Below are 65705 nucleotides of genomic sequence, written 5' to 3'. Positions count from 1 at the left end.
CCTCCCCACAATAGGACCCGGTGTGTGATGATCCCCTTCCTGTGTCCAAGTAATCTCATTGTTCAATTCCCACCTATGAGTGAGAACATGCAGTATTTGGTTTTCTGTTCTTGTGATAGTTTGCTGAGAATGATGGTTTCCAGCTGCATCCATGTCCCTACAAAGGACATGAACTCATCTTTTTTTATGGCTGCATAGTATTCCATGGTGTATATGTGCCACATTTTCTTCATCCAGTCTGTCACTGATGGACATTTGGGTTGATTCCAAGTCTTTGCTATTGTGAATAGTGCCACAATAAACATATGTGTGCATGTGTCTTTATAGCAGCATGACTTATAATCCTTTGGGTATATCCCCAGTAATGGGATGGCTGGGTCAAATGGTATTTCTAGTTCTAGATCCTTGAGGAATCGCCACACTGTTTTCCACAATGGTTGAACTAGTTTACAGTCCCACCAACAGTGTAAAAGTGTTCCTATTTCTCCACATCCTCTCCAGCACCTGTTGTTTCCTGACTTTTTAACGATTGCCATTCTAACTGGTATGAGATGGTATCTCATTGTGGTTTTGATTTGCATTTCTGTGATGGCCAGTGATGATGAGCATTTTTTCATGTGTCTGTAGGCTATCTGAATGTCTTCTTTTGAGAAGTGTCTGTTCATATCTTTTGCCCACTTTTTGATGGGGTTGTTTGTTTTTTTTTCTTGTAAATTTGATTGAGTTCTTTATGGTTTCTGGATATTAGCCCTTTGTCAGATGAGTAGATTGCAAAAATTTTCTCCCATTCTGTAGGTTGCCTGTTCACTCTGATGGTAGTTTCTTTTGCTGTGCAGAAGCTCTTTAGTTTAATTAGATCCCATTTGTCAATTTTGACTTTTGTTGCTGTTGCTTTTGGTGCTTTAGACATGAAGTCCTTGCCCATGCCTATGTCCTGAATGGTATTACCTAGGTTTTCTTCTAGGGTTTTTATGGTTTTTTAGGTCTAACATTTAAGTCTCTAATCCATCTTGAATTAATTTTCATATAAGGAGTAAGGAAAGGATCCAGTTTCAGCTTTCTACTTATGGCTAGCCAATTTTCCCAGCACCATTTGTTAAATAGGGAATCCTTTCCCCATTTCTTGTTTTTGTCAGGTTTGTCAAAGATCAGATGGTTGTAGATGTGTGGTATTATTTCTGAAGGCTCTGTTCTGTTCCATTGGTCTGTATCTCTGTTTTGGTACCAGTACCATGCTGTTTTGGTTACTGTAGCCTTATAGTATAGTTTGAAGTCAGGTAGCATGATGCCTCCAGCTTTGTTCTTTTGGCTTAGGATTGTCTTGGCAATGCAGGGTCTTTTTTGGTTCCATATGAACTTTAAAGCATTTTTTTCCAATTCTGTGAAGAAAGTCATTGGTAGCTTAATGGGGATGGCATTGAATCTATAAATTACCTTGGGCAGTATGGCCATTTTCACAATATTGATTCTTCCTATCCATGAGCATGGTACGTTCTTCCATTTGTTTGTGTCCTCTTTTATTTCATTGAGCAGTGGTTTGTAGTTCTCCTTGAAGAGGTCCTTTACATCCCTTGTAAGTTGAATTCCTAGGTATTTTATTCTCTTTGAAGCAATTGTGAATGGGAGTTCATTCATGATTTGGCTCTCTATTTGTCTGTTCCTGGTGTATAAGAATGCTTGTGATTTTTGCACATTGATTTTGTATCCTGAGACTTTGCTGAAGTTGCTTATCAGCTTAAGGAGATTTTGGGCTGAGACAATGGGGTTTTCTAAATATACAATCATGTCATCTGCAAAGAGGGACAATTTGACTTCTTCTTTTCCTAACTGAATACCCTTGATTTGTTTCTCTTGCCTGATTGCCCTAGCCAGAACTTCCAACACTATGTTGAATAGGAGTGGTGAGAGAGGGCATCCCTGTCTTGTGCCAGTTTTCAACGGGAATGCTTCCAGTTTTTGCCCATTCAGTATGATGTTGGCTGTGGGTTTGTCATAAATAGCTCTTATTATTTTGAGATATGTTCTATCAATACCGAATTTATTGAGAGTTTTTAGCATGAAGGGATGTTGAATATTGTCAAAGGCCTTTTCTGCATCTATTGAGATAATCATGTGGTTTTTGTCTTTGGTTCTGTTTATACGCTGGATTACGTTTATTGATTGGCATATGTTGAACCAGCCTTGCATCCCAGGGATGAAGCCCACTTGATTATGGTGGATAAGCTTTTTGATGTGCTACTGGATTCGGTTTGCCAGTATTTTATTGAGGATTTTTGCATTGATATTCATCAGGGATATTGGTCTAAAATTCTCTTTTTTTGTTGTGTCTCTGTCAGGCTTTGGTATCAGAATGATGTTGGCTTCGTACAATGAGATAGGGAGGATTCCCTCTTTTTCTGTTGATTGGAATAGTTTCAGAAGGAATGGTACCAGCTCCTCCTTGTAACTCTGGTAGAATTTGGCTGTGAATCTGTCTGGTCCTGGACTTTTTTTGGTTGGTAGGCTATTAATTATTGCCTCAATTTCAGAGCCTGCTATTGGTCTGTTCAGGGATTCAACTTCTTCCTGGTTTAGTCTTGGGAGAGTGTAAATGTCCAGGAAATTATCCATTTCTTCTAGGTTTTCTATTTTATTTGCATAGGGGTGTTTATAGTATTCTCTGATGGTAGTTTGTATTTCTGTGGGGTCGGTGGTGATATCCCCTTTATCATTTTTTATTGCATCTATTTGATTCTTCTCTCTTTTCTTCTTTATTAGTCTTGCTAGTGGTCTATCAATTTTGTTGATCTTTTCAAAAAACCAGCTCCTGGATTCACTGATATTTTTGGAGGGTTTTTTGTGTCTCTATCTCCTTCAGTTCTGCTCTGATCTTAGTTATTTCTTGCCTTCTGCTAGCTTTTGAATGTGTTTGCTCTTGCTTCTCTAATTCTTTTAATTGTGATGCTAAGGTGTCAATTTTAGTTCTTTCCTGCTTTCTCTTGTGGGCATTTAGTGCTATAAATTTCACTCTACACACTGCTTTAAATGTGTCCCAGAGATTCTGGTATGTTGTATCTTTGTTCTCATTGGTTTCAAAGAACATCTTTACTTCTGCCTTCATTTCGTTATGTACCCAGTAGTCATTCAGGAGCAGGTTGTTCAGTTTCCATGTAGTTGAGTGGTTTTTATTGAGTTTCTTAGTCCTGAGTTCTAGTTTGATTGCACTGTGGTCTGATCAACAGTTTGTTATAATTTCTGTTGTTTTACATTTGCTGAGGAGTGCTTTACTTCCAACTATGTGGTCAATTTTGGAATAAGTGTGATGTGGTACTGAGAAGAATGTATGTTATGTTGATTTGGGGTGGAGAGTTCTGTAGATGTCTATTAGGTCTGCTTGGTGCAGAGTTGAGTTCAATTCCTGGATATCCTTGTTAACTTTCTGTCTTGTTGATCTGTCTAATGTTGACGGTGGGGTGTTAAAGTCTCCCATTATTATTGTATGGGAGTCTAAATCTCTTTGTAAGTCTCTAAGGACTTGGTTTATGAATCTGGGTGCTCCTGTATTGGGTGCATATATATTTAGGATAGTTAGCTCTTCCTGATGAATTGATCCCTTTACCATTATGTAATGGCCTTCTTTGTCTCCTTTGATCTTTGGTGGTTTAAAGTCTGTTTTATCAGAGACTAGGATTACCACCCCTGCTTTTTTTGTTTTCCATTTGCTTGGTAGATCTTCCTCCATCCCTTTATTTTGAGCGTGTGTGTGTCTCTGCATGTGAGATCGGTCTCCTGAATACAGCATACTGATAGGTCTTGACTCTTTATCCAGTTTGCCCATCTGTGTCTTTTATTTGGACCATTTAGTCCATTTACATTTAGGGTTAATATTGTTATGTATGAACTTGATCCTGTCATTATGATATTAGCTGGTTATTTTGGTCGCTAGTTGATGCAGTTTCTTCCTAGCATCGATGGACTTTACATTTTGACATGTTTTTGCAATGGCTGGTACCTGTTGTTCCTTTCCATGTTTAGTGCTTCCTTCAAGGATCTCTTGTTGTGCAGGCCTAGTGGTGACAGAATCTCTAAGCATTTGCTTGTCTGTAAAGGATTTTATTTCTCCTTCACTTATGAAACTTAGTTTGACTGGATATGAAATTCTGGGTTGAAAATTCTTTTCTTTAAGAATGTTGAATATTGGCCCCCACTCTCTTCTGGCTTGGAGAGTTTCTGCTGAGAGTCTGCTGTTAGTCTGATGGGCTTCCCTTTGTGTGTAACCTGACCTTTCTCTCTGGCTGCCCTTAACATTTTTTCCTCCATTTCAACTTTGGTGAATCTGACAATTATGTGTCTTGGAGTTGCTCTTCTCGAGGAGTATCTTTGTGGCATTCTCTATATTTCCTGAATTTGAATGTTGGTCTGCTTTACTAGGTTGGGGAAGTTCTCCTGGATGATATCCTGCAGAGTGTTTTCCAACTCGGTTCCATTTTCTCCGTCACTTTCAGGCACACCAATCAGAGGTAGATTTGGTCTTTTCACATAATCCCATATTTCTTGGAGGCTTTGTTCATTTATTTTTACTCTTTTTTTCTCTACACTTCTCTTCTCGCTTCATTTCATTCATTTGATCTTCAATTGCTGATACTCTTTCTTCCAGTTGATCAAGTCGGTTACTGAAGCTTGTGCATTTGTCACGTAGTTCTCATGTTATGGTTTTCATCTCTATCAGTTCTTTTAAGGTCTTCTCTGCATTGATTATTCTAGTTATCCATTCATCCATTCTTTTTTCAACGTTTTTAGTTTCTTTGCGCTGGTTATGTAGTTCCTCCTTTAGCTCTGAGAAGTTTGATCAATTGAAGCCTTCTTCTCTCAACTTGTCAAAGTCATTCTCTGTCCAGCTTTGTTCCCTTGCTGGCGATGAGCTGCGTTCCTTTGGAGGGGGAGATGTGCTCTGATTTTTTGAATTTCCAGCTTTTCTGCACTGCTTTTCCCCCATCTTTGTGGTTTTATCTGCCTTTGGTCTTTGATGATAGTGATGTACTGATGGGGTCTTGGTGGGGTGTCCTTTCTGTTTGTTAGTTTTCCTTCTAACAGGACCCTCAGCGGTGGGTCTGTTGGAGTTTGCTTGAGGTTCACTCCAGACCCTGTTTGCCTGGGTATCAGCAGCGGAGGCTGCAGAAGATAGAATATTGCTGAACAGCAAGTGTTGCTGTTTGATTCTTGTTCTGGAAGCTTCCTCTCAGGGGTGTACCCCACCGTGTGAGGTGTGAGTTGTCGGTCTGCACCTAGTGGGGGATGTCTCCCAGTTAGGCTACTCGGGGGTCAAGGACCCACTTGAGCAGGCAGTCTGTCCGTTTCCAGATCTCAGCCTCCGTGCTGGGAGATCCACTGCTGTCTTCAAAGCTGTCAGACAGGGGCATTTACCTCTGCGGAGGTTTCTGCTGCTTTTTGTTTAGCTATGCCCTGTCCCCAGAGGAGGAATCTACAGAGGCAGGCCAGCCTCCTTGAGCTGTGGTCGGCTCCACCCAATTCAAGCTTCCTGGTGACTTTGTTTACCTACTTAAGCCTCAGCAATGGCAGGCGCCCCTCCCCTAGCCTCGCTGCCACCTTGCAGTTAGATCTCAGACTGCTGTGCTAGCAATGAGGGAGGCTCTGTGGGCATGGGACCCTCTGGGCCAGATGTGGGATATAATCTCCTGGTGTGCCATTTGCTAAGACCCTTGGTAAAGCGCAGTATTAGGGTGGGAGTTACCTGATTTTCCAGGTGTTGTGTGTCTCAGTTTCCTTTGGCTAGGAAAAGGAGTTCCCTTCCCGCTTGCACTTCCCACGTGAGGTGATGCCTCGCCCTGCTTCAGCTCTCTCTGGTTGGGCTGCACCCACAGACCAGCACCGACTGTCTTACACACCCTAGTGAGATGAACCCGGTAGCTCAGTTGAAAATGCAGAAATCGCCCGTCTTCTGTGTTACTCATGCTGGGAGCTGGAGGCTGGAGCGGTTCCTGTTCGGCCATCTTGGGCACCGATTATCAGTACTTAAGATTTTAAAATTGGAAGGTTAGCTTAGAAGATATTCAAGCAAAGACAAGTGTTGACTGAGAGATGCTCATATTGCCTGAATGACCTCAAATGCTCAGAACTGGTAGTTGCATTAGCATATAGGCTCCCAGAGACTATGAATAGAACATGTGGCTTTATTTCCTAAGTTATTTACTATTTAAATATGAGGCAGATAGTAATAATTATGTTTATGCAGAAATATATTTGGAAATTAAGAGGAAGTGGTATATAAATTCTAGTGTTGTATGTAGTATTTACTTTAAAAATGAATGTTATTTAAATTGATCTAAGTCTGAGATGATATTAATATACTTTGTTTCATGCTTATTTTATAAATGTCTAGTTTGGAAGCTACTAAGTTCCAACCTGTTACTCTTTTTGCTATTCCTTAATCTCCTATCAATCATTTAACTACCCTTCACTGTCTCTTCCCCCACCATGAGAATATAAATGGTAGATAATTTCAGGGTATTGATGGGATATTTCGTCTCTCTAATTATCATTAAATAAGATAAGTATTAAAATTTAAATTTGCAGGTATGTCTTGAAAAAATGGAAGATATTCAGCTAGCCATGGTTATTGCCCGTTTATATGAATCTGAATTTGAGACTTCATCCACTTATATATCCATCCTAAATCAGAAGATTTTGGGTTGCCAAAAGGATGGCTCAGGATTCAGTTGCAAAAGATTACATCCTGATCCTTTCCTGCGTAGTCTTGCCTATTGGGTAATGAAAGATTACACCCGAGCCTTGGACACATTACTGGAACAAACACCAAAGGAGGATGATGAACATCAAGGTAGGACATTTTGTGGTTTTCTTTTTTTTGTTTTTTAAAGGAAGAGACACTTTCTGAACTAATGTTCACTTAGATTAAGAAAAATCATTACCAGATTTGCTTTTCAACTTTGAGAATTTATTATTAAAATTTCTTGTGTGGCTAAAGGATTAGATAGGATTACCATCCTATTCTAATTACATTTATATTTAACAAGCATACAAAAACTTTATGCCTCTGTGGTAAATTTTCTTTTTTCCTTGTTGTCCTAAATAATTTAGATATTACAAGCACTTAAGGATATTTATCAGCATTGTTTGCAATAATTTGAAAGGAATGGAACATTTTAAGTTTTTGTCAGTAGAATAGTTAAATACATTTTAATATATCCACATATAGAATCAGTGTGTCATTAAAAATTGAGGTAGATAGATGTGTTAATATGTGCTGTATTTTTAAGTGAAAAAAGTAAGATGCACAGCAGTGTGGTTCTTGTTGCATTTGACATATATATGTTGTACACACATGCACCTGAATGTGCACACATGTTGTGTCTGCCTCCTCCATTTCCTTTGGTTGTTTCCTGAAACAAATCATAAGAAATGAAATACTGGTCATTGGTCACTGACTGCCTTTTGGGAATAAAAATGAGGAGATCCTTGTCTTTGACATTTGACAACTTGACCATGTGCCTTGGAGAGGATCTTTTTAGGTTGAATCTATCTGGGATTATTGGAGCACCCTGGACCTAGATGCCTATCTCTTTCCCAAGACTTGGGAATTTTGGGCTGTTACTTTATTTAGTATGTTTTCCTCACCTTTTCCTTTTTCTTCTTCTGGAATGCCCATAATATGAATATTTGTTTACTTAATGGTGTCCCATAAATCCTTTAGGCGTTCTTCATTATTTTTTTTTCTGTTCCTCCTCATCCTCCTCCTTCCTTCTTCTTCTTTTTTTTTTTTTTTTTTTTTTTTTGGTCTGCCTGAGTTATTTCAAAAGACCTATCTTCAAGTTCAGAAATTCTTTCTTTTGCTTGGTCTAGTCTGTTGTTTAAGCTCTTGATTTTATTTTTTTATTTCATTCATTGAATTTTTTACCTGTAGTATTTCTGTTTGGTTCTTTTGTATGATACCTTTCTTTTTGGTGAATTTCAAATTCACATCATGAATTCTTTTCCTGATTTCTTTTAGTTGTATATCTGTATTCTTTTGTATCTGAATGAGTTGCCTTAGGACTATGATTTCCTTAATTATTTTTCTGGCATTTCATATGTTTCCTTATGACTGGAGTCTATTACTGGAGAATTAGTATTTTCCTTTCCATTTTTTTCTTTGGTGTCATAGTTCCTTGCTTTCTCATGGTTGGTGTGTTTCTACATTGATCCTATGCATCTGGTGGAAAAAGTTGCCTCTTCTAATTTTATGGAGTAGGGTTTATAGGGAAAGACTTGTTATTATGAATAGGTCCTCAGGTGTTGGTGTGGTGGAGTGCATTGGTTAGATGGATACAGTAGTGTAGTCTCCATGTAGCTTCTTCAGCTGTAATCCACATTAGTGGCATTTGCAATCCTCTCAGTTGCCTAGGCTGAGTTTGCGGTGATGGTCATGTAGCTTTGCCAGGATGGCCTTGTTGGACAGTTTGTCAGGTCGGGGTGCATATGTGCACACAATGGGTCAGTCAGCTTAGGGTCTGGTTGGCTGGGATTGGGGCCACAGGTCTGTTACTCTGGCCAGGAGTGTGGGTACATGGTCACTTGGCCAGCCTGGAGGTGTGCCTGCCAGAAGCAGCCTGCAGGTCTGTTTCTCAGGCCTCATATGTGGGCTCATAGCTACTCAGCTGGCCTGGTGTTTTGTCTCCTGGGGGTGGGGACAAGGCTGTTTCTCAGGCCCATGACATGATTGCATGGCTGCTCAGCTGTCCTGGGGGTGTTTCTGCAGGGTGTTGCCCATGGGTTATTTGTATACCTGTGATGCAGGTGCAGGGCTGCTCAGCTGTTCTGGGACTATGTTGGCTGGGGTGGCAGTCAGGCTGCTCCTCAGGCCTGAGGTGTGGGCATAAGGCTGCTCATCTGGCATGGGGGAATTTCTGCTACGGGCCTATGGTGCTGTTTCTCCGGTCTGAGGCTGGTGCAAGGCTGTTCAACTGGCTAAGGGGTATGCACACTGCGGGCAGCCTGCAGTACTGTTTGACCAGGCTGGGATGTGTCCACCAGGGATAGCCCACAGGGCCGTGGAAATGGGCTCTTGGCTGCTTGGCTGGCCTGGTGGTGTGCTGCCAGGGGCGGCCTGAAGGACTATTTCTTGGGCTTTGATTGCAGGCACAGGGCCTTTGGCAGGCCAGAACTCTGAGTTCAGGGAGCAGGGGTGCTGCAGGCTGTTTCTGAGGTCCTGAGTGTGGGCATGTAGCTTCTTTGCTGGCCCAGGTGCATATCAGCTGCTCATAGGCTTGGGGACGTCTCTCATTTGGGGGAGGGTATGTATGTAGTGGTTTAGCTGGCTGAAGGGCAGGTTCACCCTGGGCAAGACTGCCAGATTGTTTCTCTGACTAAAAGCGTGATGGTAGGGGTTGATTTCCCTGCCATGCAGGACCAAAGTCATAGCCAATCGTGGACCTAGGCTCTGCATAGCTGGGATTGTAGCATTCAGCTACCCATGTGGGCTTGGAATGAAGATGGGGCCCCAGTGTTGGAGAGGTACAGTGACTCCTGGCCCCCAGAGCAGTGCGCATGCCAGAGGTGACTGGTCTCAAGATAGTACTTTGCTGCAGCAGCTTGGCTCACTGGCGGTAGGTGGAGGGCACACACCTTATGCTCCTAATCTGGGGCAATGCAGTTGCATGAATTTCTGACATCTCTCCAAACTGGACACAGGGTTTGCAAGTACTGTGGGATTCTTCTATTGTAAGGACTGTAGATGTTTGTAGTGGCCATGAGGGCTAGTGGGGATCTTCTGTTTACCTTTTCCCCTCTGCAATGAGAAGTTCTTCCTGACTGTGGGCAGATCCAGTCTGGGTAGGGGAGATAGGGCTGCAGAGGCTGGGTACCTCCACACTGCTGTCCTAGACTTGCAGTCACCACAGGTGCATCTCCACTCCCCTGCTGCACTCTAGTGCTCTCCCTTTGACACTCCAGTCAAATCTTAGCTGTTTATTCATTGCCTTGGTCCTTTCTTTTTGGAGGATGAATGCCAGGTGTGTCTAGTCAGCCATCTTGCTGACATCATTCTCTTGGTTTGTTTTTATGGATGCTCAGATTGTTCTGTCTTTCACAAATGGAGCTTCTTCAGGTTTCTGAATTATTCTGGCATTATTTCTTGATAGTTTTCTTGCTTTCTGGTATTACAGAATGTTTCAGGCTCATCTTGTACGTTTCCTGCCCCAGACCTGGAAATGACCATTCCTCCAAAGCATTCTGCTTCCTTTTAGTGGGGAATAATATTTGGAAACTATAGTCTGGGCACTGGGATCCTCATTGGTACTAATCTTGTCATAATTTCTAGACTGTTGCAATGAATGGAATTAGGGAATTTTTTTTCCTTAAGAATTCAGGAGTTTACACTGATATTTCTCATGCACATATAGATTATAGGGTTCTTTCTTCTTAGATGTCAAGTTTGTGTCTTATAATGAAATGCTTGAATTCTCATGGCATGAATGTACTTATTTGCTATCTGTGTGCATATAAGTTTCAGAATAATAATACAGATATTTTTATAATAACATGATTCTGAGCATAATTTAAGCTTTTTTGCAGATTTTTTTGGTTTTATGGTGCATTCTGCTAAGGATGTACAGTCAAATTACTTGTTTTTAACTCACTTTTTAGATTTCATCTCTGTGTGATTATGCTACCAACTCGATAGATTGATTTGTTTAATTTTACCTTTTGTGAATTGTGGTTTAGATTTGATTTTATTTTAAAATTATGTAAAATGTTGACATGGTGTTGAAATAAAATATATAAAACCAGTGTATTTTCAGAGGAATCTAGCTTTTTTCCTCTGTTTTGCTCTCCCTTTTTAAGGAATCAGTTAAAATTTTTTTGTGTTTGTCTTCCATTTAAAAAAGATAAGCCAATATGCATGGGTGTGTATTTGTATTTCCTCTTCACTGTCTTACATAGATAAAAGGTGGTTACTACATGTACTTTCTGCATCTTCTTTTTCTTAGTGTATCCTGGACATCATTCTATAGTGATGGGAATCACTCCATAGCATATTGGGAAATTCTTTTTATTTCAGCTGTACAGTTTTAATGATTGTATGTGCCATAGTTTAACCTATCGTAGGTTAATATTTACATGTTTTTTTTTTAAGAAATGCTGACGTATTTTATTGTTTTGTAATGTAAATACATATTAACATAATGCTTTGTGATTTTATCTCCTTGATTTCCATAGTTATCATCAAGTCTTGTAACCCAGTGGCATTTAGTTTTTATAACTACCTTCGAACTCATCCTTTGCTCATTCGAAGAAATCTTGCCTCCCCTGAAGGAACTTTGGCAACCTTAGGTCTCAAAACTGAGAAGAACTTTGTTGATAAAATTAACCTCATAGAAAGAAAATTATTCTTTACCACTGCAAATGCTCATTTTAAAGTTGGATGCCCTGTTTTAGCCTTGGAGGTACTCTCCAAAATTCCAAAAGTAACCAAAACATCTGCCTTATCTGCAAAAAAAGGTCAGCCTGACTTCATTTCTCACAAGATGGATGATGTACCTTCACAGTCAAAAGCTCTGAGTGATGGCAGTGGAAGTTCTGGTATTGATTGGTCAAATGTAACTTCATCACAGTATGACTGGAGTCAGCCAGTAGTAAAAGTTGATGAGGAACCTCTTAATCTTGATTGGGGTGAAGATCACGACAGTGCCTTAGATGAAGAGGAAGAAGATGCTGTTGGTTTAGTGATGAAAAGTACAGATGCCAGGGAAAAAGATAAACAATCAGATCAGAAGGCCTCAGACCCTAACATGTTATTAACACCTCAGGAAGAGGATGGTCCTGAAGGTGATACTGAAGTTGATGTGATTGCTGAGCAACTAAAATTCAGAGCTTGTTTAAAGATCCTTATGACTGAATTAAGAACATTGGCTACAGGTTATGAAGTAGATGGAGGGAAACTCAGATTTCAACTCTACAACTGGCTTGAAAAGGAAATTGCTGCCTTGCATGAGATATGTAATCATGAATCAGTTATTAAAGAATATTCTAGTAAGACATATTCCAAAGTAGAGAGTGATCTACTTAATCAGGAAGAAATGGTAGACAAACCAGATATTGGTTCCTATGAGCGCCATCAAATAGAAAGAAGAAGATTGCAGGCCAAACGAGAGCATGCAGAAAGACGAAAGTCGTGGTTGCAGAAAAACCAAGATCTCCTGAGAGTGTTTCTCAGCTACTGTAGCCTTCATGGGGCCCAAGGTGGTGGTCTGGCTTCAGTAAGGATGGAACTCAAATTTTTGCTACAAGAATCACAACAGGTGTGAATATCACTTTTTTTCCAATCTTGGTTATTTCAATAATTTCAGTAGCTCTTGCAGTCATAGCTATAAAGCTCTTTTACTACTTTTTACTAGTTAATCTAAATATATTCAGCTCCTTTCTTTATAGGAGGCAGATATTTATACTCTATGTGGTCTTAGACTGAAGTTTTGATAACAAGGAGTAGGCTTAAAAGCTTGAGAGTATTCTTGTGTGTCATATTTCTCTTTATATACCATCTACATCTAGCATAGTACCTGGTACATACTGGGTACTCAATAAATTTGTGTAAAATTAGTGATCGAACATACTCCCTTTACACAATGTTTATCACCAGTATTTCTATCAGATAATTGATGAAATTTTTTTTAACTACTTTGAAAAAAATAATTCACTATCACCCACAGGAAACTACAGTAAAGCAGCTCCAGTCTCCACTACCACTGCCTACCACCCTACCTCTGCTTTCAGCAAGTATTGCATCAACAAAAACAGTCATAGCTAATCCTGTATTGTACTTAAATAATCACATCCATGATATACTTTATACTATTGTTCAGATGAAAACACCACCTCATCCCAGTATTGAAGATGTGAAGGTAATGTAAAGTTTATGATCATTTGATATTATACACACTGAGAAGGTAAATATGTTATACCTGTCTTTTAATTTGAACTTAGAGGAAATGTTTTAATGTGCTCTTATGTGCTACCTTTCTCACTCCTGATCAGTTCAAGACTATTTGTCCAATGAATGTAATTTAAAAGCAAGTGTTCTTACTTCTGGAAAAATTATTGTCTTCCTTTAAGACAGACAGATACTTTTGGCAATAAAACTAATTTTCTTGACAGTATTCTTGCCACTTAATATCCCTCTAGATCCTCCATTCCCCTTAAATGAACCATTAAGTTGGAAATATTTACGATTATTTGTTTACACGCCAAGATATTATGAAAATATAAGTTGGGGAGTATCTGGGAGGGAACCGTGATTGGTCACAAATGGTCCCAGAGAGAGTGTCCTTATTACTGTTTCCTTGGTGGTTGTGTTTATTGGAGGCAATAGTTAGAGGCAATCAGAGTTTCGGCAGTTACTATCGCAAACTATATTGATACCCCGTGCCAAGATCTTAAAAACTGATACAGTCCAAGAAACACTAGGGAGCTTGGCAGGATCTGGGGAGCTGATCAGACTTCCACTGTCCCAGCCTAAGTGTATTTGTGCTATGCTTTTTCCAGTTCTAGTGGCTGACGCACAATTCAGATCCCCCGTTTTCTTATTTTTTATTTGTTTTGTTTGACAAGCACATTTAATCTCTGGCGGTACATTCTTCTAAAGGCCTGGTTATAACCAGTTAGGGACTTCTCATCCATAGTATGAATTAACCTATATTAGTATTTTAGCAGAGATTATTTAAAGCATTTGTTATGTGAATAGGGACATGCAGAAAAGGCATAAAAAGCATATGAATTCGAAGTAAACATTTCTGATTCCTAGAAATTTGGGTAAGGCTTTCAAAGAGTAATCTGTATAACATATGAAACTGTTTCTAAGGTCTCTTCAAATTTAAAGATTTTGTGAGTCTGAAAATATTGATTCAGTATAGCATTTCAGGGTTTTGTTTTTTTTTTTAAATTATACGGAGAAATTTAAAACTTTCTAAATGTAAAATTCTAAGACTATCCTCAATTCATGAGTACCAAGTAAATTACTTACTTTCTGGAAAATTAGCTGTTTCACACAGTGATTGATACATTTACTAAAAAGATTTAATTCATTTTTATTGATAAGATCAAGTGTTTATTTTCAACAAGGTGAATTTCATGAGGCAAGCTTAAATAAAAGTTCTGAAAATTCTATTCTTATTTTGCTTCTGCTTTTTTTTGAATATTACTATTTAAGCTAGTAAGCTAGTTGTTAGGCTAGGACAAATCCCTGTAATACAAACATTAGCACTTTGCTCAGGGCCTGGTAAACGGCAGGCTCACAGTAAGTAAATGTTTGATTAAAATGTGTCTGAAACAATCAGCTTTGTTGTGGCATGTGTATAAAGGTGGGTGAGAGTTACTTTAGGAGATTTAAAGCAGAGTTAGTAGTCTCATCTAGGATTCAGTCTTATTTATGATGTTGCTAGGTTTCCTGGATGTTTTCTAATTTTTGAAATATTACTGTTGTGTAGAAATGTTAGTACAAAATGTAATTGTGGCTGTTTTGGTTTTAGGTGCACACACTTCATTCACTAGCAGCATCACTTTCTGCATCAATTTACCAAGCATTATGTGACAGTCATAGCTACAGGTAAAAAAAAAATCACCCAAAATAGTATTAATACAGCAAAAACAATTAAACTGTTCCAGAGTTATATTAAGTTTCTATTTCCTAGGGACTGAAAAATCCCTAAATATGACTGCCATGATATTTTAATAGATGAGAGAGAATCAGAAATAAAATAATTATTTGTTTAGTTATCACCTAGTAGTCACAGAGAAATAAAGTGACAAACAGTAAATGTAAATTACCATCATTACCATCTTTTTTGTTTTGAAGAAAGAAGAGTTTACTGTCCATAATAACTTATAATATGAAATTTTCTAGTTGTTTTTCCTTAGAAACAATTTCTTTTTGTATTGGATTAGCAGCTATTTATTTAGCTAATTATCCATTGAAATAAAAATACTTTTGAAAACTGAAAAAGTACATTCCTAAAATGGAATTATTTAAATTACTTTTACCTACCCATTTACATATGATGTAAAAGTCTTTGGAAGTGATATCAATTAGAAGAAAGGGACTGAATTTTTCCTAATGTAAAATTGCCTTCATTAGTATGTACTTTGCATTTTAATGACTAGAGCAATATAAGTAGCAAGAAATTGAATCACTTGGAAAGATAACCTAGATTTAAATGAATTATGTTAATAAATGAAAAGTTTATAATAGTAGATTCACATTAAATTGATATTAAATGTATGTCTAGCTTTCTTTCTTGTAATGGTAGCAGCCTTTTGTGGGAGCATTTGGTATCAAGTAAAGAATTATCTATCAAAATGGCCTGTACTCTGATTGTAACCTAATTAAGGCTGTGTCTAAATAACTCGAAAGTTTAGAAATGTAAATAAGGAAAGAAGTTGATTTAGTTGACTGTTGTCATCTAAATGATCAAAGATAACTTGTTTGATGTCAGTCACCATTAAAATGGCACCAAATGAAAATGCAAATACATTGTTTTTAAATATGTATTTTCCAGTTGGTCAGCTATGATTTACTAGACTTAGCTTGACTTTCTGCTTTTATATTTTCCCCAGCTTCACAAAGATAGCAATTATAGAGAGGGAAGTAAATATTATTAAACAATATTTAGGGACATTTAGTTTCAGGTTTAGGTATTTCTAAAATATGATTCTCCAGGTTTTAGTTCATATTTTAATTTAGAGTTAAGCTTGCACAACTTTTGAGAAAAGAAATGCAACCCACTAGTACCCTGAAACTTTCTGCCTACTATATCCTAGTACCAACAGTAGTCTCCTTGCCTCAGACTTTGTAAAAACACAAAATAAAAATTACTGCAAATAGAAAAGATTTTAAAGTATTAAAGTGGCATCTGGAGAAAATTCTAAAGGAATAAATGTCATCTGCCCAACATAGTAAAATTTGTTATTTTGTTTAAAAAAAAAAATAAGCATTTGTAACTAATTTCAATAATTTTCTAAAATAAATTTTTTTTAGAACAGTGAATGCATTTTAAGAATTTTTGTTTCTTAAAGTAGCCGTCTAAAATAGATGATGTACATAAAGTGCAGTTTTTTATTACCTCTCTTACAATGATAAATAACTAAACATATTTGTTTTAGCAGTCAAACAGAAGGAAATCAGTATACAGGAATGGCTTATCAAGGACTTCTTTTAAGTGATCGTAGAAGACTAAGGACAGAAAGCATTGAAGAACACGCAACACCAAATTCATCTCCTGCTCAGTGGCCTGGTGAGAATTTAAGTGATTTAAAAAAAAAAAATCTTCTATTTGGCAATTTCTTCTTAAAAGTCTGCTGACCAGTTTCCTGCTTGTTGCTGGATTTAGTGAGTGGTTTCTTGCTTTCTTTGTTTTTTGATGATATTTTTCTGCTATGGATTAGGAACTATGAAGTACTGCAGTATTGTCTGAAGACTCAGGAAGTTAAGGCTTCATAAAACCAGCTCTGTTAAGCAACGTAAAAAAGCAATGTCTTAACATCCTTCTTAAGGATGGAGCACATTATCTTTCTTAGGAATTTTGAATTAGAGTCTTAGAAAATCACAGACATACCAGAGAAAATATAGTTGTTCTTGGGCGTGTAAATTTATGTATTGGGGTAGGAGTGACTGACTGTTCTACGGTACATATATCATGCAGTCTGACAGTCCTTTTTTTCTGGTTGGCTCTCTTTCTCATTCTCTACCTCAGTTATTTCAAAACTTCTCCACTCTCTTCAGTACCTTAAGTGTATATTTCAGATTACTTTAACCATTGCCTTATAGAAACACATTGTTTTCATTTTAACCTCTTATTTCAAAATAATTTCAGACTTGCAAAAATTGCAAACATAATACTAAATTTCACCCAGATTCCTCAAATGTTAATGTTTTACCATGCTTGCTTTATCATTCATTTCTTCTCTCTCACTCACTTGCGTGTATCTAAGTGTATTTTTTTTTTTTTTTTTAAATTGAGAGTAAGTTGCAGACCTGGTATCCTTTTCCATCTAAACATTTTAATGTGTGTTTCCTATAAATAGACCTCACATAATTACCAAATTTAGCATTTATGTTCTCTAATCTACAGACCTTTTTTGAATTTTGCCAGTTGTCCCACTAATGTGCTTTTTGGGGCCCATATGTAACATTTAGTTGTCATGTCTCATTAGTCTCCTCTGATACGGAGTAAAGTCTTCCTTCTTTCTCTTTCACAACTTTGACATTTTGAAGAGTACCAGCAGGTTATTTTTTTAAAGTCTCTCTCAATTTGGGCATTTCTGATGTTTTCTTTTCCTTTCCCCCCCTTCCCCTTCCCTTTTCCCTTTCCCTTTCCCCTTCACCTTTCCCTTTCCCCTTTCCCCTTTCCCCTCCCCTTCCCTCCCCTTCCCTGCCTCCCCTCCCCCCCCTCCCCTTCCCTCCCCTTCCCTTCCCCCTTTCCTTCCCCCTCTCCTTTCCCTTCCTTTCTTTCTTTCCTTTCTTTCTGTTTTTTTTTTTTTGAGACAGAGTCTTGCTCTGTCTCCCAGGCTGGAGTGCAGTGGTGCAATCTCAGCTCACTGCAACCTCTGGCCTCCTGGGTTCAAACAATTCTCCTGTGTCAGCCTCCTGAGTAGCTGGGACTACAGGCGCCCGCCATCACGCCCAGCTAATTATTTTGTATTTTTAGTAAAGATGGGGTTTCACTGTATTGGTCAGGCTGGTCTTGAACTCCTGACCTCAGGTGATACACCTGCCTCGGCCCCCCAAAGTGCTGGGATTACAGGTGTGAGCCACCGTGCCCAGCCCTGATTTTTTTCTTAATGTTGGATTCAAGTTACGTATTTTTTGGCAGGGATACCACAAAAAAGATGTGCCTTTCTCAGTAGGAGGTATCAAGAGGCATATGATGTCATTTGGCCCCAACTGCTGTTAATTTTGATCACTTGGTAAGGTGGTTTCTGCCAAGTTTCTCCATTGTAAAGTTACTTTTTTTCCTTTGTAATTAATCAGTATCTTGTGAAGAGTTTGAGACTGTGTAAAATATTATACTTTCACTTGCTAATTTTAGCATCTAGTGATGATGTTTGCCCGAATCATATTACTGTGGGGTTACTAGACGGTGATTTTCTACCACTATCACTCATTTTATGTATTAGTTGAACTTCTACTGTAAGAAAGGGCTTCCCCTTCTCACCTTTGGTCCTCTACTCATTTATTATATCATTGTAGACAAATGGATGATTTTATTTTATAGGCTCTAATCCGTTCTTATCATTATTTATTTTATTGCTCAAATTATGGAAATATTTTGTAAAATATAAATGCATAATTTTGGATAAGTTGCAAATTTGGATGTTTTTTCCTTCTTCATCCTGACATACTTCTTATGATTTTATATTCCCTTATAGGTGTGAGCTCACTTATTAATCTCTTGAGTTCAGCCCAAGATGAAGACCAGCCAAAACTGAACATTTTGTTATGTGAAGCTGTTGTTGCTGTTTACTTAAGTTTATTGATACATGCTCTTGCTACAAATTCCTCCAATGAATTATTTCGGCTTGCAGCCCACCCATTAAATAATCGAATGTGGGCTGCTGTTTTTGGAGGTGGTGTAAAACTTGTTGTGAAACCTCGAAGACAATCAGAAAATATTTCAGGTAAGATAAGTTTGATACCAGTAATGTATGTAAATGTTAATAATTTTGAATGTTAAAATTTTTTAATGTTTTAAGAAATTTCACTTTGAAAATAAGCGATGCTTAAAGCATAACCACTCTTGTTATGACAGCAAATAATTAAACCCATGATATAATAAAAATATAGTTTGTTACTTTTATTTTTATAGAAATAATGTTTTTGAGGTTGATAAAGCAGGACATGTTTGAAGAAGATTAAAAATAGAGGAAAGGTAAAAAGGTAAATACAGAAACAATGTTAAGGAACAAAGTCATACAAAAAGGATAGTTCCTAAGAAAATAAAATGAAAACAAAAACAAAAAGGATAGTTCTTAATTAAAGAAAGAAAATTTAAATAAGTGTTCAAAATCTTTAGCGCATACCAGCATTTGGCTTCAGATTAAATGTATGGTCATGTGCAAGATAGCCATTCTGATCGTACACATGGTTTCAAAATTCTATTTTATTTTTATTCTCTAAAATATGTTCCCTTAGTCTTCCATGTGATAGTATTATTCCATTTTCCTTGTGTGTTTTTTCTTCCCTCATGGACCAGAATATATTTTTCATCCCACTTTTGAAGATGGTAGGATATGGTGAGGGTATAGACTGATGCCACAGGAAAGATTTCTGTCTTGATGCTCATATATAGAAATCATCTTAATTCATCCTTAGAAATGGACATATTACAGATGAGGAATCAGTGACACACAAGTTTAAATGACACTAACCTCTGTCTTCATTGTCTGTGATTGAGTTAAATAAATAGGTTCCTGTGTAAGTCATTGTAAGGGAGATGATCTCATCAACTCCCACTGCTTCCATTCCTCTGAATCTCTTTCTTGCTGCTTGTTTGTAGTCCACTTTAAACTTAAAAGTGTTTCCTCAAAATTGTTTATTTCTCTGCCTGAGTTTTCTGATTTTTTGTTCGTGGTAATTTATCCATCAAATCATCCATGCTTAAAACCTGCCAGTACATATTTATATTTGCATTAATTTATTCACTTAACACCTATCAGGCAATTAACAAATGATATTTCAGGTATGATAAGAACTGTGATAAAAACGGAGTAAGTGGAAAGAGAGTGATGAGGGAATGGGAATAGACCAGTTTAGTTAAGGGGGTTGGAAGACATGTTTCTGATGAGATAGTATTTGGGCAGAGCTGTAAGGAAGTTAGGAGTCACACCATGTGGATATCTGAGACCAGAGCATTCCAGGCAGATGAATGCAAAGGTCCCGAGGTAGAATTGAGTTTGGCCTTTTCCAAGAACTACCCGGGGACCATCATGGCTCTCGTGAAGAGGGGGAGTGTTGTAGGAGATGAGAATAGAAAAGTAGCGGGAATAAGGTCCTTTAGGATCATGGTAAAAGTGCTAGTAGTTCTAAAGAAAGAAAGGAGTGACATAATCTGATTCACCTTTTCAAAAGAAACGCTCTAGCTGCTTTGTGGAGAATAGACTGGGTAACATAAATAAGAGTAGGGAGCCTGGTAGTGGGGAGGCTAGTCCACTTAAAAGATAATTGTGGGTTACCATCAAGGATGAAAGGATCAACAAAGTATGTATGGTATATACGTGCAGTGCAGTGTTACTCAGCTATAAAAGGAATGAAATACTAATGCATACTATAATCTGTATGAACTTCAAAAATAGGCTAAGCCAAAGAAGCCACACACAAAAAGTCTCATATTGTCTGGTTCCATTTATATGAAATATCCAGAATAGGTAAATCCATATAGACAGAAAGTAGATTTGGTTGTCATGGGCTAGTGGGAGGGAGAAATAAGGAGTGACTGCTTATTGGATATAGGGTTTCCTTTTGGGGTGAGAAGAATGCTTTGGAACTAGATAGAGGTGGTGATTGCATGACATGTTAAATGTACTAAATATCACTGAATTGTACACGTTAAAATTGTTAATTTTATGTTGTGTAAATTTTGCCTCAATTAAAAAATAATAGTGATTTATCCTAGGGTGTTAGTTATGGTCAGAATGAAAAGTGATCATATTCTGGATATAGTTTGAGGTTAGAGCCAATGATTTGTTGATGAATTGTGTGGGGTAGGGAAGAAAGAAGAGTTGAGATAAAATTATTTTCTGTGATGGGGAGGTTTAGGAGAGGAGCAGGTTAACTTCTACTTTCTCGCCCTCTCATATCCAATTCCTGAATCCTTTTGCTATTTCTTTTGTGTATCACTCATATGCAACCCTTCTACTTTTTACCACCCACCATATTAGTGCAGGCCGTTCTTATGTCATCTTCCATCTTCCTCTCTAATTGATCAGACAAGCCATACTTCATTGTGTGACTAAAGCTTAAGAAGTGTTAGTGAGAACTGCCCAAAACACAAGTTCCCAGCTTCATAGCCACAGACTTGTCCTAACCTAACTCTGGACTTTGTTGTCGATATTACTTCCCTCCATAACTCCTGTCTACCAAAAATAATTGACTCCTCATTTACCCAAACCTTTGATTATTTGTTTATGTTGCCCTTTTCCATTTTCCCATTGAACTTTCGCCCTTCTTTTAAGGCACACTATTAAATTCTACATAGTCAGTGAATCTTTCTTGAACCTCATAGCCAGGGGTAATCAGTCAATCACTCACTTTAATATTTATTGAATATACCACTTATTTAGTATATTTTATATAGAATTACTTTAATCCGTATTTTATGGAGCACATGGCAAGATATGCTTTAATGCTTTATCTCCGTCTGCATCTCTGCCTTGACTGCTGGAAAGCTGATTCAGTAACTAGAAAAGTTTAGAAGCACAGGAATAAGTAATTTAGTCTAGACCAAAACATGGCAAGAGTAGGATAAAAAGAAAGCTTAACTCTATCAATTAACAATGGAAAATGAATGCTAGATTTTTTTTCCTTCTGTCTTCATTTAGCACCTCCTGTCCTTTCTGAAGACATAGATAAACACCGTAGGAGATTTAACATGCGAATGCTTGTCCCTGGAAGGCCTGTAAAAGATGCTACCCCACCACCGGTGCCTGCAGAAAGACCATCTTACAAAGAAAAATTTATTCCTCCTGAACTTAGTATGTGGGATTATTTTGTTGCAAAGGTAAGGAGTGTGAGGAATGCAAGCTATAAGATAAGTGTATCATCTCTTTTATTAACTCTTGCATGTGTCTCACATAGGAATGATGGGGTAGCTTTTGGATTGAATCACCGTAGTTTAGACATTTAATTTATTAAGTCCAGAAACTGAATATAGTAAATTTAAGGATGATCAGTTACTTGATGATGTAGGAGACAACTTAAAATCACATGGGAGTTGGGTATAAATCAGAAGTCAGGTTATTATATAATCAGCACTATCTTTTTCTAGTGACTGGAATACTTGTAGCTACCATCTAGGCACCTGCCTTCTAATTATCAGTGGCTCCCTTGGTAAGCATGGGATTAGAATAGAAGGAGATGGATGGACATTTGAGGGTTTTATCAGGCCATGATGAGGCCCCATGATACATCTCTGTTTTCCCAGAGCAAAGGAAACTTCTCAGGGGATCAGAATACTCATGGTGACTAGATCTGGTATAGCCCCATTTTATACCATCGTGGGTGCATGCTAATATTCGCTTTTCTGCACTTTGCTTTTTTGAGCTCATGATTCTCCTTCTATTGGTATGTTTCCCTCTTTACATGTGTTAACTCTGTTGTCACCTTGCTGTGCGTACATATTAGGGAATACATCTCCAGAGTGATGCCTCTTCCCATTTTTAGATTTTTATTAGATCTCAGAGTTATTGAGGTGCTGATCCCATTCCGTTTTTTGTATGCTAAGAAGCTGATCCTTAAAAAGTCTTTCAACGTGAGTTTAGAAGCTTTGTTTTGTTATCTAAAGACTTTGAGGCCAGGTGCAGTGGCTCATACCTGTAACCTCAGCACTTTGGGAGGCCAAGGTAGAAGGATGCTTACATCCAGGAGTTTGAGACCAGCCTGGACAACACAGACCATGTCTCTACCAAAAAAATTTAAAAACATAGGTGCAGTGGTATGTGCCTGTAGTCCTAGCTGTTTGAAAGGCTGAGGTGAGAGGATTGCTTGAGCCCAGGAGGTCAAGGTTGCAGTGAGCCATGGTTGTGCCACTGCACGCCAGCCTGGGTGTCGGACTGAGACAGTGTCTCAAAAAAAAAAAATACTTTGGTTATGTCAGTGGGTCTCAAAGTGTGGTCTCAGAACCGGCAGCATCAGCATTGCTTGGGACCTTGTTTGAATTGGAAATTCTTGGGTCCTCCCTCAGACCCCTCAATCAGAAACTCTGGGAGTGAGAAACAACAATCTGTGTCTTAACAAGCTCTCCAGATGGTTCTAATGTGTGCTAAAGTTTGAGAACTACGGGGTTAGGCACATTGTGAGTGCAGATTTCCAGGTTTACACTCTATCAGGGTCCAAGTTACACTGCCAGAGTCATTCTGGCCTATCCCTTAAAGCTGCCAATTGAGTTGCACTTAATTGTATTTAGCTAATAAACCAGGGAAGTAATAAAGTACTCTTAAAAATGTATAGGCAGTTCCCACTCCTACCTTTTTAAACTTTTTATTTGCCATGAATGAAAGCTCATTGCATCATTAATGTGAGTGATAACAACGTTAAGATTTGTAAATGGTAATGTGCTAAATTAATTTTTGTTTTTCAAAAATGTTTCCTCCTGATACATATTTTGAAAATTTGGAAAATGCAAAATATTATAAAGAAGGGAAATAACACTCATCTATGCTAAGATAACTGTTACCGTTTTGGCCAATTTACTTCTAATCTTTTTTCCTCAGATTAAAAAAGGTATATAATTGGATCAGTATATGTAGTTTTTTTCTGTTAACATTAAGGTAAACAGTTTTTATACCATTAAAAACTTATATAGCTATCATTTTTAAAACTTTAGTGTAGAAAGCTTCCAACATACACAAAAGGAGAGGTAATGGCATATGAATCTTTTATCTACCATCATGTAGCTTCAAAAATTATCTATTCATGGACAGTCTTGTTTCATTTTATACCTCACCCCACTACTTGATTGTTTGGAAGCAAATCCACCATGAAATTTCATTCAAAAATATTTCAGTATTTGTTTTTGAAAAAAAGAGGATTTTAAACAGATCTACAGTAGTGTTACACCCACTGAAGCACACTCACAATTCTTTAATATTATCACATATTCAGACAGTATTCGCATTTCACCAATTGCATCTTAAATGTTTTTATATAGTTTATTTGTTCAAATCAGGATCTAAAATACAATTCATACCTTGCAAGTGGTTGCTACATCTTCAGTCTCTTTTAATCTATAGGCTCCACCTCCGTCTCTCTCTCTCTCTCTTTTTTTTTTTTTTTTTAAACTTACCTCCCTCTTTTTTTGTTTCCCCTGAAAGAATTTTGACGTTTAGAATTTTTCAACGGATTTTGCCGATGGCATCACCATATTTTGTTCCTCTGAATCTTGTAAAGTGAAAGTTAAATCCAATTTCATTCTGATTGGATAGGAAGAGGGAGTGCAGGATTAACTTCATCGGTGGTTTTGTATATTTCTGTCAGGAAGCTTTTTATGATTTTAGTTGATCTTTGCCTACATTTATTATTTCAGTGAAAGTTTTAAATTATGATGATAAAATCCTGTCATTGATTTTTCATCTATATGCTGGAATGTCTCTTCATCAACCTATTCAGTTACCCTGAAGTACATTTTGAGTTGGAAAGACATGATAAATGCTTTATTCTTTGCTTTTGTGTACCAGTTTTCAAAATGATGAGTTGGTTCCCAAACATCCTTCAGAGAAGGCCAGTGAGTTTTGTTTCGCTTTCAGTTTTGTTATGAGCTTATAGATTTAAACATATGTTATATGTTTTAATCCATTGCAGTTATTTTCTCATGGGGCCTCAGATTATCCATCTTTGCCAGTGAGACTGAGAGCCTTTTCCACAGTTGGCTCCAAATCTTTTTGAGATTATTCCACTAGTGTTTGAGTTTGTCTGCTTTCTAGTTTTATTCTAGGCTAATCATGTGTATTTCCTGCCCGTGACTGAGAACAAGCTTTTTTTTTTTTTTTTAAAATAACCTGGTTCCTTTTTGTGAGAAATTATATTTGGAAATTACAGTCAGATGCTGGGGTGCTCACTCTCACTTGGTTGATCATTGCTTCTAGATAAGCGTCAATTATAGTGACCATGTAATTTTTCACTTTGATGAATACACTGTAGTTTACCTAATTAGCGATTTGATGTTTATAATGCCAAGAACAGTATCTTTTAAGATACATCTTGTTCATGAGCAGATTATTTCCTTAAGAAGTACTAGGTCAGGCTGGTATGGTGGCTCACACCTGTAATCCCAACACTTTGGGAGGCCGAGGTGAGTGGATCACGAGGTCAGGAGATCAAGACCATCCTGGCTAACACGGTGAAACCCCATCTCTACTAAAAATACAAAAAATTAGCTGGGTGTGGTGGTGGGCACCTGTAGTCCCAGCTACTCGGGAGGCTGATGCAGAAGAATGGCGTGAACCTGGGAGGTGGAACTGGCAGTGAGCCGAGATCGCACCACTGCACTCCAGCCTGGGTGACAGAGAGAGACTCCATCTCAAAAGAAAAAAAAAAAAAGAAGTACTAGGTCAAAGGTTATAAACTTAAATAAGGCTTTTAATACGTATTGCCAGATTATTTTCCACATTACTAATTTGTACTCTCTTGAGAATAGTGAGAGGAGGCATCTGACCTTAGTCCCTTATTAGCATTAAGTATTCCTTTTTCATTTTTGTTAATTTGATAGATTAAATGATTTGTATTTTCTGTTAGTGACATTAAAATTTTAATGATCTTATTGCCATTTGATTTTCCAGTTTGAGGTATTGACTGTTCATATTCTTACCTAAATTATCTATTGAGATTATGGCGTTTTTCCTTTTTATGGATATTTTATTTATCTAGGGATATTAATTTATCTTGTTAAACTTTTTCTAGTTTATTTGCTTTAAAATTTTGTTTATTATGCATTTGAAGTTTTAAAAAGTTTACCATGCACAGAAATTTTAAAAAGTTTAAAACTTAGATCTATCCGTACATTTCCTTATTGATTACATTATTTTTAAGCAGAAGTCTTTTCCACTAATAAATGTTTACATTTATTTTACCTTCCTTCTCTGTTTCCTCCTGTTCTTTCTCTTTCTCCTCCTCCTTAACTTTTAATTCTCTTATTTATCTAGAATAAAGTGAGGAACAGACTGGATCGGACTTCATCTCCCATCCCCACACTTAGCTAACTAGTTGTTCCATTATTATTCATTAAATAATCCTTCCTTTTCTCCCGCTGACTTAAGATGTTATCTTTATCAGATTAAATTCTTACATGTATATGATTTTTGCATTATATTTTTGTATCAATTGCTAGACTACATTTTTCTTACTTAGTTTAATATCCACTAAAAAAAAAATGGGATTTTTTTATTTAAAAAAAATTCCCCAGCTGATCTCATCTATTTTTTCTTCTCTAAGAACTTCAGAATCATTTTAAAGTTCCAAAATAGGAAGAGAAATTCCCAGGGGGATTTTTATTGAAATTATTTAAAGCCTATGTAAATTAACTTACAAAGAATTACAGTTTTTACACATTTCAGTCCTTCCCATCATATAATTTTATAAAGGTTTATAATTTCCTTCACAAAGCTGTCTCACAGCTTTCACAGTTGTCCTTTTGTATTTCTTTAGACTTTTCTAACTTTTTTATTGCTGATCTACAAGAAGAAAACTATTGATTTTAAACACATTTCATATCTAGCTATTCAGTTACTGAGTCTGAGAGTTTTACCTAGTCATCTTGACTTTTGTAAATGTAGCATCATCTGCGAAAGAAAATTTTTACTTATGCTGACACCATTTAAAATGTTTACTTTTATGTTAGAGCAAAAATAATTATATACTAAAAACATTTTCTATATTAAATATATAATACATAAATTATATAGTTAAAATATATTTTATATGTTTATAAAATTATAATCTTTAAAAAAATAACTTTATCTTTTATTGCAGCCATTTCTTCCTTTGTCCGATAGTGGTGTTATATATGATTCTGATGAAAGCATTCATAGTGATGAGGAAGATGATGCCTTTTTTTCAGATACACAAATACAGGAGCATCAAGATCCAAATTCCTATAGGTAAATAAGACTTTTCTTTTCTTTCTTTTTTTTTTTTGGCTTTTCTTTTTGTAGAAAATCCCAGTGTTATTAATTTTAAATAACATTATTATCCTGAATTTATATAAGAAATGACTTACGTTTCCAGGTAACAAATTCTGCACCTTTGAGGTCAATTTCTCCATAATATTTTCTCCACCTCCAAAGACTAGCTTTCATGGAGAATGCAAACACAAGCATTTTTAGTGAGGAAAAAATATGTAACTCATGGATATACTATTAGAATTTAATATATAATTTATTGGTATACTATTAGGATCCATGTGACTATGTGGTAAATCTTTTTCCATGAGGTAATTTTCAGCAAGTGTAATATGGTATTGCAAGTTTTTTATATTCAGTGACCACAAAGCTGTCATTTTTGCATAGTAAATTTCAATGACAGCTTTTTTTCTGGTTGGAGAGTGGGCTAAACAGTTGGCAGGGAACACCACTCTGTTTCTCCCATGATTTTATTTTTCACTTAAAGACTTTTTTGCTCCTTCTTGAACAGCTGGGCTCTTCTACATTTGACAATGGTTAAGCTAGCACTTCACAATGTCAAGAATTTCTTTCCTATTGCTGGACTGGAATTCTCTGGTGAGTTTGGAATTTAAAAATTAATGTTATTAAATATAATAAATTGCCGTCAAGTTTCTCTTTACAGAATCTATATAAAAGGTCCTTTGGCACTTAAAAACAGTGCATTAGATATTTTATAAAGTCTTGTTTATTTTAGGCTCCAATCTGTGACTTTATTTTTAGTTTTTTAGATAGAGTCTTGCTGTGTTGCCCAGGCTGTATTGCAGTGGTACGATCACAGCTCACTGCCAACTCTGCCTCGTAGGCTCAAGCCATCCTCCCACCTCAGTCTCCTGAGTAGCTGGGACTATAGATGTGCCACCATGCTGGGCTAATTTTTGTATTTTTTGTAGAGAAAAGGTTTCACCACGTTACCCAGGCTGGTCTTGAACTCCTGGGCTCAAACGATCCACCTGCCTTGGCCTCCGAAAGTGCTGAGATTACAGGTGTGAGCCACCACACCTGGCTTTAGTCTAATACTTTAGTTTATATCAAGAATCACTCCCTACACAGAAGATGGAGAAAGAGCAGAAACCCACTTCTGTTTTGTTGAAAGCATTAAGAATCTAAACTGTATTACGTTAACATTTCCAGATTTATTTGTATTTTCAGAGGTTTTGTCTCAGAATTCAGATTCTATAAATATTTGGATGATAATCAGTATTTTTTATTAAAATAAATAACGTGTTCTGTCACCTTGTAGAGCTGCCTGTTACATCACCATTAGGTATTGCTGTGATTAAAAACTTGGAGAACTGGGAACAGATCTTGCAAGAGAAAATGGATCAGTTTGAAGGTCCACCCGCTAACTATATCAACACATACCCAACTGACCTTTCAGTGGGAGCTGGACCAGCTATTCTTCGAAATAAAGCAATGCTAGAACCTGAAAATACCCCATTCAAGTAAGAAAGCTCTTATAATGCTGATAAAGAGTATGGCTTAACTTTTCTGGAAGACAGTTTGGCTAAATATGCCAATATACTTTAAAACATTCATAATTTTGAACCTGCAGTCCTATTTTTAGCAGAATACCCTAAGAAAAATATCAGAAATTTGAATAGAATTTTTTCCCAGTATTATCTATAATTCATAGACATTCCATTTACATAAAGGAAAAATTCTTTATTGTATTAATTTCTGGTGTGGTGTTTTTTGTTTTTTTGTTTGTTTTTTTGAGACAGGGTCTCACTGTGTCTCCTAGGATGGAGTACAGTGGTGCAATCTCAGCTCACTGCAGCCTCAACCTCCTGGTTAACCCATCCTTTCACCTCTGCCTCCCGAGTAGCTGGAACTAGTGGCGAGTGCCATTGCACCTGGCTAATTTTTTTTGTATTTTTTGGAGAGACGGGGTTTCACCATGTTGCCCACGCTGAGACGGGGTTTCACCATGTTGCCCACGCTGGTCTCAAACTCCTGGGCTCAAGCAGTCCCCCAGCTTGGCCTCCCAAAGTGCTGGGATTACAGGCATGCACCACTGCACACGGCATATGTGCGTTCTTATTGTCAGAACTGTTACAGAATTTTTTTTCTAACAATCTATATATGCAAATAAGGTGCTTCTGGCTTTTGTCAGTAATTTAACAGTAAACACATTACAGGTTTTTAACTGATGTTTTGATCTTCTGCCTGCCCATGTACGTCCCTTTTGATAAGCAGCATGCTTTTTTTTTTTTTTTGAGATAGTGGACCCTGATTAATAGTATTTACTATTAAAATAAGGTTAAAAGAACAAAGCTTTTTAGCTTGTTAGGCTGTTAGAATTGATATCTATGACTTATATTCATTGCCGATATGCTTTAACCAAGAGAACCAACATAAAGTATAATTTAAAAAGAGAATAATAATTTGTCAGCTTAACTGGTTCATTTAGTGTGATTAGAGAATTAGTTGCTAGATGAAATGATTTTTAGGAGAACTAAAAATTAAAAGTAAACTGTACAGTTTTGTTGAGCTTAATGCTGTGTCTTCTTTGCAATAGATTGTGAAGGTTTTAAAAATAAATATCTACAAATATAAACATATTTTCTATACACTAAAATAGTGTGATATGTTAATTTTTTTTAATAGGTCCCGGGATTCTTCTGCATTTCCAGTCAAACGACTTTGGCATTTCCTTGTTAAACAAGAAGTCCTTCAAGAGACATTTATTAGATATATTTTCACTAAGAAAAGAAAGCAGAGTGAGGTATTTTGAGAAAAATATTTTCTATTGTAATTTTTCTTTAACATTTCTAAGGAAATCAGTGCTCGATTTATTCTGAAATTTTCTTTCTGGTTGGGTAATAGTCAAAGTTCACTAAACTACCGTGAACTAGTTTTAAGATAAAACCTTATAATTTTCATTTCATAGCAATGAAGCAACATAGGTACTTTGATAAATTACATATATTCAAGTGAAAGTTGGTACTTTATAGTATTTGTCATTAGGTTTTTACATGTAATAAACATTGTGATGGATGGTTTGAGGAATTTAATATATAAACTTACTCTATAATATTCTCCAAATATGTGTTTAAAATATAAAATAGCCCTTTAAAGGCATTTTATTTACTTAGGACTTAGAAATGAACAGAATGAAGATTTGAAGCAACACATTCAGGATACTTTTGTGAGAGAATAAACTACAGAAATAGCAAATACAAGATGAAGGAAGATTGCTCTTACAAAGCAAGGCAGAGGTTCTGCATTGCATGATTATTTTTAAGTTAATACAAATGTAATAGCAGACATGGTTCAAGAAGAACCAGCAGTTTGGGAGATTGGCAGATGACCTCTTCCTTATAAAAGTAGGACCTTTTATATGAGCATTTCAGTCTGTTTGGCTATTTAATGAGGTAATGGAGCAGTTTGAAGAGTGTTCAGAGTTGAGTGTCTGATGCAATTAAAAGTTTGGCAAACATGGCCAGGCATGGCGGCTCACGTCTGTAATCCCAACACTTCGGGAGGCTGAGGCAGGCAGATCACCTGAAGTCAGGAGTTCGTGACCAGCATTACCAACATGGAGAAACCCCATCTCTACTAAAAATACAAAAGATTAGCTGGGTGTGGTGGCGCATGCCTGTAATCCCAGCTACTTGGGAGGCTGAGGTAAGAGAATTGCTTGAACCCGGGAGGCAGAGGTTGCAGTGAGCCAAGATCGTGTCATTGCACTCCAGCCTGGGCAACAAGAGCCAAACTCCGTCTCAAAAAAAAAAAAAAAGATTTTGCAAACACAATCAATGAGAAGAAATGAATTATATTTTACTTAGAAAAGTGAAAACAGAGTCCATATGGCTCAGTTTCCCAAGATTAAAAGTATAAAACTGCTTCTCAGTTTTTCCTCATGCCTAGGGCAGTGGAACCTACCATACTTGTTCTTTTTCCCACTTACCCACTTACCTAGGGTAAGTGGTCAACCCTTATGAACAGTCATTTGTTTTCTCTGTGGATTAAAAAATTATGTACTTAAATGAGGAAGTAGAAGAATGAACTGTAGAGACCTTCTGAGTCCTAGTTATAAGCTTTTTCATAACAAAAGACCCTTATGGCATTGAAATTACTGATGTGAGCTTTGTTAGGGAAATCAGAGGCAAATTATTTGCCTCTTTCATTTAAACCACTATGTATAGCATTTCCTATAGTGATCCTGAGTCCAAATTCCATAAACTAAGATATAAGAATCTAAGATAGTGATTTGAAATAAAAGATTTTAGCCAGGCACAGTGGCTCACACCTGTAATCCTAGCACTAGGCGTGGGATCTCCTGAGTTCAGGAGTTTGAGACTAGCCTGGGCAACATGGTGAAACCCTGTCTCTACAAAAAATACAAAACAGTTATCCAGGTGTGATGGTGTATGCTTGTAATCCTAGCTACTTGCAGGGCTGAGGCAGGAGGATTGCTTGAGCCCGGGAGGTGGAGGTTGTAGTGAGCTGAGATCACACACCACTACACTCCAGCCTGGGTAACAAAGTGAGACCCTGTCTTAATAAGATTTCTGGTCAATTAGGGGCTCTGTTATTCACAGAAAACCAGTTCATTGAGTGATCAATTTTCTGACTGTTTTATTCTTCAAATGATTAAAATTAAAGATTGATCACAAGTATGTTTTAAATATTGGTAAAGTTGATAGCAGCTTGATTGGTTGACTTATCAGAGTGTAGAGTGCTGTGGGAAGCCAGGTGTCTGGGTTTCTTGGACCCTCCCATTCTTGTTTTGCCCTTCCCCACTAGTTTGCTTCTTCCTTAACTAATTCTCCCCCTCTCCGCCCCTTAGTCTCTGTGTGTTCTCTATTTTTCTTCCAGCAGTGGTCCCACGAACAGGGAAGTAGGACAGAGATAAATGGAATGTTTCTTAAAGTGCTATATAAGCAACTGGGAGTTAGGATGGAAGAATTTTTATCATGTACCTTTTTAATTTTAAAACAATGGAATTACTGTCTTGTCTGGTACTGTCCCATAGAACTTCCTGTGATGATGGAAATCTGTATCTGCCTAGTCCAACATAGTAGTCACCAGCCACATGTGGTTACTGAGTACTTGAAGTGTGGCTAGTGTGACTGAGAAACAATTTTAAATTTTAGTCTAAATGGTTACAATTAATCTAAATAGTTACGTATGGTTAGTGATTGCTGTTTTGAATAGCACAGATCTGAAAAAAAGGTGTTTTCATTAAGAAAAAAATTATGAATAAAATGTTAATGCTGCTGGACAATAAAAACTTGTCGCTAGCTTCAGAAATATGCAAAAGTTATTAAAACTCTACCCAATCCAGTAAGAGTGCTTAAATCTTTAAAATTGTCAAATAGAATTTTGGTAATCACTAAATTTGGCAAATTCAGAAAATTGACCAATAAAATTGGCAGGTTAATCCTAAAAATGCTGGATGCATTTTTAAAAAATCCCTGAGAAATGAAGTTATAGATACATTTATAAGAATAAGATCTTTTACTCACTGAAGATATCAAAGAAAAATATTTCACAAAACAAGTGTTTGGGAAACAGATTGGTGAATTTGGCTAGTTAAGACAAATAGATTCTCCAGCAGTTTGGCCTTCACTGAGTTAGCCGTGCCACACATTGACCATTCCTTGGAAGTGTTCTTGGATACATCTTTATCAGCCACAGCAGCCATAGGGGAGTCCCTGGAGGCACGGTCAGAAATTTTGAATGGCCCTTCATGATGAAAGGGAGGCAGTCACCTGAAAAGGTATGAGGAAGAGTTTGTTTCTCCGATCAAACCTTCAGAGTTTCCACAGCAGAGCAGAAGTATGACTACCTTTTACAGCCATCCTTAGGACCCCACATTAACCTGGGAGCAAATCACTGAGTGATTTCTTTTCCATGTCTGATTTTATTAAACATTTATTTACTTAGAGAAAAATCATGTGATTAGTCATATTCCTTATAAGAGTGAAATAATTATCAGTATTTTGAATCTATGTTTAGAAATAAATATTTTAATTTATATTTGAAATCCACCCCTATAGGGCAGGAATTTATATAGCATCTTGTGTATCTGCTTATACAAGTGGGCTTTAATTTTTTAGATTACCAGTTATGTAACTTAAATTTCTTAAAACTGTATACAGATAACTAATTTTTATTTTGAAATAGCTTTTATGTTCTTGTGTATATGTAATAGTTACATTAATTTTGCTCTTTTGGCTTTGTGTTGTGTTTATTTGATGACTGTTTTATTCAGTTTAATTTCTTGATTTTGCAAATTCATTTTCATCATCTTTAAGTGGTGGAGTGGCCATTTCAGCTTGAAATATTTCACTGTCTTTATAATTTCATTCCATGCATGTGTTTTGTGTTTGTGACGGTGTGGTGGTATTTAGTCTATAGAAGAACATGTGGAGCAGGTCAACCAAAACTGCGTAGCAGAAGATTGCCACATCAAGGTAGTATTCCAAGATCTTGTATTTAGCTCATTCTTTAAAGTTCAAGGAGCTAACGTCTCATCTCTGATACTAACCATGACCTGCCCAACTGGCTAACTACTCAGAGAACTCGTAGTACTCCCATACCACTTCAGTGGTACAGGGGAGGAGATGCTTCACTGTATCTGGCTTGCTCTGTCTTGCCCTTGGTTCTTGTCTTTCTTGCTCCTTATTCCATCTTCACTTCTGTCACATTTTCTGTTTTAAGCATGGCTGTTTCATCTTTCCTCTCGATTCTGCCTTTTCTTTCCTTGCCATCACAAACCCTAAGCCATTGCACCTTCCTCTCATCAGTCTCTTTTATTCCTTTCAGACTATCCCTCTTTCCAACTTTTCCTTATTTCCGTCTCATCACCGTTACTTCAAAGGGTGGTTTCTTTTTGGTTTTTCTATGGTTTTTACTCCACTCTGTGCCTCTTAATGTATGCACATTCTTATTGCAGAATATGCACTTTTGGAAGAGCTAAGAGAGACATAAATTACTAATAAAAATTACTAATAAAAATATATTAGCCATCTTTTATAATTAATCAGTATCTTACCATCACAATGGAAATTGGGGTGATTACAGGACATCAGAGAATTTAAGCAAATTTTCCAAAGCTAGTTTTCAACACATTAAAGTTACTCTTACCCTTTTTTATCGCTGCTGCTGCTGCTACATTTTCTTCGTATCCTGCTTTCAAATCTTATGGGATGTGCATAACTCTAAATAGAGCTGTGCTGCCGCAACTAAAACTGCTGATTAATGTTTTCTAGGTTGAAGCTGATCTGGGCTATCCAGGTGGAAAAGCGAAAGTCATTCATAAGGAATCTGATATGATCATGGCATTTTCTGTTAATAAGGTAAAAGCTATCATCATTATAAACAATGTATTTCTCTTCAGTGAAATTGCTTAAATCATTGACTCTGCCTTTGCTTTATAGGCAAATTGTAATGAAATTGTTTTGGCTTCAACACATGATGTTCAAGAACTTGATGTTACTTCTCTACTGGCCTGTCAGTCATATATATGGATCGGAGAAGAATATGACAGAGAATCCAAAAGGTGTCTCTTAGTCACTTTTACATATAGTTTTCTGTAAGAAGTACCCACTAAATGGTTATGCACATGATTTGAATTATTTCAAAAGGTATACATGTATCTCTCTCTTCATTTGAGTAGGTGACAAATATAATTGGTTTAGCTGCCAATGAAAGTCTTTGCCTACATTAACCGAATAAATTATACTTCTTCCATTAAACCCTACACTATTGATAGTATTTCAATCAGGATAATCCCTGACACTTGGCTTCATGATATTCAGTAAATTAATTTGATCTGGATAATTAAAACAGTATACATAAGTATGTTAATTACACTGAGTCACATTTACTGAGTAATTTTGCAGAGTTTCTTACTACCTAATAAGCATACCCTTTTTTAAACAGATAAAAATATAGACGGCTTTACTTTTCATTAAAGCTTTGGACACTGCACCAAGAGTGTTTTGCCATTCTTACCTATTTTGAGGTTTCTCCTTCATGGTTTGCCCTCCCTCTTGCTTTTCTCCAGACTCTTAGAAATTGTATGTGCTTGAGGATGGTGCCATGATAGTTTCTCTCCTTGTTTTGTTGAATTTTTTTGTTAGTATGTGATATAACTAGGATTTAATATCACATTTCAGAGTAGATATAACCCGGTACTATGATACAATCCATCACAAAAATTACTTTCACATTTCATATATCTTACTCCAAGAAATCTTTAAACTCAAATTTCTTTAAAGGTGTTAATTTGATACTGAGATATCTGTACTTGAAGAGAATATATATTTTTTCCATAGATAAAAACAAATCTATATTAAATACAACAAACATTTGTTTCAACTTGTGCAGCAATAAAGTTGTCCCCAAACAACATTAGACTAAATTTATATTTTGCCAAAAGGGAAAAAAGTTAACCAGTATTAAAATTGGCAATTAGGACTTGTACCTAAGTTTTTCTTATGGCTAATTTAGTTTTTAAAATAAAGATTGTCCTATGGGTACATAAAAAGCTTTTTAGTTGGAATTTGTGTTAAGAGAAAAGGGAACTTTCACAGTAACACATGAATGTTTTTCACAGTTCAGATGATGTTGATTATCGTGGTTCCACTACAACTCTTTATCAACCCAGTGCAACATCCTATTCAGCAAGTCAGGTGCATCCACCTTCATCTCTGCCATGGCTGGGCAGTGGACAGACTAGCACTGGAGCTAGTGTGGTATGTTATTTACTTATAGGTATCATTTCTGGATTTGGACTCTCTGAAAAATCAGTTGGAATCACTTTGACATAGGAATGATCCTAAAGTTCAGGGACAAATACCAGTAGATAGGCCATGGTAATGACAGCTGACATTTATTGTGGCTTTTTTATTTGGAGACAGGGTCTAGCTCTGTTGCCCAGGCTGGAGTGCAGTGGTGCAATCTCGGCTCACTGCAGCCTTGACCTCCTGGGCTCAATTGATCCTTCTGTCTCAACCTCCCAAGTAGCTGGGACTACAGGTGCATGCCAGCACGCCTGGCTAATTTTTGTATTTTTTGTAGGGATGGCATTTCACCATGTTGTCCAGGCTGGTCTCGAACTCCTGGGCTCAACTGATCTACCCGCTTCAGCCTCCCAGGGTGCTAGGATTACAGGCATGAGCCAGCTCACTGGCCTCATACGACTTTCTTAGTGCCAGATGCATGCTTTTTCTCACAACAATCCTAGGTGTTAGGTGCTATTATTATGCTCCATTATCATTTTATAGATGAATAAACAGATACAAAATGGTAAAGCAAAGTTAAAGGGGAATTCATGTCTACTTCTAAGTGTTTGAAAGCACGTCAGTAACGTTCTTGTCACTGTAGCTGGAGGGGTCCCATTCTCATGTTCTGCTCTGAAGCATCTGGAGGTGCTCCTGAATGTCCTCAGGGAGGAGCACTTGAGGAAGAGTTCCTTTATTATGAGATGAAGCTCCTTGGTAACCTCACAGGCCAGGGCTGTACCAGCAAGTGTCTGCTTCCTCAGCCTCTTCAGACAGTTGTTCTATGTAGTGGTTCGGAACATCCATAACAGGCTTTATCTCAGAAATAAGCAGGGCGTAAGAGAATAAATGTCAGAATTTATCCTGAAGCATATCCTTCCTCATCTCTTCTGAATACACAAAATAAAAATTTTAAAATTTTCTTTTAAAGCTTATGAAAAGGAATCTACATAATGTTAAGAGAATGACTTCACACCCAGTCCATCAATACTGTAAGTATTTATGACCTAATAATTGTAACTGTCCTCATTTGGAGGTTGATTTATAGAATAAAGAATATTGGAACTCTTTAATTTCCTATTTCCTGCTTTTTCTCTTGTGTTTCAGATCTTACAGGTGCTCAGGACGGCAGTGTACGAATGTTTGAATGGACACGACCTCAGCAACTTGTCTGCTTTCGTCAAGCTGGCAATGCAAGAGTTACTAGATTATATTTTAATTCACAAGGCAACAAGGTTAGTTTCTGGGGGCTTCTGCTAAATTCATCTGAAAATAATTGTGGATATTTAAGGAGTAAGTGATAAAAGTACATTGAAAAATGAATTCATTGACCCTGGATTTAAACTGAGCAGGCAGTTTTTTGGTGTCTATTCATATACTCTCTTTTCTTCCAATAGAAGCAAAAATCTACAAAATTTAGTATGGATTGATCATCTATTTAAAGATACTAAATATACTGTGAGAGTAAAAAAACTGCCTCTGTTGAGTGTGTTGGTGATTCCTATAAGCACAGTCAAGTTCTTGAGAAGAAACCTAGTTTCTTACTAAATTTCATCAGTGAGAGGTTAGAGGAAAACAGTGAAACAGGTAAGCAGTTAAGAAGTGACGGAAGGGCCAGGCACAGTTTTTCACACCTGTAATTACAACACTTTAGGAGGCCAAGGCAGGAGGATTGCTTGAACTCCAGCATTTGAGGCAACCTGAACAACAAAGGGAGGCCGCATCCCTACAAAATTTTTAAAAATTAGCCCAGGCATGTGCCTAGTCCTAGCTACTCAGAAGGTTGAGCCTGGAGGATCCCTTGAACCCAGGAGTTTGAGGTTATAGTAAGCTATAGCTGCACTACTGCACTCCAGCCTGGGTAACAGAGTGAAACCCTGTCTCAAAGAAAAAAAAAAGTGACAAGGAATTTTTTAGCACTTGGACTTTTTGGGAATGACAGCAACAGAAACAGTTAGGGGCAGAATATTTGTTTAGTAGGGCCTTAGTGAATCATCTTTCCATGTTTTTACCTTTGCTGTGGATGCTAAGAACATGTGTTTAGTAGTTATACTGTTCTTACAGTGTGGTGTTGCGGATGGAGAGGGTTTTCTGAGTATCTGGCAAGTTAACCAAACTGCATCAAATCCTAAACCTTATATGGTAAGTATCACTAATGTTTCCAGGGAGCATATAGACAACACTTTGTTTGTTCATGAAGTGCCCGTTTCAGACAGTGAATCTCATTGGTGGTCCTACTGGGAAAAGGATGATCTTGTTCAGCAATCCCAGCCTAACAGCAGCACCCATCCTTACCCTAGTTTTAGACTGAAATGACCTGAAAAACAAAAACCCTTGCTTTTCACCTTGAAGTGCAGTCATTATATTTTAAAAATTTCTGGGGCTCTCCCTGTATATGGTACAACTTGGGGTTTTTTATTATACTTTTATCCATTTTGAAAACTCTATCTTCTTAATATACACACCATAAAATTCTATCATTAAGAATCAGGTTCTGCCGGGTGCGGTAGCTCATGCCTGTAATCCCAGCACCTTGGGAGGCTGAGGCAGGAGAATCACTTGAATCCAGGAGGCGGAGGTTGCAGTGAGCCGAGATTGTGCCACTGCGCTCCAGCTTGGGCAATAGAGTGAGACTTCGTCTCAAAAAAAGAATCAGGTTCCAAACATCTATTCCAATTTGTTCCAGAATTGTGCTTACCAGATTATAAAATAGCCAATCCCAGTGAGCCACCTTATTAATCCAAATTGGACTACAAAATACTTGGTGATGAAGACAAGTAGATCTTTACCTGATGGAGATACGGTGGGGGAAGGGAACACGGGAGAGGGTGGAAGGTGACATTGTCTTGTGTGAAACTTCAGGCTTCACATATATGCAGGGAGGTTCAGGAAGCCTTGAACCTCTTGGGACCAGATAGACTACCCAGATACTTTAAACAAGTTTTCTAAACTATAGATATGTTCTTAATTATGTGTATAAGATATTTCTCTTAAATTAGTACAGTATAGACTGTACCTTGTCTATGCAGAAATGGAAGTAATCTTGAATTTATACTTTTGTCTTCAGTCAGATCTGCACCACTCTAATTCCAGACAGAAAAGCATGCATTATATATTTTAAAATACCTTGACGTCCTAAGACTAGTTGGGTCTGTAAGCATTTCCTTTGTGGCTTATTATTAAAGCTTATTACATGTATTTGAGATCATTAGCACTAAAATTGACAGGGCTTAGGTAGGTTCATGTACTTTGATGTCCTATTCTTATATAATCTAAAAAACATGACCTCTAATTCTGTTTTTACCAACTCCAGTTATTAAAAATTATTGGACAGTAGCCAAATATACACATGGTTAACCCTCGTACTATCGCTTATTCTTTTATTCTAGACTGAGTTTTTAAAAACTGTTCTTAGCTCATGCATATAGTATGTTATTAGCAGACTATGTTAGTACTGTATCAAATTTTATCTGATGATAAAATAACATCAGTTGCACTTTGTTTTTCGTAGAGTTGGCAGTGCCACAGTAAAGCCACAAGTGACTTTGCATTTATTACCTCTTCAAGTCTAGTTGCCACATCTGGACACTCCAATGACAATAGGTAGGTTGACAGAAAAGCAAAGCAAGAAATATAAAAATGTTAGAAAAGTATTCTTGCTAAAAGTATGGATTTCTATTGGTAGGATTTTTCCACTCTAGGCATTAAAAAAAAAAACAAAAAAAAAACTTTGTTACGTAATTCTTATTTCAGAGTGTTTTTTCTTACCAAAAGGAGAAAAGCGAAAATGAAAGTTATTCCTAATATGTGTAATTTTTATTTTAAAGCTATTCAGTCTTTTTAAAACTACTACTGTTAACACTGTTAGTTTCTCCAGGACTAACAAGCATCTGATACTGTCACCATCATTTTCAACATTTTTATTTTATTGTAGGAGGTTTGGGGGAATAGGTGGTGTTTGGTTACATGGATAAGTTCTTCAGTGACAATTGCTGAGATTTTGGTACGCCCATCACCTGAGCAGTGTACACTGTACCCAGTGTGTAGTCTTTTATCCCTCCACCCTCCTCCCACCCCTCCCAAGTCCCCAGAGTCCATTATATATCATTCTGATCCTTTGCATCTTCATAGCTTATCTCCCACTTATAAGTGAGAACATATGACACATGATTTTCCATTCCTGAGTTACTTCACTTAGAATAATGGTCTCTAACTCCATCCAGGTTGCTGCATATGTGATTATTTCATTCCTTTTTATGAAGTATTCCATGGTATATATGTACCACATTTTCTTTTTCCACTTGTTGGTTGATGGACATTTAGGTTGGTTCCATAGTTTTGCAGTTGTGAATTGTGCTGCTATAAACAGGAGTGTGCAAGTGTCTTTTTCATATAATGACTTCTTTTCTTCTGGGTAGATACCCAGTAGTAGGATTGCTGGATTGAATGGTAGTTCCACTTATAATTCTTTAAGGAATCTCCATATACTGTTTTTCATAGTGGTTGTACTAGTTTACATTCCCACAGCAGTGAAGTGTCCCCTTTTCACCACCTCATGCCAATATCTATTATTTTTTGGTTTTTTAATTATGGCCATTCTTGCAGGAATAAGGTAGTATCGTATTGGAGTTTTAATTTGCTTTTTCCTGGTAATTAGTGGTTTTAAGCCTTTTTTCATGTTTGTTGCCCATTTGTATTTTGAGAATTGTCTATTCATGTCCTTGGCTCACTTTTGATGGGATTTTTTTGTTAAGTTCCTTGTAGATTCTAGATATTAGTCCCTTGTCAGATATATGCATTGTATTTTCTCCCACTCTGCGGGTTGCCTGTTTACTGTTGCTGTGCAGAAGCTTTTTATTTTGATTAGGTCCTATTTATTTTTGTTGCATTTGCCTTTGGGTTCTTGGTCATGAATTCTTTGTCTTAAGTCATTGTCTAGAGTAGTTTTTTCGATGTTATCTTCTAGAATTTTTATGGTTTCAGGTGTTAGATTTAAGTTTGATCCATCTTGTGTTGATTTTTGTATAAGGTGAGAGATGAGGATTCAGGGACTAACAGGCATTTGACACTGTCCCCGTCATTCTCAACATTTATTTTGACCTCACATAGTTTTCATTAGCAACACGTGCCCAGGAAAAACATCTCGTTTCCCTACAGTGGCTACCACCTGGGGATATAAAAGCATTCCTTATACTCAGGAAGTCATATCAGTTTCCTGGAGTGATAATGGAAAGGAGATGGGGTAGAGGATGCAGAGACAGGCAGGACCATATAAGATGGAACTGTGGAGTTTGTCCCTACCCCCATCCTAGTTGGGAATCACTAGTCTCTATAGGTGTGAGTGAACAAAAAAGATAAGAATGAGTAAGCAAAATATTTGATTGAAAGACAGGTTGTCCCTGGTGATGACTTAGAACAATTGTTTATGATATATTTTTGTTATTGTGTTTCTTTAAAAGAAATGTTTGCCTCTGGGACACATTAATATCACCCGGAAACAGCCTCATTCATGGTGAGTTAAGGTCTATGATTTTTAAAAATGTACCATGAAGGAATAATACACCATGAAGGAATGCTTTCTTGTTTTAATTAGTGAATCCAGTGAGTGTTTATTGTCAGGTTGAAAATGGAGAAATACTTAATTAGCATATCTGGCTTTCTTGCTGAGTTAAAGATATATGGTCTCAGAAATCCAAAATAGTCTTTATATTGTATTCTATTCAGAAAATATGGTATGGATAGTGGTACTACTAACAAGGCTATTTAAGAGATTAGTTGCAAAGTATTCATTGAGCTTAATAGAAAAGAGCATATTTTAAAGAATTGAACCTAATCATAAAATACATTTTGTCTTTTTTTTCCTTTTTGTGGAGAGCAAGGTCTCACTGTATTGCTCAGACAGGTCTCAAGCTCCTAGGCTCAAGCTATCCTCCCACCTCTGCCTCCCTAAGTACTGGGATTAGGGGCATGAGCCATCACACCTGGCCCTAATCATAAAATAAAACAAAGGTTAACCTTATGATAATGACTAGAAATGTAAATAGTGCCATTTAAATATTCCTTTAAGACAGTACTTGCCAAATTAGTGTACTAACTCTGTCTTCCACATAGTACCACCCAAAAAGTGCTCCATGCTCAAGTAAGTTTAGTTAAATGAAGTAAATTGTTTTACAGAAAGATTCTCAGTCTTTTAATACACTGATACGCATTTTGAAAGATGTCGTTACTTCTCAATTTTATTGCAGAATTCTGTGAACAGTGGTTAACATTGCTTACAGATTTTCTACATGTTAATTTGAATCCTTAATCATATTAAAATGCAAATACTTCTGGGAAGGATAATTTCTTAACTTGTAACTGAAAACATTCACACATTTCCTCATCGTGTTGTTGTGATGAGAGAACATGTATGGTACAGCACTTGGTTGGGTTAATACTCACCAACTCTGAGAAGCTTGGTCTCTGCTGTTCTGTATACTTTTTATGAGGCAGTATCACTTAGGGCTTAAGGTTTAAACTTTCTTTTTCTCTCTGTGTTCATTTCACATTGAGATTATGGATAAAAGATTTGTTCTGATATTGCTTAACGTTTTTCTTTAATATGATTACAGAAATTCAGTGACTTACAAAACAATAAATTGTTCCTTAGAATGAAAAATGCATCAGTAATTTCTGTATTTAAATGTGGATTTAGACATCATAGTTACCAAGATAAATTGTTTTGAGAAAGTCTCTGACATTTTTCTTCTTCAGGTTTCACATGCCATGATCATGGTGCCACAGTACTTCAATATGCACCCAAACAGCAACTCCTGATCTCGGGGGGTAGGAAAGGACATGTCTGCATTTTTGACATCAGGCAAAGGCAGCTCATTCACACATTCCAGGCCCATGACTCAGCTATTAAGGCTCTGGCCCTGGATCCCTATGAGGAATATTTTACCACAGGTTCAGCAGAAGGTAACATAAAGGTGAGTCAGTACAAGAGGTTGGAATGTACTAAAGACTGATTGGAAAGAGAAAAAACAAAAACTCCACATTCTTTGAAATAAAGCTTCGTGGAGATACCAAATGTCTCAACACTCTACCGCCTCCCTATGCTTCTGTATGGTTCTTTCTAAACTGTTCTGGTCAATGAGGAGATTATCAAACTCTTTGGACTTAGGTCATTAGAAAGCTTTAAAGCATTCTATTTTGAGTAAAGTGTATGAGTTTAATACATGAAAATTTTTGATGACATTAGTTTGGCTGCTTAGAAGCTTCTCCTTTCTCCTTCAGTACTCTTGTGTGTGGCGGAGGTGGCATTTCCATTAATTAAGCTAGCACAGATGCTCCTTGACTTACAGTGGGAGTATGTCCCGACAAACCCATTATAAGTTAAAAATATCGTTAGGTTGAAAAACATACTTTCAACTTAATATTTTCAACTTACTGTGAGTTTATTGAGACTAACATCAGGATAAGCCAAGGAGCATACTGAATGCGTATTGCTTTCACACTGTCATAAAGTCAAAAAGTCTTAAGTCACACCATCGTAAGTAGGGGACTGTCTGTACCACACTACTTTTACATAGTCTTAGGGCCTAGCTCAGCATGAGGAACACATTTAACCGAATTAACTCAAATAGTTAATTGAATTAGAGACGGGCTACATATGGTTAACATGAAACTATGAGAGGATGTGAAGAAAAATGTGAAAGGAGGACAGTAAATGCATCGTGGGAGTGATATTATTTCCCACTGAGATAAGCTCTTAGGAAAGAGGCAGTGGGTGGGAAGGTTGGGCTTTAGTGAGATCACTTGGACCAAGGGAGCAGAAGGGCCATGTTTTTGCTTTTGGTCTTTTCGTAATGTATTTTTAACTCTTTGTTTTGCACCAGGTTTGGAGATTGACAGGCCATGGCCTAATTCATTCATTTAAAAGTGAACATGCTAAGCAGTCCATATTTCGAAACATTGGGGCCGGAGTCATGCAGATTGACATCATCCAGGGCAATCGGATCTTCTCCTGTGGTGCAGATGGCACGCTGAAAACCAGGGTTTTGCCCAATGCTTTTAACATCCCTAACAGAATTCTTGACATTCTGTAGATTTAAAGATTGGGGTTTTATTTTTATATCCATTTCAATTAAAAGGCACAGTACAGTAATCACTAGGCAATTCTGCTTTCTAAGCAGTTAACATTGAAAACAGAGAATCTCTGTGTAGAATTCGAATATGACCCAAGCTGAGTATTATCTATACAGGTTGGTGGAATGAATGTGCATGTACCTTATTATGCTGACATACTAAAAAAAAATAAAACCTAGTATTGTATGAAGGATAGCTATTCTTTACAGCATTTAGCAAACCTGATTCAAAAAACATTTGAGATTAGCAAATTAGTAACTTGAAATAATGAAAAGGACGTTTATACCAAATTAAGGAAGAAAATGTTGCTGATTCGGGTTTTTCTTCCTGTTCTTACCACTGACTGAAGCATGCCTGCAGTCTCCTCCTCTTTTGAATGAAGGATAATCATAAGGTGTTAGGAGCGCTAGACCACCAGGAAAACTTTCTTAGCTGTGGAGCAGTGCGCAGTGACCAGTTCTCTGCTGGGAGAGGTTATTTCCATTCTTTCCTGCTGAATATTTTTCCTGTTAGTGTTTATACTGAGCTAGTACTGTAACTTGCAAATGAGTGCAAATTTAAATGCAATGTTTTCCTCACAATTTGCACATTTACATTTTTTGGACTGCTAGTTTTTCTATTTAAATATTTGCCTTCATGTTAGGAATGTACTATGTGAACATGACATATTTGTAGTTAACCAAACACACCTTCTTAGTCCAGTTTAGTACGTTTTCTTTTCGTGTATTCAAAGTTAAACACCCACAACATTTAAGGATCTGTTGAAACTACACCAATAGAGCATTTCATACCATAATTAAAATGAATGTTAGGCTTCTTGTGGCCAGTTAATAGTTGATGAGATTGGTGATATTATTTATTGCCACAGCCTATTGTATAAACTATGCAGAGTTAAATATTTGCTTGTAAAATATTAGCCAATGTTGTCATTACTTTGATGTATTTCCTTGGTTATGACCAAAAATATGTTGATATACTGAAACTAATGTCTGTGTGTTTAAATGTTTACCAGCAAATTGTCTTATGTTAATGAGAATGTTTAATGCCTGTGTGGTAAATAGTAAATACAATGGCATAAAAGTAACTTTCTCTGAAGATGATGTGATGTTCAGGTTGTGAAATATGTATGTAAAAGAAAAATAAATGTTATTTGTTAGAGTTTTATTTTAGTTTGATCTGTTTAAATAGACTGCTCTGGCATTCTTTGATACTGTTTTTGACAGTTGAGATTTTTAATTGGATAAGATGTTTTAACAGAGACTTTGCAAGCCATTAGGCAGTTTATTCATTCGTAAGTATTTACTGAATACCTTATATACCAAAGCCATTCTAGGAAATGGGATACAGTGGAGAGCCAGACAGAGAAAGCACACAATGTTGAGATTTAGTTGGGCAAGAGCTAACCTCACTATACCTTCTCCAGACAGATTTGAAGTTTATTGCATGAAGTACTAACCTTATACCCAAAACTCAAATCTGAGTCTTGGCTCTTTGTTTGCTCCTAAGTAAGGGAGGTCAGAATATGCCCATTGACAAGAACAGTCAGAAAAATGAGCTTGTGAGAGACATCTCAATGCCTAAAGGAAAACTGGCTCAAAGGAGCTTTCAGAAAAAAGGGAAGAGAACTTTCTCTGTCAGATAAAAGCAGTAAGAGACTCCAGATTCACCTTCTAGCTTGAAACAACTAAAAGAAAAAAAGAACACAAAATATATAAACAATGGTTCTCAAGGCATTAAGCATCAGGTAGGGAGTGACTGATCCCTGAGAGGTGAGCATTTTAATTGTCCCAACTTACCACCTTGAGAAAGTTTCTAGGCCACAGGCAGGAAGAGAACCTAGGCAGAGCTTAATGGTCTCTCCAAGTTGCCAAGATAGAACTGCAAGTCTGGGGAATAGAATGTGGCTAGAGTTTGCAGGCCAAAGGCAACAGAGCTGCATAGGGAGAGGTGCACAGAAGGTCTGTGTTAGTCTGTTCTCACACTGCTATAAGGACATACTTGAGACTAGGTAATTTATAAAGGAAAGAGATTTAATGGACTCATAGTTCCACATGGTTGAGGAGACCTCACAATCATGGCAGAAGGAAAAGGAGGACCAAAGGCACATCTTACGTGGTGGCAGGTAAGAAAGCATGTTCAGGGAAACTGCCCTTTATAAAAATCATCAGATCTCGTGAGACTTACTATCACGAGAACAGCATGGGAAGAATCTGCCCTCGTGATTCAGTTACCTCCCACTGAGTCCCTCACACAACACTTGGGGATTATGGGAGCTACAATTCAAGATGAAATTGGGTGCAGACACAGTCAAACCACATCAAGACCCTCCTCAATATTTGAGCTGAAAAGGGGGTCAGTGTATGTGTATGAGCAAACTACTGGCACCCAGGACAATAGCCATTGAAAGGGATTAGAGGTAACAATCTAGTCACACAAAGCTAGGAATTCAGCAGGCCCGCCTTATCTGTGGCTTTGCTTTCCGTGGTTTCAGTTACCTGTGGTTAGCCATGGTCTGAAAATCGGTGAGTACAGTACAATAAGAAATTGAGAGAGGGAGAGACCATATTCACATAGCTTTTATTACTGTATATTAATTGTATTATTGTTGATCTTTTACTGTGCCTGATTCATAAATTACACTTTTTGAGACAGAGTCACTCAAGTCACCCAGGCTGGGGTGCAGTGGTTTGATCTCAGCCTCACTGCAACCTCTGCCTCCTTGGTTCAGATGATTCTCATGCCTCTGCCTCCCAAGTAGCTGGAAGCACAGGCATGTGCCACCATGCCTGGCTAATTTTTGTATTTTTAGAAGAGATGGGGTTTCACCATGTTGGCCAGGCTGGTCTTGAACTCCTGACCTCAAGTAATCTGCCTCCCTCAGCCTCTCAAAGTGCTGGGATTACAGGTATGAGCCACCATGCCTGGCCTAAACTGTATCATACGTATATATAGAAAGGAAAACACATATATAGGGTTTGTTACCATCTGCAGTTTTAAGCATCCATCCACTGGAGTCTTGGAACATCTACCCTTGTAGATAAGGTGGGGGGACTACTGTCATTCATATTCTCACGAACCAGCTGGAAAACCTCATAATTCATGGGGCATTAGGTAGTACTCTCAAGGATTTTGCTGCAGTAGCAAGACAAAATTAGTCCTAGGATAAACACTATCATGGTCCTGCCTAAAAACGCTAAAAAGGAAATGACCAAATTGTTTCCCAAATAGCTAAATTTTATCTGAGGACATAGCTCCAGAATATTTGTAGGAATACAAAAATGTCCAACACTCAACAAGGTAAAATTCACAATATTTGACATTAAAAAAAAATGCATGAAAACTAGGTAAATACAAACCATAATGAGGGAAAACATACATCAAAACAGATCTAGAAATAACACAGATGATAAAATTAATAGCATTTTAACTATTTCATGTGTCCAAGAAGCTAGAGAAACAATTCAATGTTGAGACAGGGAAGACACACAGATTCAAATCAAACTTACAGAAATGAAAACTATAATGTTTGAGATAAAAAAAATACACCGGATTCACAGCAGATTAGACATTGCAGAGAGAAAAATTAGTGAATATGAAGGCACAATAGAAACTATCCAAAAGGAAACACTTCTAAAAAACACTGGAACCAAGTAACGCCAGTGAGCTCTGGGACAACTTTGAGCATCCTGATGTATGTGTAAGTGGAGTCCCTGAGGGAGGAAGGTAAAGAAAAAATAAAATAATGGCCAAATATTTTCCAGTTTTGATTCAACCACAGATCCAAGAGGTTTAATGAAACGCAAGCACAGGAAACAAGGAAAATACAGCAATACTCATCACAATCAAATTGCTTAAAATCAGTGATAAGGGAAAAATGTTAGGATCACAAAGAGAAAATAGACACATTGCATACATAAGAACAAAGGTAAGGATGACAGCAGATTTATTTCAGGAACAATGCAAACCAGAAGAGTAGAGCGACATCTTTAAAGTACTGGAAGCAAAAAAGCTGTCAATCTAGAATTCTTTGCCCAGTGAAAATACCTTTCAAAAATGAAGTTTATAAGACATGAAAAGGGTAAAATAATTCATCACCAGCAAATCTGCACTATAAGAAATATCAAAGGAATATAAAGAAAGTTTCTCAATCAGAAGGCAAAATGATACCAGATGGAAATACAGATCTATTCAAAGGAATAAAGAGTACCAGCAATTATAACTACATAAGTAAATTATATAAAGACGTTTCCTCATTGTTGAAATCTCTCCTAGACAATTGTTTAAAGCATAATAAGTAAGGCCAGTCATGGTGGCTCGCGCCTGTAATCCCAGCAATTTGGGAGGCCAATTGGGGTGGGGGCGGATCATCTGAGGTCAGGAGTTCAAGACCAGCCTGGCCAACGTGGTGAAACCTTGTCTCTACTAAAAATACAAAAATTAGCCAGGCATGGTGGTGGGCATCTGTAATCCCAGCTACTCAGGAGCCCGAGGCAGAAGAATCGCTTGAACCTGGGAGGTAGAGATTGCAGTGAGCCGAGATTGGACCACTGCACTCTAGCCTGAGTGACAGAGCACAACTGTCTCAAAAAAATTTTAAAAAGCGTAAGTAATAATGTATTGTGTGTATATGTACAGGTAAAACATATGACATCAGCACAAAGGCCAGGAGAGGAGAACTAGAAGTATACTGTTGTAAGCTTCTTACACTATATGTGAAGTGATATATCACTTAAAGTTAGATAAAAATCTACAGTATAATTAGTTTGGGGAACGACACCAGCAAGATAGCAGAATGGGACTTTCCAATGCTCACCCCTCACAGAAACACCAATTTAAAGAACTATCCATGCATGAAAATACACTCACAAGAGCTAAGGAAACCAAATGAGAGATTACAGCACCTGAATGTTGCACAGAAATGAGAAACGACGCTGTGAAGAGGATAGGAAAGAGTTTTACAAAAAGGACCCATGCCACCCTCCCTCCAACCCTGGGTAGAATGACATGGAGAAAGATACCTTCCGCATGCAGGATAGAGAGGGAGGTGAGCACCAGAATGGTACCTCGGACCCCAACACCATGCCTGCTCCAGTAAAACCCAGTGCTAGACCCCTATTGCCCAGATTTCAGGCCAGTACCCGCAGACTGAGCCTCTAAGCCCATCTAAGTAGCAGGCAGGTTCCTGCAGCCCCAGGCCCCTCACTGGATTTCGTTTCTGGGCCCGATTTCTAGGCTCGCCTCAGCAGCCCCAGGCTCTGGAACGGTTCCAATGCCAGGCCAAACACCGCAGTCAGGCTCCAGGATGGCCCCGAGGACTCAGTCCTCAGATCCATCCAGTGACAGGCAGACCCTACTGGATCTAGGCTCCAGACAAGACCCCATGGAGCTGCCTGCAGGCCTACCTTGGTGCCAGTGGACTTATTCTCTCAGACCTACCCCAGGGCTGGGTTGTCCCCAGTGGCTCCATGCTCCAGACTGTTCCCAGTGCTGGGCTGGCCTCTATAGCCCTGGGCTTCAGGCTCCCTCCAGTGTTGGGCCAGTCCCTGCAGCCCTAGTCATCAATGGGACACCCATGGACCCTAGCTCCAGACCTGCCCTAGCACCAGTTTAGCACTTGCAGCCTCAGGCTCCAGACTATTCTCAGGCTCCAGGCCTGTCCCACTGCCAGGATGGCCCCAGTGACCTGAGGCTCCAGACTGCCCACAACACCCGGCTGGCACCAGCAGCCTCAGGCTCCAGGCTGGCCCTGCAACCCCAGACTCCAGACCAGCCTTCGTAGACCTGGTTTCCAGGTCCTCCCCAGCCTCAAGCCAGAATTCACAGGACCCAGCCTCCAGCCAGCCCTTGCAGACCAGGGACCCAGTCTGCCCCAGTGCCAGGCTGGGCCTACACAACCCCAGACTTCAGGCTAGTACATGCAGACCCATCCTGTAGGCCTGCTCCAGCACTAGATTGGCAGCCATTGACCCCAGTACCAGGATGGCCCTGGCAGTCCGAGCTCCAGAGCAGCTCAGTGCAGGCTGGCCCACATAACCCCAGGTTTCAGGCCCACCCCAGCACCAGGTAGACACACCTGGCCTCAGGCACCAGATTGACACTTGCTGCCTCAGGAACCAGTCTGTGTTAGCTCCAGGTTGGCCTTTGCAGTCCCAGACTCCAGGCTGGCATCCATAGACCCAGCCTCCAGGTTTTCCCAGCAACAGGCTGGCCCCCATGGTCCCAGGCTCTATGCCTGCCCTAGCACTAGGTCAGCACCCACAAACCCCAGTCCCAAGCTGGTATGTGTGGACACAGGCTCTCAGCCTATCCAGTGCCAGGCCAGTTCTTACAAACCCATGCTCTAGCAGACCCAAGGTTCAGACCTGTCCTAGTAGACCCAGTACCAGGCTAGCCCCTGCAGACTCAGGACCCAGACCTGGCCCTACAGACTCAGAGCCAAGGTCTCTCCCAGTGGACTTGTATGCCAGGATCATCCCATTGCCTGGCTAGACCCTGCAGATTCACAGTCAAAGCCTGTATGTACCCCAGCACTAGATCAGTTCCCATAGACCTCATCAACAGGTCTACTCCAGTGAATCTAGCCTCATAGACCTAGGCACCAGGCCCGCCTGCCCAAGAACACAAGAAGCAAGGCTGCCCATGGGCCATAACAGATAGCCTGGCCAGAATCTCTGGATAGGTTGACTGGTGAAGTACTTGCCCAACCAAAGCAAGTCGGCAAAGACTCAAATCAGTCCCTTTCTGACATGAATGCATGGCCACATGAGTCAAGAACAATCAGGGACACATGACACCACCAAAAGAACAAGATAAAGCACTAGCAACTGACCCTAAAGAAATGAAGACTTACAATCCAGCAACTACACTTTTGGATATTTACTCAAAAGTCAGTTTGTTGAAGAGATGTTTGCACAGTTATCTTTATTGTAGCACTGTTCACTATAGTCATCTTAAGAAATCAACCTAAGGGTCCATCAACGAATGAATAAAGAAGATGAGGTATATATACGAATGAAATGTTATTCAATCTTTATACAGAAGGAAATACTATCATTTGTGATAATGTGGATGGGTTTGGAGAACACTGTGCTAAGTGAAATAAGCCAGGCATCACTGGGCGCTGTGGGAAAGAGAACACATCAATTGTGAGGCAATGAACTCAGTGCTGTCCTGCTAGAGCAGAAAGGGAAACCAGACCACACTCAGCTGATGCCTGTCCATGGAAGGAACATTTAAACCAACCGTAGCCAGAGGGGAATCACTGATCCCAGCAGTCTGAACTTGAGTGCCTGTAAACCTTGCCACTGGGGTCAACAGTGCTCTGGGTCTCCAGGTAAACTTGAAAGACAGTCTAGGCTATAAGGACTGCAACTCTTAGGCAAGTCCTAGTGCTGAATTACACCAAGACAGTGGACTTGGAGGGGACATACGAGACACCAGCTGGAGCACTTAAGGGAGTGCTGGCGTCACCCCTTCCCTAACCCCAAGCTACATAGCTCATGGTCCCAAGAGAGACCTCTTCCTTCCACTTGAGGAGAGGAAAGGGAAGAGTGGGGAGGACTGTATCTTATTACATCTAAAATACCAGCCCAGCAACAGCACAATAGGATACCATTCAGAGTCATGAGGCCCCTATTCCAGGCCCTAGCTCTCAGATGACATTTCTAGACACACACTAGGCCAAAATGGAACCCATTGCCTTCACAGAAAGAATCTAGTCCGGGCAGGATTAACTGGAGAGCCCTTGGGCCCTGAATAACTAGGAGTGATACCCAACTATTATACTGAGGGCCTTAGGTAAGCCTCTGAGATCTGCTGGCTTCAGATGAGACTCAGCACTTTCCCAGCTATAGTGGCAACAGAAAAGCAGAGGGAAAAGTGTCTTGCGCCTTAGGTACCAACACTGCCACAGGAGGGGAGAGCACCAAGAGGGCTCTTGGGGTCCCTCAATTCCAAGACATGACTCTTAGATGGCATTTCAGGACCTGCCATGGGCCAGAGGGGAGCCCACTGTCCTGAAGGGTGAGTTTTAGGCCAGACAGCATTCACGACAAGCTGATTTAAGAAACCTTGTGCCTTAAGGGAACATCAGCAGTAATCTGGTAGTACTCCTTGTGGCTTGGGGTGGCAGTGGCTGTGGGGTGAGGCTGCTCTCCCTTTGGAAAGGGGAAGGAAAAGTGAGAAGGACTGCATCATGTAGTTTGAGTGTCAGCTCAGCTGCAATACAATAGAACACCAAGTAGACTTCTAAGGGTTTTTAACTCTAGTCTCCGATTCCCAGATGGCACTTCTGGACCCACCTGGGGCTTGGGCAATGTCCCTGCCCAGAAGGGAAGGACAAAGTTCTGACTGGCTTTGGCACCTGGTGATTATAGAGCCCAAGGGCCTTGAGTGAACATAGGCAGTAGTCAGGGAGTGGTTGCAGCTGGCCTTGGAGGACACCCAGTGCTGTGCTGGCTTCAGGTCTGACGCAGTACAGTCATACTGGTAGTGGCCACAGAGGTGCTTGTGTCACACCATCCTCAGCTTTAGCTGGCTCAGAAGAGAAATGGAGACTCTGTATGTTTGGGAGAAAGTTAAGGGAAGAGAACAAGAGTCTCTGCCCAGAAAACCAGAGAATTCTGGATCTTGTCCAAGACCATCAAGGCGGTACCTCTACAAATCTTCAAGAATGACAGTGTTACTAGGCTTGGGTTACCCCCTCAGGCAGGTACAGCTTAGGTCAATATACCAAAGTCCTTTCAAATATCTGGAAAGTCTTCCCAATAAGGACAGCTACAAATAACCCCAGACAGTGAAGATTACAGTAAGTCCCTAACCCTTCAATGCCCAGACACTAAAGAACATTTACTAGCATCAATATTATCCAGGAAAACATGACCTCACCAAATAAACTAAATAAACCAACAGAGACTAATCCTAAAGAAACAGAGACATGTGACCTTTCAGACAGAAAATTCAAAATAACTGTGTTGAGGAAATTTAAATAAATTCAAGATAACACAGAAGGAATTCAGAATTCTATGAGATAAATGTACCTAAGAGATTGAATTAATTAAAAAGAATTAAGCAGAAATTCTGGAGCTGAAACTTGCAATTGGCATACTGAGGAATTCCAAGTCCTTTAATAGCAGAACTGATCAAGCAGAAGAAAGAATTAATGAGCTTGAAGACAGGCTATTTGAAAATACACAGTCAGAGGAGACCAAAGGAAAAAGAACAGAAAACAATAAAGCACGACTATAGGATCTAGAAAACAGCCTCAAAAGAGTAGATCTAAGACTCATTGGCCTTAAAGAGGAGGTACAGAATGAATTAGGGGTAGAAAGTTTATTCAAATGGATAACAGAAAACTTCCCAAACCTAGAGAAAGATATCAATATCCAAGTGCAAGAAAGTTATTAAACATGAAACAAATTTAACCCAAAGAATACTGCAACAAGACATTTAATAATCAAACTCCCAAAGGTCAAAGATAAAGATCCTAAAAGCACCAGAGAAAATAAATAAAGAAATAACATACAATAAAGCTCCAATAACTGCCAGCTGACTTTTCAGTGGAAACCTTACAGACCTTACAGGAGGGAGTGGCATGACATATTTAAAGTGCTGAAAAAAACAAACACTTTTACCCTAGAATAGTATATCCAGCAAAAACATCCTCCAAACATGAAGGAGAAATAAGGACTTTCCCAGATAAACAAACCTGATAGATTTCATCAATGCCAGACCTGTCCTACAAGAAATGCTAAAAGGAATACTGCAACCAGAAATAAAATAAAATATCAATGAACAATAAATAATCACCCGAAGGTACACAACTCACTGGTAATAGTATGTACACTGAGAAATACAGAATATTATAACACTGAAAGTGTACTGTGTAATCTTCTGTTATTCTAAGTAGAAAGACTAAATGATGAACCAACCAAAAATAATAACTATGACAACTTTTCAAGACAGTTAAGATTTATAAGATATAAATAGAAACAACAAAAATTTTAAAAGGAGGGGGATGAAGTTAAGGCATAGACTTTTATTAGTGTTTTTTTTTTGCTTGTTTATGCAAATAGTGCTAAGTTGTTATCAGGTTAAAATAATGGGTTATAAGATAGTATTTGAAAGCATCATGGTAACCTCAAATCAAAAAACATCCAATGGATATACAGAAATAAAAAGCAAGAAACTAAATTATATCACCAGAGAAAATCACCTCTACTAGAGGAAGACAGTAAGAAAAAAATGAAGATTACAAAGGAACCAGAAAACAAATAATAAAATGGCAAGAGTACATTCTTACTTATCAATAACAACATTGAATGTAAATGGACTAAACTCTCCAATCAAAAAACAGACTGGCCAAATGGATGAAGAAACAAGACCCACTGATCTGTTGCCTACAAGAAACACACTTCACCTATGAAGACACGCATAGACTGAAAACAAAAGGTTGGAAAAAGATAATCCATGCCAATGGAAACCAAAAGAGAGCAGGAGTAGCTATACTTATATTAGACAAAACATATTTCAAGAAAAAAACTACCATAAGAGACAAAGAAGGTCACTATGTAATGATAATGGGGTCAATTTAGCAAGAGGACATAATTTTAAATATATATGCACCTAACACTGGAGCACCCAGATATATAAAGGAAATATTCCTAGAGCTAAAGAAAGAGATTGGCTTCAATACAGTAATAGCTGGAGATTTCAACACCCCACTTTCAGTATTGGACAGATCTTCCAGACAGAAAATCAATAAAGAAACACCATACTTAATCTGCACTATAGAACAAATGGATCTAATAGACATTTACAGAATGTTGCATCCAATGGCTGCAGAGTACACATTCTTTTCCTCAGCACATGGATCATTCTGAAGGATAGACTATATGTTAGGTCACAAAACAAGTCTTAAAACATTCAAAGAAACTGCAGTCATATCAAGCATCTTCTCTGACCACAATAGAATGTAACTAGAAAACAAGAGGAATTTTGGAAACAATGCAAACACATGGAAATTAAACAATGCATTCCTGAATGACCAGTGTGTCAATTAAGAAATTAAGAAGGAAAATGAAAAATTTCTTGAAACAAATGACAATCAAAACACTACATACAAAAACCTATGGGATACAGCAACTAAAAAAGGTAAGTTTATAGCTATAACTGCCTACATCTGAAAAGAGGAAAAACTTCAAATAAACAATTTTTTTTTTTGAGACAGAGTCTCACTTTGTCACCCATGCTGGAGTGCAGTGGTGTGATCTTGGCTCACTGAAATCTCCACCTCCCAGGTTCAAATGATTCTCCTGCCTCAGCCTCCTGAGTAGATGGGATTACAGGTGTGTGCCACCATGCCTGGCTAATTTTTGTATTTTTAGTAGAAATGGGGTTTCGCCACACTGGCCAGGCTGGTCTCGAACTCTGGGCCTCAGGTGACCCACCCTTCTTGACCTCCCAAAATGCTGGGATTACAGGCATGAGCCACCATGCCTGGCTTACAACGCATCTTAAAGAGCTAGAAAAACAACAGCAAACCAAACCCCAAATTAATAGAAGAAAAGAAATAAAGATTAGAGCAGAAATAAATGAAATTGAAAACATACATAAAAGTTCAATGAAACAAAAAGTTCATTTTTTGAAAAAGTTAAACGAAATTGACAAAACTTCAGCCAGACTAAGAAAAACAGAGAGGGGCCTGGCGTGGGGGCTTATGCCTGTAATCCCAGCACTTTGGAATTACAGGCATAATTTGGAAGGCCAAGGCAGGCAGATCATGAGGTCAGGAGTTTGAGACCAGCCTGGCCAATATGGTGAATCTCTGTCTCTACTAAAAATACAAAAATTAGCAGGGCACGGTGGTACGTGCCTGTAATCCCAGCTACTCAGGAGGCTGAGGCAGGAGAATTGCTTAAACTGGGACCCGGGAGACGGAGGTTGTGGTGAGCCAAGATCGCGCCATTGCACTCCACCCTGGGTGACAAGAGTGAAACTCTGTCTCCAAAAAAAAAAAAAAAAGATTCAAATAAAATCAGAAATGAAAAAAAGGATATCACAACTGCTACTACAGAAAGTCAAAAGATAATTAGTGACTACTATTAACAAGTATATGCCAATCAACTGGAAAATCTAGAAGAAATGGACAAATTCCAGATACATAAAACCTACCAAGATTAAATTAGGAAAATCCAAAACCTGGATGGACCAATAAATAAGTAACGAGATCAAAGCCATAATGAAAAGTCTCTCAGTAAAGAAAACCTAGGACCCAATGGCTTCACTGTTGAATTCTACCAATATACCAATCCTCCTTAAACTATTCTGGAAAATAGAGGAGGGGAGAATACTTTCAAATTCATCCTATGAGGCCACTATTACCCTGATACTAAAACCAGACAAAGACAAAGCACCACCACCACAAAGCAAAACTACAGGTCAATATCTCTGATAAACATTGATGCAAAAATCCTCAACAAAGTATTAGCAAACTGAATTCAACAACACATTAAAAAGATGATCCATCATGACCAAGTGAGATTTATCCCAGAAGATGCAAGGATAATTTAACATATGCAAATAAATCAATGTGACACATCACATGAACAGAAACAGAATGAAGGACAAAATCCATATGATCATTTCAATTGATGCTGAAAAAGCATTTGACAACATTCAACATTCTTTCATGATGAAAACCCTAAAAAAAATTGAGTGCAGAAGAACATACCCCAAACAATAAAATCCATATACCACAGACACAGCTAATATCGTACTGAATAGAGAAAAACTGTAAGCCTTTCTTCTAAGATCTGGAGCACAACAATGATGACCACTGTCACCACTGTTATTCACCATAGTACTGAATGCCCTAGTTAGAGCAATCAGAAAAGAGAAATATACAAAGGGCATCCAAATTGGAAATAATTCAAATTATCCCTATTTGCTGATGATATAATCTTATATTTGAGAAAACATCTCCAAGACCACCAAAAAGCTATTACAACTGATAAATTAAGTTGCAGGATACAAAATCAACATACAAAAATCAGTAGCATTTCCATATGCCAATAGCAAACAATCTGAAAAAGAAATTAGGAAGTGGTACCATTTACATTAGTCACATATAAAATCAAATACCTAGGAATTAGCCAAAGAAGTGAAAGATCTCTATAATGAAAACTCTAAAACACTGATGAAATTACAGAAGACATCAAAAAATGGAAAAATATTCCATGTTCATGGATTAGGAGAATAAGTTTTGTTAAAATGTCCATGCAACCCAAAGCAATCTACACAGATTCAACACAATCCCTATTGAAATACCAATGCCATTCTTTATAGAAATAGATAAAAACGATCCTAAAATTTATATGGAACCACAAAAGACCCAGAATAGCCATACCTTTCTTAAACGAAAACTGGAGGAATCACATTACTCGACTTCAAATTAGACTACAGAGTTACAGTAACAAAAACAGCATGGTACTAGTATAAAAACAGACACATAGACCAATGGAACAGAACAGAGAACCCAGAAACAAATATACATGCCTACAGTGAACTCATTTTTGACAAAGGTGCCAAGAACATACGCTGGAGAAAAATAGTCTATTCAATAAATGGTGCTGGGAAAACTGGAAATCTATATGCAAAAGAATGATACTAGACCCCTATCTCTTGCCATATACAAAACTCAAATCAAAACAGATTAAAGACTTAAATTTAGCTATCTCAAACTATGAAACTATTGCATGAAAACATTGGGGGAAACTCCAGGACTTTGGTCTGGGCAAAAGTTTCTTGAGCAATACCCAACAAAACACAGGCAACCAAAGCAAACATGGACAAATGGGATCACATCAAGTTAAAAAGCTTCTGCACAGCAAAGGAAATAATCAACGAAGTGAATAGACAACCTACAGAATGGTAGAAAATATTTGTAAACTACCCCCTCAACAAGAGATTAATAATCAGAATATACAAGAAGCTCAAACAACTCTATAGGAAAAAAATCTAATAATCCAATAAAAATGAGCAAAAGATTTGAATAGACATTTCTCAAAAGAATACCTACAAATGACAAACAGGCATATGAAAAGATGCTCAACATCATGGATCATCAGAGAAATGTAAATCAAAACTACAATGAAATACCATCTCACCTCAGTTAGAATGGCTTATATTCAAAGACAAACAATATCAAATGCTGGTGAGGATGTGGAAAAAAGGAAACCATTGTACGCTGTTGGGAGGAATGTAAATTAGTACAACCAATGTGGAGAACAGTTTGGAGGTTCCTCAAAAAACTAAAAATTTAGCTATCACATGACCCAGCAATCCCACTGCCAGCTATATACCCCAAAGAAATGAAATCAGTATATCAAAAAGATATCTGCACTCCTATATTTGTTGCAGTACTGTTTACAGTAGCTAAGATTTGGGAACAACCTAAATGTCCATCAAAAGATGAATGAATAAAGAAAATGTAGTACATTTACACAATAGAGTACTATTCAGCCATAAAATCGAATAAGATCTCATTTGTGGCAACATAGATGAAACTGGAGATTATGTTAAGTGAAACGAGGCAGGCACAAAAAGACAAACATCACATGTTCTCACTTATTTGTGGGATCTAAAAATCAAAACAATTGAACTCATGGTAGAAGGATGGGTACTAGAGGCTAGAAAGGGTAGCGGGGGGTTTGGGGGGAAGTGGGAATCATTAACGGGTACACAAAAACAAAGAATAAGACCTACTATTTGGTAGCACGACAGGATGACTATAGTAAATAATAACGTAATTGTATATTTTAAAATAACTTGAATAATGTAATTGGGTTGTTTGTAACTCAAAGGAAAAATGCCTGAAGGGATGAATTATATAATCTCATTCTCCATGAGGGACTTATTTCACATTGCATGTCTGTATCAAAGCATCTCATATACCCCATAAATATATATATCTACTAAGTACCCACAAAAAAATTTTAAAATAATAAAAAAGAATATCAGAATAATATGGTAATGGTGGTGTGTAAATGACTTATATCTTTAGAATGGAGGTTAAAACACAACATTATTAATAACAGTTACAATTATTTGTTCAGGAATACACAATATAAAAAGATGTAAGTTGTGACACCCAAAACGTAACATGTGAGGAGGGAGAATAAAGTATAGAGTTTTTGTATGCAATCAAAGTATCAGCTTAAAGTAGCTGTTATATGATGCTTTATGCATGCTTCATGTAACTACAAAGCAAAAACATAGTAGACACATAAAAGATAAAAAGAAATCAAAGTATACCACTACAGAAAATTATCTAATTACAAGGAAGACAGCAAGAGAAGAGATACAGAAAAAGAACCTACAAAGCAACCAGAAAATAATTAACAAATTGGCAGTAGTCTTTATCAATAATTACATTGAATATAAATGGATTAATCAAAAGGTCAAGTGGCTAAATGGATTATTTTTAAAAAGACCCAACTGTGTGCTGCCGACAAGAGACTAACTTCCCGTTTGAAGAAACATATCAACTGAAAGTGAAGGGATGTAAAAATATATTCCAGGCAACTGGAGACCCAAAGTATACCTAGATAATTAGGCATTCAGTTAAAACTGCAATAAGAGACAAAGGAGATTATATGATAAAGGGGTCAGTTCATCAAGAGGATATCACAAATGTAAATACATATGCACCCAACATCAGAGCACCTGAACACATAAAGCAAATATTGATAGATTTGAAGGGATAGACTGCAATACAATAATAGTGGGAGATTTCAGTACTCCACTTTCAGCAATAAACAGACCATTCAGACAGAAAATCAGTAAGAAAATTTTCGACTTAAATTATGCTTGAGACCAAATGGACCTAACAGACTTAAAGAGAACATTCCATTTAATAGCAGAATACACATTCAAGTGCAGATAGAACATGCTCCAGGATGGGTCATGAGTTAAGCCACAAAACAAGTCTTCACAAATTTAAAATTAAAATTATAATCTTTTCTAACCTCAATAGGATGAAACTAAAAATCAGTAATAGAAGGAATTTCAGAAACTTTACAAATACAATAAAATTAAACATACTCCTAACAATCCATGGGCCAAAGAAGATATTAAAAGGAAAATGTTAAAATATCTTGAGGCAAACAGAAATGGAAACATACTAAAATTTATGCAAAGCAAGAAAAGCAATTCTAACAGGAAAGTTTATAGAACGATTCATACGCTGAGGAGACAAATGTGTATTCTGTAGCTGTTGAATGAAATGTTCTGTAAATATCTATTAAGTCCATTTGTTCTATAGTGCAGATTAAATACGGTATTTGATTTTCTGTCTGAAAGATATATCCATTGCTGAAAGTGGGATGTTGAAGGCTCTAGCTATTATTGTATTAGAGCTTACTTCTCTCCTTAGCTCTAAAATTTGCTATATTTATCTGGGTGCCCCAGTGTTGTTGCATATGTACTTATTTTTGAGATGGAGTCTCACTCTGTTGCCCAGGCTGGAGTGCAGTGGCACTATCTTGGCTCACTGCAACCTCTGCCTCCTGGGTTCAAGCAATTCTCCTACCTCAGCCTCCAGAGTAGCTGGGATTACAGGTGCCCACCACCACACCGGGCTAATTTTTGTATTTTTAGCAGAGATGGGGTTTCACCATGTCAACCAGGCTGGTCTCAAAACTTCTGACCTCCAGTGATCTGCCCACCTCAGCCTCCCAAAGTGCTGGGATTACAGGTGTGAGCTACCGCACCCAGCTGCATATATATTTTAAATTGTTATATCCTTTTGCTGAATTGACTCCTTTATCATTTTGGTTTTTGTTTTTTTGTTTTTTGGGGTTTTTTTGGATACAGGGTCTCACCCTTTCACCCAGGCTGGAGTACAGTGGCATGATCACAGCTCACTACAGCCTCAACCTCCCAGGCTCAGGTGATTCTCCTATCTCAGCCTCCCAAGTAGCTGAGACTACAGGCATGTGCCACCACACGCAGCTAACTTTTTGTAGAGACAGGGTTTCACCATCTAGCCGAGTCTGGTCTCAAACTCCTGGACTCAAGTGATCCACTTCTCAAAGTGCTAGCATTACAGGAGTGAGCCACTCCACTCAGCCAACCCCTTTATCATTGTATAGTGAGCTTCTTTGTCTCTATAGTTTTTGTCTTGAAAACTATTTTGTCTGATATAAGTATAACTACTCCTGCTCTTTTGTGGTTTCCATTGCCATGGAATATCTTTTTCCATTCCTCCATTTTCAGCCTGTATGTGTCCTTATAGGTGAAGTGTTTTTCTCATAGGCAACAGGTCATTGGGGTTTTTTGTTTTTTTAAATCTATTCAACCTATATCTTTTGATTGTTTAGTCCATTTATATGCAATGTTATTATTGATAAGGACTTACTCCTGCTGTTTTGTTATTTGGTTTCTGGTTGTTTTCCTTCTTTCCTGTTGTTCTTTTAGTGAAGGTGATTTTCTCTGATGGGATGTTTTAATTTCTTGCTTTTTATTTTTTGTGTATCTGTTGTTTTTTGATTTGAGGTTATCATGAGGCTTGCGAATATTTTATATAACCCACTTTTTAAACTGATAACAATCTAACCCTGATTGCATAATCAAACTCAATCAAAATCAAAAGAAGCAAAAAGAAAACTCTACACCTTAACTTTGTCCCCACTCTTTTTAACTTTTTGTTGTTTCTGCTTATATCTTATTATACTATCTATGTCTTGAAAAGTTGTAGTTATTTTTAGTTGGTTCATCTTTTCATATTTCTATTCAGGATACAAATACTTTATATACCATAATTATAGTATTATAGTAGTCTGTTTTTCTGTGTACTTGTTAACACTGAATCTTTTTTACCTTTGGATGATTTCTTATTGCTCATTAACATCCTCTTCTAATTGAAGTACTCCCTTTAGCATTTCTTATAGGACATACCTGGTTTTGATGAAATCCTTCAGCTTTTGTCTGGGGAAGTCTTTATTTCTCCATGTTTAGAGGATAGTTTCACCAGATATACTAGAGTAAAAGATTTTCCTTCAGTATTTTAAGTATGTCATGCCACTCTCTCCTGGCCTGTAAGGTTTCCACTGAAAAGTCAGATGTAGTGGAGCTCCATTGTATGTTGTTTATTTTCTCTTGCTGCTTTTGGGATCCTTTCTTCATCCTTGACCTCTGGGAATTTGATTATTAAATGCCTTGAGGTAGTCTTCTTTGGGTTAAAACTTAATGTTTTATAATGTTCTATAAATCTGCTTGAATACTGATATATTTCTCTAGGTTTGGGAAGTCACTTATTATCCCCTTTGAATAAGCTTTCTACCACAATCTCTCTACCTCCTCTTTAAAGCCAACAACTCAGATCTGGCCAGCTTACAACTATTTTCTAGATTTTGTAGGCAGGTTTCATTGTCGTTCACTCTTTGTCTCCTCTGTATTTTCAAATAGCTTGTCTTCAAGCTCACTAATTCTTCTGCTGGATCAATTCTGCTGTTGAGAGACTCTGGGCCAGGCATGGTGGCTCACACCTGTAATCCCAGCAATTTGGGAGGCCAAGGCACGTGGATCCCTTGAGCCCAAAAGTTTGAAGCCAGCCTGGGCAACACAGCAAAACCCCATCTCTACTGAAAATACAAAAATTAGCCTGGTGTGGTGGCATGTGCTTGTAACCCCAGCTACTCAAGAGGCTGAGGCATGAGAATCACTTGAACCTGGGAGGCAGAGGTTGCAATGAGCTGAGATCGTGCCACTGCACTCCAGCCTGGGTGACAGAGTGAGACACAATGTCAAAAAACAAACAAAAACACTGATACATTCTTCAGTACGTCAATTATATTTCCAACTTCAGAATTTCTGCTTTTTAATTATTTCAATCTGTTATATATGATAGAATTCTGAATTTCTTCTGTGTTATCTTAAATTCTGCCAAGTTTCCTCAACACAGCTATTCTGAATTATTCATTTGAAAGGTCACATATCAGTTTCTCCAGGATTGGTCTCTGGTGCCTTAGCTTATTTGGTGAGGTCATGTTTTCCTGGATAGTCTTGATGTTTGTGGATGTTTGTTGGTATCTGGGCATCAAAGAGTTAGGTATTAATATAGTTTGGCTGTGTCCCCAGCCAAACATCACTTTGAATTCTAGCTCCCATAATTCCCATGGGTCATGAAAGGGACCTGGTGGGAGGTAATTGAATCATGGGACTTGGTCTTACCCATGCTGTTCTCATGATAGTGAATAAGTCTGATGAGATCTTGTGGTTTTATAAAGGGGAGTTCCCCTGCACATGTTCTTTTGCTTGTTGCCATGTAAATATGTGCATTCAATCTGCCTCCACATTTCACCATGATTGTGAGACCTCCCCAGCTATGGAGAACTTTGAGTCCATTCAGCCTCTTTTTCTTTATAAATTATCCAGTCTCAAATATGTCTATTAGCAGCATGAGAACAAACTAAGAGTAAGTTGGTACCAGTTTTGAACCCCCAAAATCAGACAGGTCTCAGTTAATTTAGAAAGTTTATTTTGCCAAAGTTGAGGACATGCACCCATGACCACTTCAGGAGCTCCGGGTGATATGTGCCCAAGGTGGTCAGAGCACAGCTTGGCTTCATACATTTTAGGAAGACATGAGACATCAACCAGCATATGTAAGATAAACATTGGTTCTGTCCAGAAAGGCAGGACAACTCAAAGCAAAAGCTGGACCTGGAAGCAAGGAGGGGGCTTCCAGGTCACAGGTAGATAAGAGACAAAGGGTTGCATTCTTTTGAGTTACTGATCAGCCTCTCCAAAGGAGGCAAACAGAGGCGCATCTCTCTCAGTGAGCAGAGTGGGGGGACTTTGAATAGAATGGAAGGCAGGTTTGCCCTAAGCAGTTCCAGCTTGACTTTTCCCTTTAGCTTAGTGATTTGGGGGCCTGAAGATTTATTTTTCCTTCACATGATACAGTGAAGTGCTGCTGTAAAGATACCTGGAAATGTGCTGAAGTTGCTTATCAGCTTGGGGAGATTTGGGGCTGAGACAATGGGGTTTTTTGTGGTTTTTTTTGTTTGTTTTTGTTTTTTTTTGAGACGGAGTCTCGCTCTGTCCCCCAGGCTGGAGTGCAGTAGCCTGCCACCTTGCCTGGCTAGTTTTTTTTTGTATTTTTTAGTAGAGATGGGGTTTCACCGTGTTAGCCAGGATGGTCTCGATCTCCTGACCTCGTGATTCCCCCGTCTCGGCCTCCCAAAGTGCTGGGATTACAGGCTTGAGCCACCGCGCCCGGCCGACAATGGGGTTTTCTTTTTTTTATTTATTTATTTATTTATTTATTTATTTATTATTATTATACTTTAAGTTGTAGGGTACATGTGCATAACATGCAGGTTTGTTACATATGTATACTTGTGCCATGTTAGTCGGCTGCACCCATCAACTCGTCATTTACATCAGGTATAACTCCCCATGCAATCCCTCCCCCCTCCCCCCTCCCCATGATAGGCCCCGGTGTGTGATGTTCCCCTTCCTGAGTCCAAGTGATCTCGTTGTTCAGTTCCCACCTATGAGTGAGAACATGCGGTGTTTGGTTTTCTGTTCTTGTGATAGTTTGCTAAGAATGATGGTTTCCAGCTGCATCCATGTCCCTACAAAGGACGCAAACTCATCCTTTTTTATGGCTGCATAGTATTCCATGGTGTATATGTGCCACATTTTCTTAATCCAATCTGTCACTGATGGACATTTGGGTTGATTCCAAGTCTTTGCTATTGTGAATAGTGCCGCAATAAACATACGTGTGCATGTGTCTTTATAGCAGCATGATTTATAATCCTTTGGGTATATACCCAGTAATGGGATGGCTGGGTCATATGGTACATCTAGTTCTAGATCCTTGAGGAATCGCCATACTGTTTTCCATAATGGTTGAACTAGTTTACAATCCCACCAACAGTGTAAAAGTGTTCCTATTTCTCCACATCCTCTCCAGCACCTGTTGTTTCCTGACATTTTAATGATCGCCATTCTAACTGGTGTGAGATGGTATCTCATTGTGGTTTTGATTTGCATTTCTCTGATGGCCAGTGATGATGAGCATTTTTTCATATGTCTGTTGGCTGTATGAATGTCCTCTTTTGAGAAATGTCTGTTCATATCCTTTGCCCACTTTTTGATGGGGTTGTTTGTTTTTTTCTTGTAAATTTGTTGGAGTTCTTTGTAGGTTCTGGATATTAGCCCTTTGTCAGATGAGTAGATTGCAAAAATTTTCTCCCATTCTGTAGGTTGCCTGTTCACTCTGATGGTAGTTTCTTTTGCTGTGCAGAAGCTCTTTAGTTTAATTAGATCCCATTTGTCAATTTTAGCTTTTGCTGCCGTTGCTTTTGGTGTTTTAGACATGAAGTCTTTGCCCATGCCTATGTCCTGAATGGTACTACCTAGGTTTTCCTCTAGGATTTTTATGGTATTAGGTCTAACATTTAAGTCTCTAATCCATCTTGAATTAATTTTCGTATAAGGAGTAAGGAAAGGATCCAGTTTCAGCTTTCTACTTATGGCTAGCCAATTTTCCCAGCACCATTTATTAAATAGGGAATCCTTTCCCCATTTCTTGTTTTTCTGAGGTTTGTCAAAGATCAGATGGCTGTAGATGTGTGGTATTATTTCTGAGGACTCTGTTCTGTTCCATTGGTCTATATCTCTGTTTTGGTACCAGTACCATGCTGTTTTGGTTACTGTAGCCTTGTAGTATAGTTTGAAGTCAGGTAGCGTGATGCCTCCAGCTTTGTTCTTTTGACTTAGGATTGTCTTGGAGATGCGGGCTCTTTTTTGGTTCCATATGAACTTTAAAGCAGTTTTTTCCAATTCTGTGAAGAAACTCATTGGTAGCTTGATGGGGATGGCATTGAATCTATAAATTACCTTGGGCAGTAT

The 65705-nt window shown here is 38.0% G+C and overlaps 1 protein-coding gene across 5 annotated transcripts; it reads left to right on the top strand.

Annotated features, from left to right (window-relative positions):
• The first annotated feature begins 6363 nt into the window (after positions 1 to 6363).
• Positions 6364 to 44945, top strand: LOC116273153 (dmX-like protein 2). 5 transcript variants are annotated; one of them, XM_031662115.1, is made up of 22 exons: positions 6371 to 6838; positions 11215 to 12296; positions 12705 to 12896; positions 14520 to 14596; positions 16153 to 16280; positions 18415 to 18663; positions 21583 to 21761; positions 26726 to 26853; positions 27386 to 27471; positions 28157 to 28358; positions 29524 to 29641; positions 33276 to 33338; positions 34137 to 34223; positions 34305 to 34426; positions 35486 to 35624; positions 36583 to 36643; positions 36759 to 36886; positions 37716 to 37793; positions 39163 to 39254; positions 41111 to 41163; positions 42405 to 42622; positions 43532 to 44945. In XM_031662115.1, exons 1-22 carry the CDS (start codon positions 6589 to 6591, stop codon positions 43739 to 43741), a joined length of 3942 nt encoding a protein of 1313 aa, XP_031517975.1. In that variant the 5' UTR covers positions 6371 to 6588; the 3' UTR covers positions 43742 to 44945. The 5 variants fall into 5 exon arrangements, 3 of the variants coding, with proteins under 3 accessions (XP_031517975.1, XP_031517974.1, XP_031517976.1); XM_031662114.1 differs by having other exon boundaries at positions 16150 to 16280; XR_004181620.1 differs by lacking the exon at positions 41111 to 41163 and having other exon boundaries at positions 6366 to 6838; positions 16150 to 16280.
• The last annotated feature ends 20760 nt before the right edge of the window (positions 44946 to 65705 follow it).

Source organism: Papio anubis, unplaced genomic scaffold (genome assembly GCF_008728515.1).
Source record: "Papio anubis isolate 15944 unplaced genomic scaffold, Panubis1.0 scaffold400, whole genome shotgun sequence".
Lineage (NCBI taxonomy): Eukaryota > Metazoa > Chordata > Mammalia > Primates > Cercopithecidae > Papio > Papio anubis.
Note: the sequence above shows the minus strand (reverse complement) of the source record. Positions and strands in the feature narration are given on the sequence as shown.

What these genes read in the sequence shown, in the direction of transcription:
- LOC116273153 (XM_031662114.1), top strand. Translation starts at nt 6,589, where the DNA reads ATGGAAGATATTCAGCTAGCCATGGTTATTGCCCGTTTATATGAATCT. An exon ending in TGCTGGACTGGAATTCTCTG is followed by an intron (nt 27,472 to 28,156) that starts GTGAGTTTGGAA and finishes GTCACCTTGTAG; the next exon opens with AGCTGCCTGTTACATCACCA. An exon ending in GGACACTCCAATGACAATAG is followed by an intron (nt 39,255 to 41,110) that starts GTAGGTTGACAG and finishes TTTCTTTAAAAG; the next exon opens with AAATGTTTGCCTCTGGGACA.